We start from the raw sequence: 58960 nt of genomic DNA, 5'->3' as shown, positions 1-58960 counted from the left end.
ATTATAGATCAAAGGTGTTTTTCTGTATCCATATTCCTACACAGTTCAGGATAAAATGTGTGCCTTTTTTAACTAATACATTTATTTATTAATATTTGAGGGTTGTTTAAAAAATCAATACTAACACTACTAATACTAATTCAAACTAGATAATCATTTGAAAAATATTGAAAACAATTAAAATTAATCCAGAATAATACAAACAAAAATGTTGATTATCGAGTTAGAAATTATAGTATTTACATGAAATTAAGTTTCACTTACAATATTGTACTTTTTTTTTCTCATATGAGAAAAAAATGATTTATTAAAACATTTGACACAATATTGAGTTGTGGTTCAAATGAGCTTTTGTTTAACTCACCTGCAACAAAGTATTATTGTTCAAACTTTTACTGTTCAAACTAAACTCAGATATTCTCTACAAATTTTACATCAAACATTGTTTTTTCAAATATCATTTGAACTTTCATTCAGTTCAAATGTTATAATTCCTGGTGTGATGTAACTGTAATTAACTCTTTGCTCTGTCATAATGTAAAAAGTGATATTTTTTTTTGGTCATATCTTCTAAAACTACACCAATTACCAGTATACTATTTTTGTTCTATGTGTTTTCTGTAGATTTTTGTGTGTTTTGTGTTTATTACCAACGTACAATAGTAAAAGTAACAACCTAATTACAAGTTTTAGGTATCTTTGCTTTCCCCATAGAAACTCACAGATACTTTTGACTTTTTAGAGCAGTATCTGCACTTTCTTCTTCAATACTATTTTGAATTGGACCGAAAAGTAAAAAGAACATTTCTTCTTGTCTGAGGGTTTATGTTTAACACGTTAATGAAGACATTCTGACTAAAGGTTTTGAGTTCAAGCCCCAGATTTGAGCAACAATCTTCACTGCTGCAAAGGATTCAGTTCAGTTCTTTCCTACACGGTCTTCATCACAGGCCTTGGACCCATCTGTAACAGGCCCGTCATCGCCCGTGTCATCACCCCTGCTCTCAGACCAGCCCTGGGTCGCCCCTAAAACATCTACTCCCACTACAGAATCCTCACTCTCATTTTCATCTCCACTTTCACCCATGGGCTTCCCCAACCATCTTGAAAGTCTGATCAAAACAGATATTAAGATGGTTGACGTCAACAATGATGAAGTCATCTCCGCTCAAAACTGTGTCAAACAGGAGTTCCTCCTACCCCCACAGTATGACCCTTTCAGTATGTATCCTTTAGTATGGAGCTAAAACAGTCTCCATTGTTTTATACAAGCTTAACCAGCACTGCCAAAGTTGTATTTATCATTTTACTGAGATGCTTTCAGTTATATGTACAGACAGGTCATTAGAGATGATTTCAATGTTCAAGTGGATAATATTTATGACAGAAAGGCTAAAGAGCTTGATGCTGTCCTCGAAACTTTTGGACTCTGAGTGGCCCCACCCACAGCAAAGAGAACACTCTGGTTCTTCTAATTACAAAGGGGTTAATATTTCAAACGTCAATGTGGTCGATGCTGCTCTGTCTGATCATTTCTGCATCTTCTTTGAGCTGTCTATTACTCCCAAACCATGGGTTGGTCCTGCAGTTGTTCGGAGGGGACACAAAAATTGTGGCACAGGTGCACTGTTTATGCTTAGCTTGATGGGGTCATCTTCATGGGGTTCTGTAACTGGGAGGAGAGCATCCCTTCAGAGGAGCAACAGCTCTGGTGATGGCCTTAAGTTCTTCCTTTGTAGATGTGTGTTCCGTTAGTCAGGTCATATTTGATCTGTATCTAACGGTTACATAACGGTTACATGTCCAATGTTTTTCAGATGCGTCCCACAAAAGAATGCCTATTACTACTATACATCCTATAAAAAGAATTACCGCATAAACCAATCTCCCTCTCTTGGACTAAGGAATACCCAGTAATCCTGAAAAAGCCATGTAAGCGTGTGTGTTACCAATCCGGACTCAAGAGTTGTAACAGTGTTAAGCAGACCACATCCAGGTGGCTCAGAGATCCAATGGGTCTAAAACACAGAAATGATTAGCAGAAGCGCAGGCAAAAAATAAAATGTAAAAAGGTTATTTAGAAGAAATGTTCTTGGCAGGGGTAATCTGAGATAGATAATACCACAGGAGGGCCTTGACGGGCATTTCATGAGGTTCAGCCGGACCTTGTGGATATGGATGGAAAGACTGGTATGTAATTGATCCCAATAGAGTTTGTAGAGAACAGGAGAGGTGTTAACATTAGGATCTTGGGGCAGAACAGATGTCTGGGGAGATGGCATGGATCTTCTAGTCAATAGTTCAAATCGGCACTTGCGTGAAAGCGGTGGCGAAATCGTTCATTGTTTTGTGTTGCACTGAATCACCGAAGGAAGTTCCATATTTTTGTGAATTCTGTTCCCCAGGATATGGAGGCGGAGCAGTTGGAGTCGCCCTCAAGGAAATGGTAAAGCCCTGCCCTCCAAGTGACTCCAGACCCCCTTTTTTCCCTTCATTCACTCTCTGTCCGTCCTCCTGTTCTTTAAACATTGCTGCCTGTCTCACGTCTCTCCTCTGCATTTTTAGAAGATTTATTACCTTTCCTTTCGACAAAATGCCAGCGTATTTGACCTTTTCTTCGAGTGTATTGCATTCTCCAATTAACCCTTTCTCCCTCCCCGCCCTCGCGTGGTACATATTTTCCAGAGGGAGGGTGTTTAGTCTACTCCAGTACGCATGCACGCACGCACGCATACACACACGCACGCACGCACGCACACGCGCGCACACACACACACACACACACACACACACGCACACACACACACACACACACACACACTGGTAGTGCCCAGAAGTGGCCGCGCTTTCTTATTCCAGACTTAACCGGAAATACGTCATACCACGCTAAGGACCAATCAGAGAACAGCAGTGCACAGCTGATCAATCACAACACAAAATCATGATCAGAGCCGCTCGGAAATCTTCATTTAAAAAAATGAATAAATCATATCATCTGAGTAAAAGCAAGTGTATAAATACGTGTGATCAATGTATACAATTATATAAATAAAAGTAATGTTTAGACTGAACATTAAAAAATCTGGTAATGTGTAACTAAATACTTTTTCAAAGTAACTCTGGCAACACTGTTATTAAATTTGCCAATATGAATTACTAAAATTGGTGGTGTTTACACAACGACACAAATGTATCAAATGTAAATAATCAAATCAGATCAAGTTATAAAGATAAGAGAACAGTATAAGTGTACATATTATGCACAAATTATGTTTTCTCAAAGCGGAACTAATTATCTTGGGTGTTTTTTCCGGGGGGGGGCAGCACCTCATGGCTGAACATGGCGGCTGTCGGCGGTAATCGTGCGGAGCGCTTCGGTAACTCCAATTTTTCGAAGTCATCCTTCGCTTCTCCGGAGAAAGTACGTGCGCTCCTGAGCGAAGGGGTGTCCTCGACTGAAAATACGGCCAAAAGGTGACGATTGATGCCTTTTTATGTTTGTTTTACTGTCGTTTGTCTGGAGGTGGCTCGCAGACACAGTGCCTCGCAGCGCCTGTGCTACTGAGATCACAATGTACCAAATGTGATGGCTGTGTAAAGCATGCTGGAGTTAACATGGGACAAACGCTATGAAACTGCAATTAATCAATACATTGGTCCTTGCCGTGTAGCATGTCATTTTTGCTGAATAAAGGGAGGAAGTCTGGATCATACGCCAAGCTAGTTTGCAGATCTACTCACCATAGTGACTACTAAAGAGTAAACGTAATCTAAATCTGTCATTAAACTGGGCTATTTTACCAGAAATATTAAGCAAACATAGCTGTAAACCTGGGCTGTTTGAAGAGTTAAAACCGATGGAATTTTAAACTCATGATTAATTCCCATGCTTTGTACTTTTTGCTATTGTTCCATAGAAATCCTTATATTCTAAATTAATTGAAGTTCAGTCGAAGACGCCGATTTAACTACTTGACTTAGTGAAATAAAAACGAACGTCTGATTATCGCACAGACCCTCAATTTTATGATATTAAAATGTTCAACCAAAATACTGTGCAGTCTAAAGTCATACTTCTTGCTTGCTTTTTATGAAATGCGTATTGGCCTAAATACAAAGAAAGTCGGACTTTTCGCTCATTATGTTGACTGATTTTACAATTTTTCTGTGCAATTGTAATTTTCTTAGTTGTGCATTAGTGTTGTACTAAGGAAAAGACTTGGTGTCAAAGTTATTTTCACCACTAAAATAACTTTCACCATGTGGCCTTGTACTCGTACTGATAGATCAAGACTATGTTTTTGCTACAAACCTTCAGGAAAAAGGGCTAAAACATGTCTGTAAATGTCTCGTTGAAGCACTGCATAAAACATGATATAATTGTAATAATAACCCATAAACGGTGCAAGACATTATTATCACATTATTCTTTCTTTTAGAGAGAACACGTCAAGTTTGTTTAACTGCTTATTTTGCAGCATTTTTAATTGACAATATACTAAAATATGGCATATCTCCAAACAACAATAGCAATATTATACATTATCAATATACCCCACCTCTAGTTGACTGGATTTGATCTCTTTATGTTCCCTTTTTATGTGGTTTTAATTCAGCCTGTCCTCTTTTAAAGTACTTGAAATGACTGTGCAAATTGTTCTCTATAAATAATATTGCCTTGCCTTATTTCAGGGCTTTTGTTGGTAGTAGATGTTATTTTCATCTGTAAATATTTTATAATCGATTATCCTTCGACTTATTTATCAGTCACAGAGATGCAAAGGACTCGGAAGTTGGGAGCGGCCAAGCACCATGTGAAGCAACAAACAAAGAAGCGTTTTTCTCAAGAGTGGAGTCCTATTCAATATCCTTTATTTTACTAATGACTTGTTGAAATGTTATTGCACACTGAATGCCATGAATTTATTAAAAGTACAACTCAAACCTGTAAAGGCAGAGCTTTCCCTTAGCAGAGCACTGTCTGAAATGGGCAGGGAAACCTCGCTCACTGTCTCCGCTCACATGTGCCCGATACGGATGGATCAACGTTGGGTGCGACATGCTCAAGTGCTCCAGCTGCCAGGCCTTCCTCAGTGCAACCCTACAGCCAACTCTAGACTTTGAGAAATGTATGTAAAACACTTTTATTAAAGGGGAGTTATTATGCAGAATTAAAGGTGGAATGTATGATTTTTTGGCGCCAAATCTGAGTCTCATTTCCTCGTGGCGTGGACTGCCGATTAGTCCTGCCACGTATCAATCATAGAACGCACCTACTGCTCACCTGCAGCCTCATTCTGGCTCGTCCCCAGCATAGCAGCACGTTTCCCTGTGTCTAAGCGCATGGATCTATCATAATATAGTTCCCTCAGTGTACAGGACAAAATTAAGACCGAGAAAGACGTTCTAGAGACGGAAGACGGAAATCTACGGAGACGAGAGATGCGATGCGATCCGTTGCGCTAATAAACAAACGCATGTTTTCGCTGCTTCCGCACGGGTTAAGTGCGCATGCGCTTCCGCTTGAGTTCTCAAATCGGCAAAAAATCGGCCATTACGCCTTAACTTTTACACGCTTTTGAGCTTGTTACTGCGGCGTTCACTCATCATTAATGTAGTCAAAGTTGTATTTTGATTGATTCCTGCATGTTTGTGTAATCCTGTATTGTCCTGTTTTCACATTTCGCCGCCCACATCCCGGTATTTTGTTGAGATTACAGTATTTGTCAAATTAAGAATATGGGTGATACATGTAGAGTTCTAGAATGTCACTACATAGCCACTTTTCAAAAATAAAAAGGCATAAATGACAGTCCACAGCATCAGTTCTGCAGCTTTGAAAAGGGACTGTTTCCAAGCCAATATTGTGGTTTACAATAAACCTAATGTAAAATTATGATCCACTTTATAATGCTTGCTAAAAAAGCAAATGTCTCCTTAAAAAAGTAGGAGTGATTGAAGTGATTTTGTTGTTTTTGAATAGATGAATCGCGCATTGCAGAAATCTCCAGACAACTTCAAACACAACATGAAAAGTTTTGTCCTTGGCCAGACTTCCCATGCCCTGGTAATGCATTTTATTTTATTGATTCATTGATTCATTTTATGATATTGAAACCCAATGTGCTTTATACTCTTTATTATTGATTTAGAACGGATTTGGGTGGTCCCTGCCTGCGAGCCGTCAGCACTTCTTGCCTCCTTCCTGGAGCGTTTTCACAGCACTTGTCTCCTTGCACAGCAGCTTCCAGCTTTAAAACCAGAGCAATTGAAATCCATGGTAGGTCGTGTCTTATTATTACAAACATTTGACTTAAAACGATGAATATACGTCTGAAGTATATTTTGTCTGTTGTATCCTCACAAAAGTTCACATTTCTGTTCTAGTCTTTGACAGAAGATGTCGTCAGTGTTATATTACAACTAATTGAAGAAGAACAAAAACAAAAAGGGGATAGCCCTTGTTCAGAGCCTTTGGCTGTTCAGGTGGCTGCGTGTATTGTGGCTCTGTGTGGATGGGCCGCAAGGTAAGAAAAGTCTATCTCAATATATGTTTTATGTCGATAATAATAGATGGATAATATTTTAAAAATGCACCTAAAATGTGCCTGGAAATGTCTTTTTAAGTTCAAGTATCCTGAAATGTGAATGAACCATACAAGGAACTACAAAATAACTATTTCTTCTATACACTTGTGTGTGTGTGTGTGTGTGTGTGTGTGTGTGTATATATATATATATATATATGTATGTATATATATATGTATATATATATATATATATATATATATATATATATATATATATATATATATATATATATATATATATATATATATATATATATATATATATATATATATATATATATATATATATATATATATATATATATATATATATATATATATATATATATATATATATATATATATATATATATATAACACTAATTTATTATAATAGTATAATTTAATAAAAAATAAGCTGCATTAACAAGCTTAATTCTTTCTTTTGAATAGCCCCACCCAGTGCACCATGAACCTGCCCATCCTTGCCTGTTCATATTGTAAACGAAAAGTAGGCCTGTGGAATTTTCATCAAATGGAGGAAACTGCAGGAGACTTGGAGAATGTCCCAAACCCTGTGAGCACATCTGGACAGGGGACAACAAGCCCAGCTCCAGTGACGCATGAGGGCCAAGGGGACAGCGCTTTCCCAGTCACAACTGCCACTACTCCCCGGCGCATGAAACTGAGAAGCCAAGACACAACGCGCCCTGACCAGGTAATTCCTAAAAGAGCTTTTAATCATGTCATCTGGAGTTTTATTTAGCTTCATTCACTCCTGTTTAGCAAGTCCTCTTTTTTGTGATGTCAAAAGTAGGGCCCTGAGATCTTCTGCGCTGTTTTAAGTTCATAAATCATAGCCAGACTCCTTTTGACCATTAGTGTCTGGGGCAAACTAGGTTCGTTTATCTCTCCTATGTAATTCCCTCTGCAGCCGTTAGATGGAACTCTTAACCAATTCCTGACACTAGAAATGCCTGATATGAAGTTGAGAGCATTTTGTAGACTAATGTTTTGAGTACTAAAACATGAGATTCCATGAGGAACTCTAGAGCATGTTTATAGGACAATACTGATACAAATAACCACCACCAATCATACATGTACACACAACATTCATACAAGTCATGGAGTGTGAGTATTTGCAGAAAAAACAACCATACGACGCACCAATTATTCCATGTTAAGTTCATCTTTAATATTTTCCCTCCTTTTTGTTAACTTTTTTATATCGTATTGTGATTTGAATGTATTTTTATGACTAAAGTCGTTTGAATGAACTATGCTCTTCAAATAAACTTGCTTGATTTGTCTTTATTACAGGGTGAAGCCGCAAGTTTTTCTCCTCAACCTTTGCGCACCAAAAGTAGAGATTCCACCAGTCCCACTGAAGAGCTGCCGAGTCCCAAAGGGAAGAGACCCGCAACTCGCAGTAAAGTACAAGGAGAGTCCCAGAGCCCACTGCCAAAACGCCTGTGCCTGTCATCAGCTGGTCCTGTAAGTGCAAAACATCCATGAATAATTGCACTGCATTTTGTTGAAAAACAAATCCAATGACTGACATTCAGACCGGGGAAAAAATATGAAATTGTAAGTGTCTTTGTGATGCCTGGGTGTCTCCTCTGAGAATGTGGTGACGCAACAGTGAGACACTGTTTTCACTGTAACACCATCTACAGCGCATATGCTACCAAGTAAAAAAGAGCCCTGATATTAAAGGCGCAATGGACGATTTTTCGGCGATTTGAGAGCGCAGGCGTAAGTGCGCATGTGCACTCCCCCGTGCGGACTGATACAACACACACGTGCGTTTGTTTATTAGCGCGACAGATCGCATCGCTCGTCTACCGTAGATTTCTGTCTCTTCAGAGACAGCTCGAACTGTCTTTCTCCTTCTTCATTTTGTCCCGTACACTGAGGGAACTATATTATGATGGATCAATGCGCTTAGACACGCGGAAACGTTGGGAAGAGCCGCACGCGGCTGCAGGTGAATAGTAGGTGCGTTTTATGATTGATACGTGGCAGGACTAATCGGCAGTGCACGCCACGAGGAAATAAGACTCAGATTTGTGCCAAAAAAATCGTCCATTCAACCTTTAAGTCTATGATATTAAGTATGTTTTGGGTCAATCAATATAACGTTATTTATACTTGAGGGGCAATTCACACGTATTTAGCTTTTAAGATAGAAAAATTAAAGCAACAAGCGGCAAAAATGGTCCTCGGGCCGTGCTTCGTCCTCCACGTCACTGCAACTTCCTCAAAATGGTGCTAACGTGCCTCCAGTCTGTTGTGGCTTTGGGATGTACTTGAGGCTTGTCAACAAGACTATAACACATTGGAAGCACTGGCATGCTTTTTCGCCATGGCAACACCATGCAAAATGTTTGTCCTCGTTTCCGGTTTTATTTGGTGTTGTGATGATGATGTATTTCCTCTGGAAGTTCTTCAGCCTTGGTGTAAAAAGTCACATTTATATACAAAGGTCCATAGCTAGCGCCACACTACGTCTCCATGGATACAGGAAAAACGAGCTCCATTCACTATCCAACTATGCTGTGTTCCAGTGGTCCAGTCGGGGAAAAACAATGAGCAGTGCAATAAAACTAGAAAAGTGCTTAAATCAGCCAAAATCGGCATCCATTTAAGTGCATTTATTATATCAATGTTGCAGACTGCTTTGCTGTCAGCTCTTATGTAGACAGAATACCTTTTACTTTCTAATGAGGTAGAAATTCATCTTCTACTTGTTGCCACATAAAAACAGCACAGAACATAAATATATTTTGATATTTATACAGTGTAAAAATGGCCAAATCGGCATATTTGAGACATAAACACAAGAAAACGTACAGAGGGGAGTTTGGAGTAAACTACAGGTAGATCTGACTGAAAACTGGTGAAGAGTTCAAATCCTTTTGGAGGTAAAACTGTACGTACAGAATAATTTATTGAGTTAACAGCAAACGTTTGGTGTGTGCTGGTGCTAATTTAAGGGCTGATCTTTATCCCTCTATGGAAGAAAAAACTTTTAACCTTCGTTATTATGTACCCTTAAAATTAAATGTGTTTTTATTTGAATTTGCAATAACAGGATGACCTGCTGCACAAGACTGTATTTGACCCACTGGCTCAGCACAGAGACTGGTGTCCCTGGGTGGCAGTGGGGAAAGAGAATGTAGACCCAGGCCCCATTTCCTTTTTGGACGGTGGCTCGTCATATCTGCAGGGGTGGAAAGCTGCTCTGGACCTGCTCATCCCCCTCAAGAAGAACTGCAGCGCTACAGATTGTAGTCCTGGACAGGCAAGTCTTGTGATATGGTCAAGCCAAACTATTCACTGCCCAGAATATATTTGAATTAATTTTGATGATTTGTTTTCCTGGCCGACAGTAAGGACTATGCTAGAGTGGTTGTGAATGTTGGTGTAACAATAAATCTCCAAGAGATCGGGATAATTAGTGACAATTGCAACCTTTTAGGTTTAATTCTTCAAAACTATATTTGTTATCTAGAATATCTGTTTCCACTAGACTTGGTTGCTATAAGTTAACCTTGCATTAATTCCTGAGGGGATGTGACGACTTAGCCATGTCTCGACTGGTTCACAAAAAAGTGTCTGTCTGGATTGCTGAAACAGAGCAATATGGTTCATTTCAAAGGGCGGTGTAAAAACAAAATGGCAAAAAGCGAGTATAAATGGAAGATAATCATTTCTCACCAAACGCTGACTTGAACCTGTGATAAACCGAGGTATTTCCAGTGACTGTAACTACAGGCCTTTCCAATTTATCCAGTACATAAATCATCCAACATAATCCAAACCCAATGCATTACATAAAGAGATGTTAAAAAGCAGTGTGGGGGGGAAAGTGAGAAGCGAAATCAATGCAGAAAAAGCTGACTATTTGCCATATTCTTCACTTTAGCTTTAGATGTATCTCACGGCAACACAGACATGGAAATATTAAATGTTTTTTTGAGATTTTTTTTAGTTTATCCTCATGATTAAAAAGTATAATTCAGGTACAATTTTTGGTTTTATTAAGAAATGATTAGGTTTGTTCGGGTGACGTCAGTTGCTCACGTGGCATTAACAGAACCATTTCAAAGTGTGGGCCAGTCGAAATGTGGCTTTTGTGTTTATGTTGACTGAAAATGTTTTAGTGCAATTTGAGATACAGTACACGATAATATTGGTCATCGATAATGGCAAACTATGTCACACTGATAATCTGATAATTAAATTTCCCACCGGTAATTTGATCTGATAATTATAAGTCAAAAATGCAGAGAGACAGAGGAGGACATTTTTACAATTACGAGCTGCTTTTATGTTTTAGAGGAAAGATATTTTGGCTAAAGCACTTTGTACCAGCCCTGCGTCATCTAAAGGTTTTCACTGACGACGAGTGAAAACACGAGGCAGCTCTCATCACTGAACACATGTAAGAGGAGTTTGTCTGTCAGAGCCGCTGTGGTGATGACTGTTCTGTGCTGCTCGTGATTTTCTGCACCGTGAAAACACACGCGCTATCAGCCCAATGCAGAGCGAGCGGACTGTCTGACTCAGCTGCTAACTTTTAATTCACTTTCACAGTTCAGTCTTACCTTTCCCTGTATTGTATAAAACGGGAAACCTCCAAATAAACTTGTAGAATGAATAATAAGGACTCGTAACAAAATAAAACGTTATCAGCATGCCTAAGCAGAATGAATGTACCTCCAACCTTTATGAGATGTTAATCTACCGGATATCTTGATACCTCATAACTTGTTAGGCTTTATATGTTATATCTGGGTTCATAAAGGCCTGGTTTGGCCACATTTAGACTTATAAACCAAATAATTATTCTAAAACTAAATTAACGAAATTAGGTTAGTTTAAAAATGAATTCTCGGTTTCCCATTATCTGTGGCAAACCCCTAGATCAGGGGTGTCCAAGGGGCAACATTTTGAAACTTAATTGGAGCAGAGGGCCACAAACAACCAGACAATGTTGAATTTGAAAGTGAATACTTAAAAATGTTGCATTTAGTTTTGTTCGATGAGCCTCCACACCTTTATTAATACTTGGAACATTAATAATAGGTTGTTATCACATAAAAATGCTTGACTTTTTCCAATTTTACAGTAAAAAGTACCGGTACTACTTTTTGTTGTTTGGACCAACTTAGCAGGAAGCCAGAGGGCCAACAAAAATTGGTCTGCGGGCCGCATTTGGCCCCCGGGCCGTAGTTTGGACATGCCTGACCTAGACCTCGGTTCATTTCTCCCTGTGGCCCTCAGAGGCAACTGTTGTTGTGATTTTGGGCCTTACAAAAATAAATTGATTTGATTTGAGATGTTATCTGTTATCGGTATGAAAATTCCCTTATCGTGCATCCCTAATCGCAATTGGATATTTCTTTCCAAAATCGCTGAACTAGACTTTGATGCATGTGAAATATTTATGTCATTATAATAGCATTTTTCTTGTTTCCTTTTTAGGCTCGTGACAAGTCTAAAAGAGTGTTTGCTATATTTCGACAATGGCAGGTAACTTCTCAGTCCCAGTAAATGGTTTCCAGCTTTTGTAATACACTGTCTGCTGAAATTTTCATCACATTGAGATGAAGAACAATTTAGCCTCACAATTTTATCTAAAAATGTGAAAAATGACTGTTGTATATGGTCTGGGGTGACAATATATAATAGCATGCAGTGTCATAAGGCATTACCCTAGACATAATACAATATGGTTTACATAAGGCAAGTATTTTGAGTATGCATTTTTAGTTTTTATGATTGTTATGAAGTAATAGTGGTACTGTTTAAGTACTTGTCTTGACTTTAGGTAACTATTCTTTTGTATATATAACAAAAACAAAGAATGTATAAATGTGAAAAGCAGATTGGATTAGTTAACTTGCAGATTGCAAGTTACAGACTGGCCCACGGGACTATGTGCCATGATTTTCTAATATTTCACACTGGAGTTTGGTGCCTTTTTTTTTTTTCTTGTCTTCCTGTGACATAATTTCAAATGCAGTCATTTATATCCACTTTGTGATTTTAACTATTTCGGGTTTCCTGAATTAAAGAAAATACATGTCACAGACATTATTTGCTGCTATGTTTTCTTTCGCAATCATTTGAGTCCTGCGTTTATGATGGATTTTGGAATGGTAGTTGTGATTAGGGCTGCAGTGAATAATTCTAATTGTATTTACCCTAAAATGCAAAGGAAAAGACCTTTATATAAAAGATTGCTGTATTAATAAAATGAAACACTTTTTATGATTTTGAGTTAGTTGCAGAACTAGTGGTGACTGATACAGTACGATAAGAATCCTTTATTGTCCACACATGGGGAAATTTTGTTGTTACAACGCAGTAGATACAGGGGGAAAGGACGGATAACTTATAGGAAGTTTCTTAAACACTTATGATTTTGAGTTGGTTGCAGAACTAGTGGTGACGGATACAATAAGGGGCAGGATGACCACCTGTCGCTTTTGGTTTTCCTACACAGCCATTTAGGCCTTGGTTCATCATCTCACTTACTTTGAAAATGTTCCACTTATTTATTGAGGCCATATAAATTGAATAAAGTTAACGTTATGCAACCCCAAAAGACCAATAAGTGATGTCATTTCAATCTTAGTCATGGTTGATTAAAAAAAAAAAAACATAGTTGTATGTTGTAATGGCCTTTACGGTCTATAAACTTAAATCCCATATATCTGTCCCACTACAATACTGAAATGTGTAAATTAAATGTGGTTCAATGAAGACAGGAAATATCACTGGATCTCAAGCAAAGCACTGATATGGAATTTGTAGTTCATGGACACCATAAAATCTAAAATCAATCTGTTGGTTCATTTAAAAAAGTAAAAGTGAAAAGTATGCTGCTTGAAAAGTACTCTGAAAATATTGACAATATTAAATGATAGGAATGTTTCTTGCACTGCTCCTCAAGCAGGATCCAGTTCCCCCTGATTTTTGTGTCTATCTTTTGTAATAAAAAATAAAACACTTTGTGCATTTTGTAATGTTGTCTCCTTCCAATTACATTAGCTTCAAATGTATATACATCCAAACAGTTAGTGTTGCTTGCAGTATTTACCTAGATACTGTTTTACTCTACTATACAACATGATACTGTATAATACGTTACGCTTTACAGATTTTGGCTACTCTACCACCTATGCCACTTTCCCGGTCTGAAAGGGAAAACTAAGCAAAACTACAAACCTGGTCTTTACTGATGACGTCGCGTCGCTGAGTGATGACGCAGCACGCGGAGTGATCGGAGGGTCTGACAGAGCCCCGGTCAGAACAGAGCAGTGAACATCCTACAGCTCAGCAGGACTAACAGAAGACCGAGAAGACATTTAGCGGGGGACATTTTTCAAAGCCAATGTTAACCTTCGGATAATATTGTTTGCTAGATTTTTCTAGCGCATCCGAGGTTTTCAGTTTACGAACAGGTGTTCTGCGGTGGAAATAGCAAAAATGTCGTCTCCAAGTCCGGGCAAAAGACGAATGGACACTGATGTGGTGAAACTGTATCCTTTTCTCATTTAAACAGTTGTGTTTTCACTCGTAACTGTGATCATACACGCGTGTGTGAGAGAGACAGATGGTTTGTGTCATGTTTGTGGCCTGTCGTAGCCTGTCGCAGTTTCATTGTGAATGAGGTTTTTGTGTAAACAAGATTTTGCTAGCAAAGCCAAGTGTTAGCTATTTCTGTGCTGCTGTGTTTATTGTCAAAGCAGCTGTAGAAGCTGATCACATCGGCAGTAAATGTGTCAAATCAGCCTTTTCACGCCTCTATTTCGTTGTTTTTGTCATCACAGTCGTCTCTGGTTACCACGAATGCAGCACCGTGGAAGCTAAAAAATGATTCTCTTGTGGTTTCGCGACAGTATTTAAAACGACTGAATATTTGAGCAGCGTTAACCAATATAAGTGTCTATTTTGAGTTTGTTGAGAAGTTCATGGTCTAAAAATGTGTTGCAGGTTGACAGGGGCTTGTTTACATAACCTGAAGCTAGCGTCAAATGAAAACGACTGTCTTTTGTTCTTACATTAGGGGTTTCTCCTGTAAATGATGGCGTTATTGCTCATTTTCCATCACATCAGACCACAGTGTATTCGCTTTGTGACTTGTTCAAGCTTGTTTCATTGTTATTACACGTTTTCTGTTGCAGTGTTTTTCCTGTGTAGCTGCTGTGCTGTGCCTGGCTAGTCTGGTTAATTTCAGCATCAAAATGGCCACCTGATCTGTTTCTCACTGTACTTTGGTGCCTGGATGAAACGTTTAAAGGCTTTAACTTGTGCTTTGTTGTTGTTGTCACAGCTGTGTGCTATGACAAACCTCTGTCATTGAAGTTGCCATTGTGCTGCCTCACTAAATAAAGTTTTGGTGTTGTGTTGTCAACTGCCACTTTGTTGTTTACATTTGGACTGGGTAAAGTTTTCCAAAATTCACCTCCATCATTCTAAACCTACACCGTAGATATTTTTAACCCAGTAGACATTATGAACATTATGAACTTTTTTGTTTTTCCTTTTCCTCTTGCACAGTGGAAACCTGCTTAATGATTGGGTAGAGACAGTTACCAACCGGAAAGCAGAAGCTGGGAGGGACTTGTAGCAGAAGGCTGGTGTCAAATTTGCCTTATAGAAATGTGATGAATCATACCAAAAACAATCATTTACACTGCACTAAAAGGTGGCAAAAATAATCTCAATGTCATTTGTTTTGGAGTATGTTTAACAATATTCAGGCGATATAATATTGTCAACCCATTGAAAATGTGTTAATCTTCGCAATGTTATTTATTTTTGATAGATTGCCCACCTCTATACCAACCTACTTGTGTTTCTGTCATTCGGGGGATCCGAATCAGAAAAGGTTTATTGCCATTGACCACAGTTTACAAACATAGTATAATAAGATATTAAAGTTGAAGTCCAAAAATACATCATCAGATAAATCTTGACTAATCAATAACTGACATAATCAAGAATAGTCATCACCTCACTGAAAATAGCCTCATGTTAAACCAATGTAGATTTTAAGATGCTAAATAAACTCTGCTTTTTTCAGAAGTGTTTTCACTATATAGAGATCAGTGGCTGTATACATGCACAACAACAATCTAATCGTTATCTGATCACTGGAGTTATCAGATTATTGAAATGACATGCAAACCGTTACATCTGATGGGCATAATCTGATTACTTTCTAGTTGTTCACACCTGTGCAGGTGTTGGCAAGGAACATTATGCAAAAATATTAACTGTTAAACATTGAACAAGATAAAATACACTATACTTTGTACTTTACCACAACATAAGTGACCACATGCAAACTTAAATCATCTGATTTCTCTTGCTTTTGTACTGGCCATGTAAATCCAGTGACCTGTTTTTTTTTTTTTTTTAACTTTTTTTTTTTTACATAATTTTGGCTAGTGCATCTCAATAATAGACGTTTTGCCCTGTGGCCAGAAAAAAATGACAGACGTTTCCTATGATTTCCACTGTTAGATGATCTATCTCGAGCTCTATAGTTGTTTGGACTATGCAGAGACTTAACACAAGCCATGTGCTGGAATAGACCGTGCATTTCTATAGTTTTAGCTTTTTATCGTTGTATGTTCTTTGGACTCTTGCCCTAGATAGCTTTGCTGTTTGCCAGCTACAGTGCTTGTATGAACAGGTTTGTGCTGCTTTATAACATGTGGTCAACTTATGTTAAAGGACAACAGCAAAAGTAGTTGAGTCTCTCACGCCTGCTGCAAAGCCACAGATATGCAGTGTGGCTTGCAAGTCTGTTCTGACAGCTGCTTAAGCCTGCTACTACAATGAAGAGTGTGTTTAGGTATTGGTCAGCAAGTGTCAAGGAAGACCCTTTTGGGATGGACTTAGAAAACACTTTTCTTTTCTATCAAACAAACTAAACTGTCCACACACCTAAACATAAAATAATTTGTGCCTGCGCTTCTGTACATGAGCTGAGGATTACAGTCATATTTGTGAAGCCTATAGACCTGTAAATAGATTTATGTTGAGTGTATGCGTTTTGTGAGTGAGTATGACTAGACCTATACATCTGTGATCTTAATGGGAAGAATCTGTGTGCAGCCTGTGTTTCACAGTGTATGAGTAGGAGATGTTGGTATGTGTCCGTTCTTGTACCTTATCCATTTGTTATGTTTTTATGAAATGTGTCTAGTGTGGCTTGCTTTGGTCCAGCAGGGATGGCTATAATCCTGCACATTTACAAGTATGTGTGGTGGTGGTCTTGTTTTTAAATATGCATTGTCCCTTTTTATTAAATAAATAAACGGAAACTTGCAGCTCAGTAAAAGAGCAAAGATGGGAATCATCTCTGCTGTAGAGTGTAAACCTAAAGCTAAACTGCAAACATGTCTGTTATATTGTGTATATTATTATATTATATATTTTGTAAATTCCATTGATCCAATTTCATATCTAAAGAATAAACCTAAAAAAGCAAGTTGAAAATATGGATGTATGGCTAACAACATAAATGACCTCTGAGGAAAAGCTGATTTGCAGTACTTTTGCCTCTTTGTTGTGGAGTAGGATTTTAGAGTTGTTGAATTTAGGTCAGTAGGTTGGACTGGACAAGATGACACTTTCTTTAGTTGGTTTCTGTTCAGTCCCTGTGATTGCGTCAGATGGAGGACTTTGTTATTGCAGTATATTTAGTTTGTTGCGATATTGATTATTGTGTTAGCCCATTTCTGCTAAAGATACTTTTGCAATATATTGTGCAGCCCTAATTGAATTTTTTTTGTCAGATGTCAACGTTTAAGTTGGAGCAGAGCGACACATCCAAAATCTTTCAATATAACTTTTAACAGTGGTTCGTGAATTAATAAATTTTATTGGGATTATAGACCCTTCCACTTGACTGCTACTTAACTGAACATTCTATCGCATTCTTTTTAATAAGACGGCAAATGCAAAGTTTCTAAAGTTCTTTTATTTCTCTAGGTTTTGTGGCACTTGGTGAAACAAAACATTTCATTGTCAAACTGTTTTGGCCCGCAATGTTTTTGGTGCCTTCATGTCTAGAAAAGTTTAAAGAAGTTTTTATTTTGAAGTTGTTAGGATGTATGCTAATTTTGATGCTAATTCATCACATTTACAATCTCACATGTGGTAAACAGTGCAAAACAGCCTTGGTTTTTCATAGTTTCTGATGTATGGAGGCGAATGCTTACTATCCCATTGAAATGCATTAGTGTTTAGTGTTAACTCCTGGAATTGTACCGGGTTTATGGAACGCGTTGTTTTCTTTACAGATACATATGGGTCTATAAGCATTTCTAAGGACACATGGAGTGAGCTAGCTTAAGCTATTGGGAGCCTTTTTACAGATGCTTTATACATAATGTAATCGTGTGAACTCCTGTGGTCTTGTGAGCATCGACCTAATGTTTGACCGCAGTCTGGGTCAGTTACATGGTCAGAACAAAGCGATGCGGAATAGCTTTGAGAGTCTTTGCCCCGCCCCCTTTTTTAGTTGCACATGTACTTAGGTCGACCAAGAATTTCTTTAGTCGCTACATTGAAAAGCCTGCACATCACGTTTAATTTGGTGTGTCCTCTGAGAGCTCTGGATCTGGAGCAGGGGCCTTTCAGGGACTCTGAAAAAAATGTCACTGCGTCCTCTGTGTCTGATACAGTTTTCAATCAAGTTTGCTCTAAACAGTGATTTGCAGGAGGAAAATGTATTGATTATTCTCCATTATGTAAATAAGCTCATAAAAGCATCTTTAGCAGTAAAATAAAATGAAAAACATTGCAGGTGATAAAAACAGAAACTTAAATTGTATTGGCATTTTTGTGAAAGACAAGACAAAGTGGCACACCATTTTTTGAAGTTCAAGGAAAGTTATACATGATTTCCTGATTATTAAAATAAAAACTCCACCCAGAGAGATCATGTGATGTTGGTCTGGTCCGGGAATCAAACCCATGATCTCCTTCTTGGGAGGCAGGAGCGCTAACCGCCTTTGCCACCGTGCACCCAAACCGCTGCAGTTTTGATTTAGTTCAAAATGTTGTCTTATAAAATAACCTTGACACCTTGAAAACACATGGAATGATTATGGGCAGAAGTGTTTTTATGATATCACAATTTCTCACCACATCTGGCTAAGCAATGATCACTAGGCTTAGTTTATGTATTTTCTTTGAACCATTTTGTAATTTTGCAAAAAATATAGTATATTTTTAACCTGAGAATCCAGAAGGGTTCAACAAAAATTACATTTACAAGATTTGTTTTCAGAAATAAGCCTTAATGTTGGCTGCCCTCAAATGGATTGAAAGATCGTTGCACATTTTAATTTATTCAGAGATTCACTGTAAAACTGCAATGAAAGTCATATGATAATGACCGTGATGAGACCATTAGTCATACAGTAGTACTCCTTTTCGTCTTTAAATACTTGACCCACTCTTGCATTGTCTCTACCTCCCTTTTTTCTACGGGCCTTCTCTACTCCTTGTCTGCTGCTTGGGTCAGATTGTGTGCATGACACGACATTCGGACAGCACAAGCTCCCAACCCTTTGTATGTATGTATTCATGAGGCCCCTGACCCTCGCCTCCTGCTGATCCAGGAGTCTGCTCTTCTCTCTCCACAGTCAGGAGCTCATCATGCTAGAGTATCGGAAAGAAACCAGGCATTTACTGTTAAAGGACTAGGGGTTTGTAGATTGTGTTGGCTTGTCCGCATCTTTGTTTTTAGATAATATTCTGTGTTATTCACAGATTTTTATGATATTTACTTGGATAGGGTATTGTCGGTGTATTCGTCCAGGAGTGTACTGCTAAACCTGTGATGAGCTGTCTCTAGTGGCCAGTCCATTGGTGCTGCTTCTTTTCAGATCTTGAACTTTAGTCGTTTTAAAAACAGGTTTTTATTCAGAATCAGAATAAGGTTTATTCTTAAAGGCGCAATGGACAATTTTTCGGCGATTTGAGAACGCAGGCTGAAGTGCGCATGCGCACTCCTCCGTGCGGACTGATACAACACGCATGGTTGTTTATTAGCGCGACGGATCGCATCTCTCGTCTCCCGTAGATTTCGTCTTCTTCTGAACCAGCTCGAACAGTCTTTCTCCGTCTTCATTTATTCATGTACACTGAGGGAATTATATTATGATAGATCAATGCGCTTAGACACGCGGAAACGTGGGGACGATGCGCACGCGGCTTCGTCTCTGATTGGTCAGAGCTGCGGCTTTCTTACACGCTCGGACAACTCTGCATGGTCAATGTTTGCACAGTTGTTAAATCCATCCATCCATTTTCTACCGCTTGTTCCCTTTTGGGGTTGCGGGTGACTGGAGCCTATCCCAGTGACTTTGGGCCTTAGGCGGGGTACACCCTGGACAGTGGCCAACTCGTCGCAGGGCCAACACAGAGACATAGACATTACAGACAATTATTTACTCTCACTTCACTCTCACAGTCATTCACTAGGGACAATTTAGAGTCACCAATTTTGCCAAACACATGCATGTCTTTGGACGGTGGGAGGAAGCCGGAGAACCCGGAGGACATGCAGGTGATGTTGATCTAGTCCGGGAATCCGGGAACCCATGATTTGCCATCGTGCACCCCACAGTTAAATCATGAATGATAATTGCTGAAAAGTGGCTTTTTTAACAATAACAATGAAGTCAGTTGTTTTTAGTTCACAAGTAATCATATCATAAAGCAACCAATTATATAATTTAAGAAATAGATCTGATTTTACAACCCCCTTTATTATTGGTTTCATAAGCTGGCAAACACAATGTAATGTAAAGCTTTTTTACTTTACATCAGTGAAAATGTACTTTGGGTCACATTACAAAAAAGATGGTGGACTTCTGTCCTATTATGAATAAATATTTAAACCTCTTGTTAATTAAGGAGAGAAAAAAATGTGTAGTGAACATTGTGAAATTTTACAGCATGTCGCACTGTGTTGTACTGTATGCTTTTTTCTCCCTATAATTTTCAGCATTGCATGACTGACATGCACTGCTCTCCGTACCAATGCTTTGGTGTATACAACTCTTATTAGAGACCTGTTTTTTAAAAATATAAAAAACTAATTCATTTTAAATGGTCTGCAGCAGTCCAGTCCTCACTTCCTCACATTACCGCAATTAGTTTATAAACGCTTGTCACAACTTTAAGAGGCCATAGCTGCTATAGCAGTAAAGCTAACAAACACACTTTTTTTGTTTCGCAGATAATACGAAGTTGCCATGGGAGCAGCCTTTGATAGTGTTCCTCATTATTTTGCCCAGGGCTGCTGAGCTGTGTCGTGGCTCTGAGAATCTTTTCTGCTGTTTTTAAATCCAGACCATTTTGTCAATTTCTCCCGTCTAATCACGATCAGTACAACTGCGTGCTGAGACACTGCTCAACCAGTAATGCCAAAACAAACAAAGGCCCGATCCGTAGCAGAAATTGGTGTATAAGTGGATGCAGGCAGGACACAGCGGCCTCATTCTGAGCCTAACGTCTGCTTTCACTGTACTGGAACACTGGGGCAAAACCCATTTTACTTTATTCAATGAAACAATTGGGTACAGCCCCTTTTACAATAGATAGTACTGTTGCTCTCGGGGCTGTGCATTTAATCAAATTGATTCATTGCGATTACCACATCCAACGTCAACTGTAACAAAAATCCTTATTTGAAGAAACTTCTAATTAAAGGGGCTGTATCGGATTTTTTTCATTTAATAAAGTAAAATCCACTCCTTTTCTTCCACCAGTACATATGTATTGTAAAAGCAGCTATTCAGGGGAAAGTGAGACCAGTTTCCAAACTCTGAATCATCTGAATTATGGTGTGGTGTTCTCAAAGCAAGTGAATTGTTAGCATGCTAGTTGCATGCTTTACCGTGATGGGAAGAAGTTCCTCTGGCCTCAAAGAATAGTGTGTATAAACTCATAGAAGTGAATAATTAGGATGCTTGGAAAGCATTAGGTGTAAGACTTTAAACCGAACAGGTACTGGTTTTTTACATTTTTAACAGTAAATATCAGCAGGTACAGCACCATTTTTTTTTTGATTTTGCACCTTAAAAAAAAAAATTCCATGAGTGAAAAATTTCCACTGGGGTTGGAGCTTTGTGGACATCCTACTTGATTTCATCTGTTTATTTTAGCATACTGATGAATCGCTCATTCTCTCCGTGCAGAGGGCTGAAAATACTGCTGAGAAGGAAACTACTTAACCCAATGGGATTACTTAAACATGTGTTTAAGTAAAGGTACCCCAGGTTTATTTTTGAGGCACAAGCAACATTCTAAATTCCACAAAAGTTTACCAGTTCATTGATTAAGACTTGGGTTCTCCCATTGTTACCGGTAATTACTGTCCCTCCCTGATTAACAGTATTTGTGGGTTTGTGGATAAATGGCTGGTGTAGAATTGAGGCTCTCACTACTGTTAATCCCACGGTGAATCGGGGAAGCTTCTTGCACGCATGGCTGAGTTCGCTTTAGAAAAACAGATGGACTCCAGTTCTTCTTTGTTTCACATGATTTCAGTCTGTATAATCTGGCTGCTAGAACTCGGCCTGCCTCTCTTTGGACACAGCATGCCTGATTTGTGTGGGGGGGAAATGCAATGGCGGATTTAAATAGGTTTAGCCTAGGCATGGTTTGGAGTTCTTCACTGGGGCCCAACCTCTGCTGTCCCAATCTCAGGTCCAGTCTGCCTGGACCCTCCTGTCCATCCAGAGAACAGAAAACACTTCTGCTGCACTAACTCTTGTCAGGACAGCGTCTGAACTTCTGTTTTATGTTGCATTCAAGCAAAAGCTATAATGATTACTTTGAAGAGTTTCACTTTGCAATGGACGTGCGTAGCATTGTGCTTCTTACTGCATGTTTTTATTTCACATTATATTTCTGACTTTCTCTGTGAATATAAAACAGATTAGCATAAAATAAGTACCAATAAGCGTAAAGCTAGGATAAAGCTAGCTTTGAGCATTTACAGATATATATAAAGCTCATTTTGTGAAAACAGAGCCGAGCATGAGCCGTTTGAATAACTGAAAAAATGCATTAGGAGAATTATTCTTGGGCCCAGAGGTGCAGTACTGCAGAGCGGCCACTAAATAGAGGGGGAGTGTCTTATCCAGATAATTTAATAACTCCATGTCAGGGACTTATTCATCAAATCTGATGAGGCAAAGAGCCACATCCTTCCCCCTCGGAGGTCCATTAGTAGGCGTTCCCTCGGATGTATACTAGATTTTTAAAACTTTTTATAACTCATCTCTTTTTGTAGCTTTTTACAAATCTACTATGGACAATTTATTTGATATTCAAATGTTTTTATGGATCTCTCACCTCTTGTTTAGCCATGTTGGCATAAGTCCAGTGTAATTGTTGCATATTTTACATTGTGCTGAGGGGAGGCTGTGAAAGTGGGCCTTATCATCTAAGCACAACCTGCACAATACGTCACTAAATCTTTCTATTGTAGATTTCTGCCTCTCATTGATAAAACTAAAGTTTGCCACAGCCCTGATGAGTATTTTAAGAGAATACAGAAAAAGAAATGCATGCTAGGATCTGTTGGTCATAACCGTATTCAGTAGTGACGTTTCAAAAGGTAAATTTTTGGTTGGATTTATGTCTTGTGCTTATAAGCTCACATAAGTATACACGCTGCACAGTTGTCTGTAAATACAGTTGTTTTAGGCTGAGGAGGCAGAGCAGAGCGGGCAGTGTATTTCAGTGGGTGGGCTCTCGTCTCTCCTCAGAACAGACAAAGGACTGTGGTGCTGGGCTTCTCCTGCTGCCTTTTTGGTCTTTGAATTACAGTGTGTGCAGCTTGACATCAAAACAACTTTAATATTGCTTAAATTAGCGGTGGGAGTTATACAAGGTCATTTCGAAATTGGTGTTTTGTCAATATGAAGACATCTTTTTGTTTTTTTATCTGTAGTAGTTCTCTCTTGTTTTGGAAGATTCCTCCCCGTTTGTACAAAACATATATTCCGAGAAGGGCTGCAACAATGAATTGACTAATCGTGACTGTTGGACTGTAAAAAAAAAAAGAATTGTAGTCATGTTCTAAAGCAAATATGGAAATACCCTTTTTCAAAAGCAAAGACAGCTGTATTATTAATTCAAAATGTCATACACAAAATGCATTTAAAAGTTTTAAATGATCACAATATTCATGTCAATATCCCATATTCATTCAGTAATCATATACCACAATTTGCCAACTAAAAGAGGCATTGAGACTGGCAACAATGCATTTCAAAGGATTTAATATCGAAGGACTAAGTTTCAGTGACGTAATGTAATCCACTAGTTTCAGGTGTCATTATGATACCCAGAACTTGTCGAGGCGTGGATCTGAATAGTTAATAGCTGCTCCTTTTTTCTTTACTTACAAATACATAATAAACATACATAATGTGCATCTCTTAGGAATGTGCCTATACTGTACAAACATAAAGAATATCTCTGATAAATAAGATATAAGAAGAAGTAATCTGTTCTGATAGTGAAATGTGTTTTGTTGTCAGACTTGTGATAATCAGCGATCAAGTATTGAATAAGTTGAAACATGTCCATTGCAGCTGAAAACAAACATGATTCCACATTGATTTTGTCATTTTGAGTATATCTTGTAACACAACACAAATACTACAGCCAAACTAATGTCTGACATGGAACAAGAGTGAGTTGTGTTTGATGGATGTGATGGACAGTAAATCCTTTGACATGGCATTCAATTTGACTCGATTTGTTGAATGAAATTGTTGAAGATGACCACATTTCATCATCCTGTTTGTTGGTGCCTTTTCAGGGAGTTTTAAACATTCAACGATGATATTTTGTGTTGTATTGTTACTTGCTATGGCCGTCGTAATTTGTATTAGGAATGGGCAGTATACATAAATATCAGTGGGTTATATTGGCACCAGTCCCTTATTGTAACGTAGCCGATATTTTCTCTAAACTGCCCCAGTCTCTGTGTACTCGTATGTCTTTCCCAGATTGTCCTCAGTGCTTCAGATTTGTATTTTAAATTAACTGTGTAAAGGTTAAATATATGGCTGTATATTTACACAGTCGTTTTAAAAATATGTTTACATAATCCCTCAGTTGTCCAGCATCCAGTCGTTCTATAGCAAAAGAAGAATTAATATTGTCAACTGGACAAATGTTTTTAAGGGTGAATACAACTAAAAATATTCAACTCATTCAAGAAGCTTCTTCTGTCTGACAAGGATCTGGAAGATTTGTCAGATTTACGGGGTACAAAAATAGATGGCTCATTTTGTGTCGAGATGAGGAGGGTGTACAGGTCAGGGTTGTGAGATGGGTCATCTAAGGTGCAGTTGTCACTGGAGCAGCATCAACAGTGTCTGAAACAGTGACACTGGAAGGAGGAGAAAAACGTGTGAACAGCAATGAACAGACACAGGTGAAGTAAAATATTAGATATTGTTGATAGGGAAAGTAGTCAGAAACAGAGGATAGTGCTCAAGCTGCCATACTTCCCCCATAGTTGGTCCTAGGGCAGCGTAGCTGGTAAAACTAGCTTTTTATTTCTGTTCCTAACTGGCCTGACCATAAGCAATTTCAAAGAGGAACATTTTAAGCCGGGTCTTAAATGAAGAGACTGTGGCGGAGCTTAGTTGCTAAATGCTCTACCTCCTACTTTTAGAGACTCTAAGGACCACCATAAGTCCAGCTAGAAGCTACTTGGATGAGTGGCGAAATGTATTTACTCCTTTTACAAAGCCTTTTGTCCTGAATTTGTTATTTTAAATCCCACTAAATATTTTTTTGAAAAGGGAAAATTTATTTGAACTTGACTAACTTCTAAATAGGGCTGCAGCTATAGAGTAATCTATCGATTATTTTCTTTGATGCTCTACATATTTTCTTTCTGCACTACATATGTAAATTCAACTGTAAATTTGTATCCATATTAAGCCTATTTTTTATGAATTCTACATAAGATCCTTCCACAAGAGGAAACGTCATTGCATTGGACAAATGGGTCACAAGATCAGTTCCTAAAAATTCTAAAGATGGGTCCAATGAGGAAAAAGAAACCAGAAGTGTTTCCTTGCATACCTCTATTGAAAAATCATTGGAAATTACAAAAGATGACCTCCCAAATTTTCATTGTGAACCGCCAGTTTGAGAAGCTAAAAGAAAAATCTCTGAACTGAGAAGAAGTCCACATTGACTACAGTCAAACTTATGCCTGTAAATACAACAGGAGTAAATACAACAGGAGGAAAAACCCTTTGGAGTTATTTTCATTGTTGTTGGTGTTTTTAAAAATGTCAAAGTCAAATGTTTTTGGTTGGGGTTTATATATTGATTGTTTGTATGTTTAGAGGATAAATGAAATTGACTAAAACTGGGAACAGTATTTTCCATTTTAGCCTTTTGGGTTGGATATCAAATGTCTCAAATAACAATTATTCAGTACCATATCATTACCGAATCAACCAGCCTAATTTCCCAAATGTTCTGAAGTATTTAAGTAAAATGTAAAAAAAAAAAAAAAAAAAACTAGTAACATCCATTTAAGCATCCACATTATTTTGTTTAAATACAAAAAAATAAAAATAAAAAATAAGCGAGGTAATTGCTACGAGAAAGTGAAATGAGATGAATTTGTTTTGGAAAAAGAAACAATACAGAGACTGACCCGTGTGGGACATGCTCAGTGTGAAACAAAATGTGCACTTCGCCCGGCACAGATTCAAGTGTTTTTAATTAAATATGTAAATTAAACGAATCAGTGAGGCATTAAAATAATAATCGAAGATTTTTTGCAACCCTACTTCTAAACTCTTAACCGATATTTACCAATGCAGATATTGCCGCAGCAGCAAGACAAATATCTGATATCAAAATCAGCTCAAAACATTGATATCTGACCATCCCTTCCATGGATATGTATTGTAATGGGCTGTATTATGCCTGTAAATTAGTGGCTTAAACGACCAGGCTTGTCATAATTGGCACCTGGCAGTGTCTTGAACATGCGCAGCGGTGCGTGGAAATACTATTTGTGGATTTAAAAATAGGAAGTGACAGTCGCTGACTAAAAATTGTTGTTGTGTGGAGAACACATCATTTATATGGGTTGCTAAGGCCTCACCACCTTCTCCACAGTGAGTGTGAAAGAGGGACAATAGTCAAGCTATAAATCAGAGCCTTTATGCGTTTACCATCATGGCAGTGGGAATTTCTCACACACTAGCGAAACGGTAAAATCCTTAATTCATTTTTATTAGCATTTACAAATGTATTCCTATTTGTCTGTGAGATTAATATTCCTCTAACCACCTTTAGGAAATCAAACCAGAAACAGAAATATGTGTGTAATCACAATTTTCATTTTCATCTCGAGTATGTGCAAGCATTTATTCTTAAAGATGGTATTGAGGATTTTGGAGGGCCAATTGCAGCTGCAAATTTCACATATCATGTCAATGATTGGCCATTCAAATCTTCTTCATGCTTTCGTGGGACTTCTCTCTCTCTTCTCTAGAGAGAGAGAGAGAGAGAGAGAGAGAGAACTCCCGGTTTCTGCTCACACGCCGCGTAGACTTACGTCGCGATGAAGATGTCAGTTGACTTTCGTCAAGAGCAAGATTATTTTTTTTACAGAAATGAGTCAAGATGAGCTTTTTCTCGGTTCTCAGTCGTAAATTGCGCAGCAGGCGCTACAGCAGTTTGAAACAGTCTCCGCTAGAAAACGTCCACCACGGGCTGACCTCACATGCGAACGGTGAGAATCCGCGCCTGAGTATAGATGTAGAGAACAGTTCTATTCAATATCTGCATACCAATAAGGCCACTTCAATGAGAAGCGCTCACTTCTGAGAAAAGAAAACTCTCTGCAAAACCTGTGCGAGGATTAAAAAAAAATCCGACCTACCTACCTGAATTTTCTTTTTTTCAATGTTACCGGAAACACACTATTTAATTTGGCCTGAGTGTTCACTCTGGAGCAGTGAGCGAGGGGGAAGTACTGCACATGCATGTCATTCAAGAGCGACAAACAGTCCTTGGTTTTAAAATTTCCACAAAAATACTTAATGATAGCTTTAACTTGACGTGAAGGATGTTGATTTTGTTTCTCACACTACATACTGACAGAGGCAATATTTCCTGCCTTTCATCTGCAAATGCTTTGATTTCAGTGATGCTACTTCCATCCACAGGATGTTCAGTTAAAAAACAGAGGTGGACAGAGTACTGCATTTTATTGAGTAAAAGTACAGATATCTATATCTCTATACCTCTATAGCGCTCTATATATATAAGGTACTTTTTTTGACAAATCATTTAAAAAAAAAGTTGTGAATGATTATTTTGTGCATTCAAAAATAATAAAACATGAAGGTTTGACAAAATGCAAATAGTATTTTTTGCTCATCCTGTTCAGTCTACCTTGTAAGTAATGTAAATGTTTTTTGTGTTTTTAATTATGAGAAAGACACTGCAAGAATAAGCCTACTCAAAGCTTATTAAAACTGAAGATATTAACCAAATTAAATAATATATATCTTCTCAAAGTATAAGCCCCAATTTTACTTTAAGCTAAATCACACTAGTTCTTTTGAAACAATGAAACGGAACAAGACCTGAACTTCCTGTTATGCCTTTGTTATACACACACATTCACTGCTCTTCTGCCAACCTTAAAAATTTCTGTTCCACCGACAAAACCCCAAGAAATGTGGAGCAACAGACGGAAAAAACAAGGGTGTAATGCTTCGGGAGCTAAACTGTCAAAGCTGACATAGCCTTGGTGGTAGACAGACCGTTTCACAAGCTAAGATGAGTAAAATAATCAAGGGACCGCCCCCCACCACACAGACGAGACTCGTTCCCGGTGTGGATTCCACAGGTCCAGCTGGGTTGGACGGACTAGAGGACGTAACTTTCAACAGCTGGCCCTTATGTTACGTGAAATGCACGGCGTCATTGAGAGCTGAGGTCAATGACATGGCGCCCTACTCGACAGAGTGGAAGCCGATGTGGTGAGCCTGGAGGCGGGAGGAGGCGGAGCAGATCATCTCATACATTATGGGCGAGTTACGGTAGTGAAACTGCGGGCGGAGAACAAGATGCAACTGTGGCGCGCTGGTCCTTAACTTACGGAGGTCCACACTAGTGCGACTCAAGAGCGCGAGCAACAGTCAGGGTGAGGGTGGAGGAGAAGGAGGAGACAGGTAGTGCCGGAGCGTAATCTTACCTGCAAATGCTTTAAATGTTTTATTCTTCACAAAGGAAAGCTGACTACTTCTTCACTAAAAGTCTCAAGCCCTGCCTTGAGCGTTACCATGGTCTCATAAATAACTGATATATAAAAACACATTTTCTTCTCACAGGAATATTTGCAATTTTGAACATAAATAAATACATTAAAAGGTTTCATTTTTTGCTGGATTACTTGTCAAATTGCAATGTTTCCCCTCACGATAATCCTGACTCTAATATTTGATGCTGTGACATCCCAAGAGAGAGATCATCACCTGATGAGCCACGAGGCCTGATAATGACATTTCTTAACCACCATGAGAAGGAGCGCCTCATGAAGGCTGCAAAAGTTAAAGGAGACCTCTGGTTCCAAACGAACAAGACCAGAAAGAGAACAGGAGACTTACATCAAAACCAGTAGACAGCCAAATAAAAGAAAATTAAGGCACATATAAAATAACATTAACGTCCCATTTAGTTCAGAGTCAGTCTAATTGGTCCATTTACAAATTAAGTCTGAATGTAATTTTTTTAATTTTTTCAAATGTCCAATACAATGTCGGTCCAATCCTGGATAGTTTTTTTGTGAGGGTCTTTTCCCTGCTGCCAGGACTATGCTTCAGATGCTTCAGAGAGAGCCGTTGATTGTGTCCATGGCAGGAGTTTTGAGGCCTGTTCAGGCCAAGTTCATAGTTCTGAAATCAAGTGTGATGATGACGTTAAAAACAGACTGGGGGACTTTGTTGATCACTTTCCAGTATTTCTGAGCAACAGGACATTCTCAAAACTCATAACGGTGTGCCCCCTGACGACCACAGTGTCTTCAGCAGTCAACATTTCTTTTATTCGTTGGTGGTGTACATTAGTCCCAGAATGTTCATACATTTCTTATGTAACTGCCTCTCAAGGGTTATAGTTGAAATGTGCTTTTATACTATATATAATTTCACACAGTAAATTTAGCTATTGGTCAGACTCTAGATATTTTGAGATGTTGAGTTGGACGGAAATTGTAGCCTGAATGAACCAAAAGGAAAACAAGTACAGTCTGGACCACAGGCGAGTGCCATTTACTGCATGTTGTTCAACCTTTTAAGTGCGTTTTAGACTTGATTGTTCATGCCACACCTTGCCTCGGGCTTTAGTCATATCAAACTGCATTTTCTGTGGCATTTTCTCTGTGGGCTGTGGTCCTCAAATGCAGGATTCTTCTAGTAGTGCATGAGGTCTTCAATGCAATTGTATTTAGTTTTTAGAACCAAATGTATGTTTTATGCAAAATGATTAGTAATAGATTTCATTTTTTTTTGTTTTTTTTAAAGATTGACTTCAAAGTGCATTTTTAAAAAAAACATCATTTGAAGAATATGAAATATAAACTACTAAACTAATACAAGAATTACATTATTTAAGAATGTTTTAGTGTTCTATATGTACTAGTTCAGTAGTTTTCTGCATTATTTTAAGAAAATAATGGCAGCCTTTACGATATGTGTACAATCTGTGTACGATAACTGCGGACATACAAATAGTATTAAAAAATGTTAATGATAAATGCTAACAATCTATCATGTTTAATTCCTGCTTTAAAGTTAAGTCTTGGATGAGTTAAAATGTCATTAATTCATTATTTAGTCCAGAGTTGGGACTATTTTATTCCACTTTGAGCTGGTTTTGTTCTGGTGGTACTTGGAATTCACAGTTTTTTTTACAGGACTTGCCGTTGTTGTCTTTTGTGACAGTGGGCAGTTCATCAGATTATCTGTGCTGCAGGACATTGACCTGATGCGATCTACAGATTATATTGTATCCGTCCTAATCCAAGTTGGGGGATGGATGTACAAAGACGTGCCATAGGAGCAAAGTATGTAAAAACTTATCAATGTACCATGGTCATCTATAATTGCGAGTTGAAAGCAAAAAATAAAGCCAAAAAAAAGCTAAGACTAAAGCAGGATTCAAATTTAAAACTACATTTTAAGGCTGTTTTGATGCAGCCCCATGCACTTTGACCTAACCTCAGTTCAATCTCAGCATGAGCTGTAGATTGTCAAAATTTGATTTGGTGTATAAAAACTGACAATTGGCTATTTGCATTAGCTACATTTCTCACATGTTTATTATGCCCTTTAGCCCACTATCTATTTGCCAATCTAAGATACATATCAACCTAATCTTGAATAAATCTTGGTTGTGAATTGTCAAAACACCTCATAAGTAGCACTAGTGATGTGGGTAAACAAAGTTTAACTACATTGGCCTGAGAAACTCCCCGCGCTCAGGCCTGGTTACAGAGACTGCGGTCTGGGTGCAGTTAGAAACCGCTAGATTTAGAAAAGTGCTTAAAATCAATCCACCCTGTTACACTGACCACTGAGCACTGCGGTCGCGTGTCCACAGAATGAATCCGCAAAAAGTTGAATTTTTCCGTTATCTGGTCTAGTTTTCAGATCAAATGTTTTTGCACGAATCCACTTGAATCTGCGTGACAGTCATCGAAAACGCACCGCAGTGAACCAATCTACAAGTAACCTGCGTCCCAAACTGCACCAGAGCTGTGTATTACTTTCTGGGAACCTTTTTGAGTTTGTGCTTGCAAAATTTCTATCAGTTACACAATATTGATCAAATGTCAGATCAAGCACTTGAGTTCATATCTACCGTCAAATTTGTACTATTGAACGCACCTGAATATTAGCCGCCAACTAAATTTACAAAGAAAAATAAATATAAAGTTCATGTTCATATAAAGGCTGCAGGTGTAACCTGAGATATTTACACAGGAAGATGGTACACTGTGGTGATGTGTGAGTTGTCTTTTACCCGCAGGTTGGGTTGGGTGAGCCAAGAAATTCTCATTTCATTGCGAGGCGGGTGGTGGTTTATAAAATGCTGAGCGTCGTATCGCATGTCCGCGCTCTAGGGCAGCGAGTATCTGGATTACATATTAGCACAGTATACTGATACATTTCAATCAAGCTCTTCCTGCTGTTTCAACATTTTGGCCTGCTAGTATTTTTATTGTTGCAAAGGCAATTGTTATTTGTTGTTATTATGTGCTATTACGGCTACTTGACGTGTAATTTGTAACATATTTTTTGTGCATTTGTTGCCAAATACAAAAGGCCGTGGCTGGAGAGCCGCGGCGCGGTCAAATGGCCGCGCAGTTTCAGGGACCGCGGCATTTCCTTATAGCCCGTTATAGCCTCATGGCTAACCCTAACCCTAACCCTAGTTTTTCTTTCATATGGATAGCCCCAGTAACTAAACATTAACCATAAACCAGGTGAAACCATCTGGCATCTGCATTTAGACAGTTGGAAGACATTGACTTCTACCTGCCCGCCACTTTAAAATTAAACTAGATCTTTGAATGCTGTGATGGCAAGTGCCCTGCATAAATTATGTCTGTAAATAGTAAATACATAATATGTGAATGTAACTTATTGAACTGTTGAACATTTGCCTTTATTGACTACATTGTTTGGAGTTGGTGATTTGGTGCGTGCTTGGTGTAACAGAATATACAGTCACACGCTGCTATCTGAGCTCCTCACATGATCAGACTGTAGCCTGTTTGATTTACATGACCACCACCAGACAACATTTACTTTTGGGACTCAACCATACAAGTCAGACTCATGGTTCCAGGATCTATATATCTTTTTCATGCAATTAAAATAGTTATAATAAATCTATTATTAATTAATAGTTATTAATAAATCCTTCCTTTTATTATATTTCCATTTTGGCTGTATATGTAGTAAAAAAAGGATGATCTAGGCGAGGGGGTGAATCTTGAATTTGACTGAATTTGCCACACTTTTTTTTACTTTGAACATGCCAATATCCTTGTCTCATTAATGTATTTGACCAGTTGTAGTTTTCTCTTCTGATTACATGGTATTGTCATATAAATATCAAGAAAATTAAATCCACAACTATCAAACCTGAACATTAATTTAAATTAGTAACTCATCTCGTCTCAGTGTCTCGGGATGTGGGCTGTGCCTCACCCCGTGTCTGTCTCTTCTCTTAAAGAGTCACGGATCATTACCTGGGGCTGAGTGGGATCCGCTGGCAGAGGAGGAAGCCAAAAAGACTCGACAGACCCAAGCGTATTCTGAGGGTCGTCAACTCACACCTCTAAGAGTGGACTGTGCTCGCCTCTTCAATTGTCAATGCAGTAGCTATACGTCATAAGGTGGTTATAAGGTGGTCATAGGGTCTTTGGTGCTTCACCAACCAGTGCGGGTGGAGAGCTGTTGACCTGATTTGAAATGTTTAGCTACTTTAAATAGACAAATATTGATTTTAGTGGGTGTCCCAGGCCGGTTGGGTGGTCTTGGCCTGATAAGTTTGGGAATCCCAGCTCTAATATGGGCCCAGCTTTATAAAATTATACTTTCTGAAAGTGTAAAGTAAACCTGTGACAATCAGTCAGTAAATATTTTACTTTTAGGTTTACTTTTTTAGAGTAACCAAATAATCTTAGCATCCCTAAAAAAACCCTATAGCCCTCTTTTCTGTTGCCCACTCCAGCCTGGCTCCGTGCCGATTACAACACGAGGTCTATCCTTTCCCCTCCCCCTCCTTGTGTTCCTGCTCTCTCACACACTGGTGCTTTCTCCATTGGCTGGATAGGTGCGCTGTTGTCTTCACAGGACAGGCCTGGGTGAGCCGCAGTGTTCAACAGAACAAGGTTTTCTAGAAGTACCTGAATGCTCCACAGAGCTCTTTATGGCGTGGTGAATGTTTACAGTGCCTCATATGTGCTGCTGTCACTGGCACGTTTCCAAGCTGAAGCCGAGGATTCAAGCTCGTTGGAAACTCAACCAGAGCTTAAAATATCCTGCAGTTCGATGCATGCCATCGAACTGCTAATGGGATGCCATGCCACTGCTAATGGGATACAGGGCTGACCGGCCAGCTGCTCCTGTACAACGTTGCTACTCTGAGAACTGGGATTTGTAATGATTTCTGGTGTTGCCACTGTCTGCTCTAGTGTTGTCACTCAATTTTGATATTAAGGAAATAACTCAATACCATTTACGAAACCAAAATGATAGTAAAAGCTCTTGTATTTCAACTCAACAGTGCACAAAAGCGTCTTTGTGTGTAAATTGTGTTCCTTTCCTTGTATTTAAAAAAAAAAAAAATCAAAACTTGTCCTACAATGTGACTTAAACACTTTTTAACTAAAAGTACACAATTTTCACAACTTCAAATCTAAACAAAAAGATAAATGTTCTAAGATATGTCCTGCAGTGTGACATGAAAAATCACACAAGCTCTGGGGGATAAGGGTTTAAGCTACAGGTCAAGGAAAAACCATGATCATCTTAATTTAGTAAAATCCCACTTTAGTGAAAAACTTGCAGTGTGACGACTTTATGTCCTTATGTTAATGAGGTAAATGTGCTGCAGTGTGACACATTGATTAGAAGGTATCCGATTTGTTTGGTTTTGACAACCCTAGTCTCCGCTGATTATGAATGGCAAATTTGATTAAAAAGAATAAAAATAAATTGGTAATGAATGAGAAGAGCAGGAAGGGTACAGAAGAAAACAATGTAAACAATACAAATAGAAAGAACAAAACCGAATGCTTAGAATATATCTATTATTAAATTGTTTTTAAGCGTGTTCACATTATTACATACAATTTTTGTTTTATGTAGTTTTTTTGTCACTGCACAGCGTGGGGGAAAAGAGCTGAAAAAAAACAAAACTATAAATACCTGTTATTCCTCATAAATTTGAACGTCAAGTTTTTCATTTGACACAAAGTACAAAAAAAGAGTCAAAATTTGGTTAATAAATATTGTGAGAAGAAGGATTTAATAATAATAATAATAATCTTTATTTATAGAGGACTTTTTTAAAACGAGGTTTACAAAGTGCTGCACAGTCAGAATAATAGGACAAATGACAAAAGCAGACAAACAGACATACATACAATACAAAGGAAGGCTACTCTACAACAGTGAGTTTTAAAAAGGGATTTAACAGATGATACTGAAGGTACAAGCCTCATCTCCTCAGCTGTAAAAGTGATCAGTAAAATCTTAAAATCAATTCTTAAATTCTTAAACGCACAGGGAGCCAGTGGAGGGAAGCTAAAACAGGGGTAATATGTTGTTCGTTAAAACCAGTGAGAAGTCTTGCTGCTGCGCTCTGAACCAGTTGGAGGCGAGGGATGGATTTGTTGTCAATTTATCAAGCATAAAAATTTGAAAGAAGACTCAAATATGAAAAAAACAACAACAACAAAAACATCAAAAAAGAAATCTAATACAAACATCATATGCAATTCAGGGAAACGTTTGTTATACACATAATTACATCTTGAAGACCGCAAACAATAATTGTGTTCGCTGAGTGAAGAGAACGCATGTAATGTCCTGTTTACTCTCCTGTTTGGAAAAGTAATTGTTCTGAGCCAGTGTTTGTGTTTGTTTTTGCGTGTTGGGTCCCATCATGTGATTTTTCTTAACCGCCTGTTCAGCATCGAAAGCAAGCATGAAGTCACCATCCTCAGCGGACTCAATGAATTTGTAGTGAAGTTTTTCGGACCACAGGGAAGTAAGTATTGGTGTTAATAGTTTAAGGTACAGGTAACTCACTGCTGGTGTCACTCAACAACACAGTACATAACAAGAGCGTTAATTAAGAAAGGTGTGTTATTTACCTCACTCAAATCCAGATATTGAATCATGGAGCAATTTAGTTCATTAGTAGGTGTGACAAAAAGTGAAAAGGCAGATTAACACTTCTAAAACTCCAGCTAAGTCTGTTCTTTTCTGCTGTCTATAAGTCTTTATAATCCTAATGAAGTAATACGGTGCTTAATCAATTTGGGGCGACTAAAATGCCATCGGCCGAATGATTGACTTAACCACAGCCCTTCAGAGTGCTATTTCTACTTCAGTAAAACTTGATGTAGTAGCATTTACAAGTGCTACTACATCAAACCCGGGGCTCGCCTGGACATATCGGACTGTAGCTGTGCTTAAGTGACAGTGTTGTCCTGAGGCGAGAGTGGCGAGACCGCAGAGGAATCCCAAGCATCATCAAGCCATGGAGTAGAAACAGCCTCACCACAGGAGGAAGAAATGAATACCAAGAGCAGGCCCGAGGCACGAGGAGTGGACCAGAAGAGCTGGAAATGCACTCAGCGTCTGCATCGGCATTCACACCAAAACTCATGAAAATGCAATGTGGGCTAGGCAAGGCAAGCCAGTTTTATTTATAAAGCGCGTTTCATACAGAGCTATTCATTATGCTTCACAATAGATGGATTTCAAAGACGATGTAAGATACAAAATGGCAAGAGAAGGAATAAAAGATGGAGAATGATGTCATGTTTTTCCATTTAGTTATCCAGGTTGACTTTTTAGCGATATTTGCACTAAATGTATACGTTGTTTTGGAACATGGGTAACGATTAAACGTAGGTGGGGGAAATTGTACAGCATCAAATCATAATTTAATACAACTCCTATGTCGAAATCATCTCAGGGTCAGACTCAGAACATGATCGGTCTGGGCATGATGATAGCATGAGCATGGATATTGATCACTTTGCAACTCGGCTGCTCCAGTATTTTTTTTAGCATTAGCCCGCAAAAAACACTTATGAATAATCAACAGCATTGAGGTCAAAGCCTTGTTAAAAGTCTCTGCTTGTGTAAACCTTTTTGATGTTTATTTTAGATAATTGGCGTGTAAAACTGGCATCTAAGCTAAATTCACACTCACATTTCATTCTGATCCGTTGCTTTAAAATAGTGTTATTGTAATATACAGTTTTTTATTGTTGTTTGGATCCAAAGCTGATGTTCACGTTCTAAAATTTGATGATGTTATAATCTCAGACAGGCTTGCGAGATTTCCATGCGGGATTTATTGTTTTTGAAAGAAATATCCAAACAGAAAATCCACAAATATTAAACCTTATCTGTTACCAATCGTTTTATTCATCTGACATCTTAAAGTCCTTTCAACTGACAATATTCATGTCTTTGGAGTTGAATAATGGGACCATTTTCTGAGGATATGCTGACACAACTGTAATATTATATGTCAGAGTTTTAGTTTCACGTGGATAGGCTTAGTAATTATAGAACTATGAGCCATAAATCTGACAGTTAAACAGGAAATTCTACCAGAGTTTTAAATTTAAGGGATTCTTGAATGTTGTGATGTCATGTGGGCGTTGTCATTCCGTTGAGTAAAGTTTTTCCTCACAGTTCTGACCCTCTTCTTGTGTTGAACAGCGCCGTACGAGGGCGGCGTGTGGAAGGTGCGAGTAGATCTTCCTGATAAATATCCCTTCAAATCACCGTCAATAGGTAACTCATTTCTGTGACTGGGGACAATGTTGTAACGTCAAATCTAAATGCCATTTCTGCCTATGTTCTTTGTTTTTAGGATTCATGAACAAGATTTTTCATCCCAACATCGATGAAGCGTAAGTTTAAAACAAACCTGGGCTTTCATAATAACGAGGAGCAGCTTGAGTTCACTTTTGAGTTCCTTCAAACTCTATCTCAAATAAAAGTTGACACCTGCTTTGTTTCTGATACTTTAATATGTTTAAAAGTTTAGCATAAGATATTTTGGTTGTATTGGTCCCCAAGGCCTTGTTCACAGGGAGTGGTGCTCAGGATAATCCCAAACATATTCAATCTGAAGCGCCTGTCATCCACGTTTCAGGGCTCTTAAAACTATTTGAAACCATGTTCCAGAGTTTAAAGATCTCAATACACAATTTAGCCGTCTCTACAACATCTACAGCTTTTTAGATGATGACATCACAGCCCCAGGATTGCATTTATTCATCAATGACTGACCTTTTATATGATGTTTAGTGCATAATCTTCAGTAAATTTCTGTTTACTTGACTTTACTGCCCGCTCCATGTCATCTCTTCTAGTTTAGCCATTTTCCTATAGCCGCTTTAGCCTTAATGTCATGGTTTCTCTCTGTAGAAGTTTGTCTCCTCACCAAACATTTTAGATGTTGCAGCATCAGCTAAAAAACTGAGGGAACTACATAAACCATGATCCTTTGCTGCATTTCACTGCAGACAACAGGAAGACATGAATGTCATTCAACGCTTTCATATTTGAAGTCTTTGAAATCATCATCAATCATTGTTCATACCAAAGGCTTGTCAAGAAAAGAAAAAGCTGACAATGTAGTGTCTACTGTGTGTCTTGGTGAAGTGGTGAATGTTGTAAGCCAGAATTGTTTTAACCAGATTGTCAAGCACAAATAGTAACTGCAACAACTCTAGGTAGCAAGTTATGGATTGGAATGACAAATATATCAATCATACATTATGAAATCAATTATTAGATATGTTACAGTCCTTTTTACTTACATTTAAAGGTGCACATTGTAAAATCTAGAGCAGGATCCACCGTCTGTTTGTCTCCATATTTCACCATGGAGACATGCAGGTGACGCAACCAGTTCAGATCTGTGGAAATGATCCTGCTCACCGTAAGAATGCAGGGTTTTTTTGGTTTTGTTTTTTGTTTTTTACAGCTTTTGGCCTTTTAATTTAATAAATACAATTGGGTACTTGACCTTTAAATATCTTTGTTTTTCTTCCTCAAAGATTAAACTTTATTATATTCGTTAACATTGCACATTTTTGTGTTAGAATATCTCTAATTAAAAGAGTTTCTCCCAAAATGATTGAATTGGTGTGAAAAACCTTCCTTGTGCTACAAAGTCACAGCACAGGACAGAAAACACAGCTGTTGCACCCTCAAATGTCAAGTACCCATTTACAGAAAGGTTACATAGTGCACTGTTAAATACTTTTATGAGTCTTAAAACTAAAGTTTCCCGTTAATGATTTTTCCTCCTCGTGTAATTCCAGATCAGGGACCGTGTGCTTAGATGTCATCAACCAGACGTGGACAGCCCTCTACGGTGAGAGCCTGCCTCGTTTTTGTTTGCTCTTAACTGTTCAACGCAGTCACATGTCTTTTTAATTGGAATGGTCTCAATTAGAAAATAAAAATATTCTATATAAAAGTCAGGCCAGAAGATTGAATGTCTTATGCAGAGAAATAAGTATCTGTGTGCCTATTCTCCACATGGTTTTATTTATACCCTGCTAAACTGTAAAGTTTAAGACCTCGTCAAACATGTTCTTAAATATGTGCTATTGTTCTATCAAATTACATATTCATATTTCATAGTTCCCTCAAATGTTAAAGGTCTTGTGTCTGTCAAAAAATGCTCGGTGAGTCAAACTTTGAATTTAAAAAAGATTAGTTTGTCAGAAAAACTTGCTGATCCTTCTTCCCTTTAGTAATTCCGAGCTTGTGTCGCTGTGAGACGCATCTAAAGCAAGAACACTACTACTTTTGGTTTAGCCTCAGCTTTTTATGCATTTATTCAACTTCTCTGCATCTCTACACTACGTTTGAACGTCTCTTTGTGTAATGAAATGCATTGGGTTTGGATGATTATCCATTTGATCACAATTTATATAAAAGTGGCGTCTATAGAAGTAACAAAGTCATCTGCTTCTTCTGAGGGGGGCTGTAAGTGGGGGGAAAGGGTTCTATATGAGAATAGAGCTGTATTGTAGAGAAAAGGTTTTTAATCTATATACACCCCACATATAATCATTTGTACAAATTGGCATTTGTAACCTTCTTTCTCACGGTTGAGAAAAAATCATCTGACTTTCTGTAAACTGTTTCACGTGGTAGACCCATTATTTAGAGATCTTAACCATGAACCGGGACAATATGCATTTGTCATATTCGGACCTGCCCTCCCGCTAACCTAACCGGGAAGTGTACTATGTTGTCATGTGAAGCCAACCTTTTGACCCTAATCTTCTTAGTGATGGCAGAGGTGCCCATTAATGAGCTCATACTCAGCCCCAAGGTCGGAACGCAATCACAGGCTCGCCACAGCAACAGGTGTCGCTTACCTCGCTTACCACCAAGCAGGTTCTGGTGTTGGTTCTGGGCTGCTAGCCATTTCAGAACTGGTTCTACCGTTGTCCACTCACAAAATGCTGGCTCCTGGTTCCAAAAAAACTGGCTCTAACTCGGCACTAGTTTTTTTTTAAACTATAAACATCTATATCTTCAAAACAACATTCACACACTTATCTGAACTTGTATATATTCCCCACCTCTTCTCTCGTGCATACTTTATTACTTTATTACATAGGATTCTAACGTGTCCATGTCCTGTCGTCTGTGCAGATCTGACCAACATCTTTGAGTCGTTCTTGCCCCAGCTGTTGGCGTACCCAAACCCCATCGACCCGCTCAACGGAGACGCCGCCGCCATGTACCTGCACAAGCCAGAGGAGTACAAGCAGAAAATCAAAGGTGCATCAATCACACAACTAATCCAAAATCCAAAAGGCAACCGCTGCAAAATACACACACGCGGTTGAAGAATAAAGTATTTTCAACAAAACAAGTGCCTTTATAATTAGAGTTTTAGTCATCCCTGGGTCGATTAACCTAAAATTAAAAAGTGACAGAAAGATAAACCCCACTTCTGTTAGAATAGCTACAATAAGTTTGCTGTTCACTTCCTCCGTCTGCGAAAGAATGGCAGGCTTAACCCTTTCCTAGCGCACCAAAACGATAACTCGGGGAGAATCGAGCGCACACATACGTCTGGACACAGCCCCCATATGTCAAGTACCCAAAGATTCTTGCCACTAACCCACCCCTGTCTCTTTTCTCCTCTCCCCAGAATACATCCAGAAATATGCAACGGAGGAGGCCCTGAAGGAGCAGGAGGAGGGGGCAGGCGACTCCTCGTCCGAAAGCTCCATGTCGGATTTCTCAGAAGACGAGGCCCAGGACATGGAGTTGTAGTGATCACCTTAAACCCCACAGAGACTATATTTGATTTCCTAACCACGAAAAAGCAGACTTATAATATTCATATTTAAACAAGTTGATTTTTTTATTATTATTATTATTATTATTATTATTATTACTAAACAAGGATTTTTATGGATATCTAGCCTTCTGGTGTGTTTGAGAGACACCCCCTTTGCCCTCTTCTGTAGCTGTTTTTATTTTATTCCTTTTATTCAAATGCTTTTCACAATCTCTGCGTTTTTAAGGTGTGCCGCAGTGTTAGCCAGAGGAGCACCCACTCGTCGTCACCATCGCTGGGATTTATGGCAGGTTTTTACTAATTAAAAAAATGTCCAACTCGACCTGAAATCTAGTCTTCAGTCTCTTCAGTTTGTAGCTCACGGTTTTGACGAATTTGTGCAATTATTTTCCCAAATGCCCTTTAAATTAATCCTAAAACCAAATCAATCAAGGCTGTTTTTTGTGTTTGTTTTCAGAGCATTTTTTGTCTGCTCAAGTTTTTGTTACTCCTGTTTACGTTTAACACCAGAATTGTACAAATAAGTAACATTGCTCAATATTACTAGGTTAAGTAATGATCATAATTTTTTACTATTTCAATTGCACTAAACCTTCTCTGGCTTATCTTAAATTACACAACATCAAGTGTCTGTTACAAGCTTGTTTGGCTTATTCAGATCTGTTTTTGTCACAGTGGTGAACTCCAGGGGCACGCTTGTTGTGGCAGATGTGTTTTTGTCACCCGCTTGTGGTAGAAGGAGATGCAACAGTTTATTTAACTCACTTATCTCTTGACTTGACTTGAACTAGGGATGCACCGATCCATTTCTTTTAGGTCTGATACGATACTTGAGTATCTAAAGATAGAGGCCCGGTAATGACCCTTACTTACCTTCAAAACTCTATATTTGTTGACCCATTACAGCTAACATTGCTATTGCTATCCGAGGTTTCCGGGGTTTTTTATGCATTGTGGTCAAACATATGTGCACATCGTGAGACACTTGACAGCTCACTTCTACATGAGGAATGGCATGACTGTAGATTCACAGAGATTTAATGCAGCTGCTTTAAGCTAGCGCTAGCGTCTGTTGCGTGATAACCTCGTATATATGCATAGATTTCAAATAAATTCAGTAAATTCAGCTCGGATCAGTATCAGAAGATCTGGAATCAATATTGAATCCAGTAAATGTTCCAGTATTGACGCTAGTATCGGTGCATCCCTATTTAAAAGTTACTGGGGTCAATCAAAATACATGTTTGGAGACATTTGCAATGTTGCAAAGTGAATCAATGTTGAATGTTGTAAGAACTAAGTCTTTTAATGATGGAGGGAAAACTAGATTCAATCTGAATTGTGCTGAAGTTATTGCTTTTAAACTTGTACGATTCGATTTTGTCCTGCTTTAGGGTTGGTTTGGTCTAGTTATCTTTAATAGTAACTAAAAGCAGATACAGTGGGTCGAGGTCTAGAACTAGACCTACACCAGGTCTGAACCTGGTCTAAACCAGACTTACAATTTTAGCAAACTTGAACCAAAAATAGAACCAGAACTTTAATTCAAAATTAAAATGTTAGTTAATTAAAAAGTTTAAATCAGGATTAAAACATGGCTTAACCAAGATTAAATCAGTAAAGTCGGAATCTACCTGGACTTTATCAAGTCCTGGTCACCAAAACCAGAAACGAAGCAGGTCTCGACTGTAACACATACGTGAAGCAGCTTAAAAGCAAAACTGTCTCTTGTTTTATTTCAGTAGAATTCCCTCCTCAGGGGGGCGCCGTAGTAAACCCACAGCCATATTGTTACATTGCACCGGTGGGAAAGGCGAGCAGTGAGCTGAGCAGTACATGCTATTTTTCTACTACTTATTTCTAGTACCTTTAGCTTAGTGTAAATACATCTTCCTTGTACAGTGGTTAAAAAGACGGCTTCAACTCTTAATTAACTTCATTGGTTAAGATTTTTCAATATTTAATTTCAAGGCAAAATTATGTGGACAGGATAGTTTTTTCACATAATTGTATTTTAAAACACGAAACAGAATTGGTAAACAATATATATAGTCAGTAAATAAATTCAACCTTTACCAGCACAGATCATTGTTTTTGCAGTGAAATGCTCGCACAGAAACGCTTTTATTTCTTTTGCCTGGTTTGTAAGATTCTACCTAAACAACCCTGAAATGTATTTATTTAGATTTTTAGTAAATACTGGTATATTCTCTTTTTTTCTTCTTTGGGTGGCATTCTGGTCATGGAACCCGGTCTCATTTTCTGTGCCTCATCACCCAAACAAAGTCAACATCATTTTACTCCATTTCTCCTCATTTTCATTGTCAACAGTGAGAAAACCACATGGCGTGTTTGTTTTCAGTGTATAATATGAGCTGCTCTTGGTCACAGAGGTGGGTGGAGTAAATACATGCACGGTGGAAACGGTACTTCAAATTTGTGTAAAAGTAAAGTTAAATGACTAATTTGACTTGCGTTAAAGTAAAAAGTACATATAAAATCATTACTCAAATTCCTAGTTACTTTTTTACTCAATTTTAGTAGCAACTTCAATAGTTTAAACTGAATTGAGTTATTTAAAGTTGTTTTGTGAGTTTGAGACAGAATTAATTGAAATGTAGGTGCATAACATTAGACATTTCAATTCATTCTTATGCCATTTTAATTTGAATGAAAATATATTGTATTGGGATAATTGAGACTTGGTCTAGACTTCAGCCCCAACAAAAAATGAAATGGAACTAATTACAATTACAAGGCTAGATTTGACTCCATTACACACATTGAAAAAGAAACTACTCGAAAAAGTACAATTACCCAAAAATTCTATTCAATTACAGTAACATTTGTAATTACTTTCCACCCATGCAAAAAAACTGAAGAAAAAAGTTTCTTAGATTTTAACAAAGTACTCTATATAATTTTTTGGTATAAAATAATTAAACATTTTACTAATATCAAAATATAACTTAAACAAAATAATTATGACCTACAAAAATCCACCCACCTCTGTATATTAGTATCATTACTTATTCAGTCCAATTTAGTATTTTTGAATGCAGATTTATTTTTTACTTTATTTAAATCACCACTTTGGTTGTAGCATTGATTTGCATAATGAGTACTAAACTAAATAAACGGCTGTACAGTTTGACAGAGAGAGTAGAGCTAGTTTTGTATCCGCTTTATCCCTCACGCTGCAGATAGTCTAAACTAGTCTAAATGACCCGAACTCTGCACTTATCCTTAAAGGTGCCACATGTACCGTTTCTGTTGGACCATCTGCAACTTTGCTTTGCCTGGATTGTTCCACAGTATGGCATTAAGTATAAGCGTGCAGTTAGAATGCATGTTTTTCTGTGTATTTTGAGCAATAAAACACATGTAATTTTGTCATTTCAAGATGGATGCATTGAATCCCAAACTGTAGAACATTCCAGGCAGAGCAACAACCTCTCTGTATACTCTCCACCAGAAAATGTTACATAGTTCACTTTTAATTTAAGTATTTTTATTTGGTTTATACATGATAAAATGCAAGTCTCTAATATTTCACCTGTTTCAATATATGTCTGCCTTTTTCAAGCTAAATTGTTTGCCAATGAGGTAAATTTTTTTGAAACAAGTTAAATCAGGCATGTCCAAACTACGGCCCAGGGGCCAAATGCGGCCCTCAGACCTATTTTTGTTGGCCATCCGGCGTCCTGCCAAGTTGGTCCAAACAACAAAAAGTAGTACTTTTTACAGTAAAATTGGAAACATTCAAGCATTTTGATGTTATACCAAGGTAATATTAGTGTTCTAAGTCTTACTAAAAGTGTGGATTTATCAATCGACAAATTTGACATTGTCGGGTTGTTTGTGGCCGTCTGCCCCGTATAAGTTTCAAAATGCGGCCCTTGGTTCAAAACAGTTTGGTCACCCCTGAGTTAAATCATCCAGGTTAAAAACGATCAATCAAAACTCAAATACTTAAACTCAGATATTTTGTATTCAAGTCAGTTTAACGCAATTTCATTTTTTGTACGAGGTTTGTTTTACGATTGTTGAAATGCATTTTTTTAACTTTGACAACACTATTTTAAAGGCAAACCACAACATTAAATTTGAACCTAAAAACAGACTATTTTTATTTGGCTGAAGAGGTTGGGCATTTCTCGGCTATTTCGTAATAATTTCTCCCATTTTAAATTTTTTTTGTGGTGATTTGTTTGAACTTATCTTTATCCACATATATTTTAATTTTTTAAATCTTATTATTTACCATTGTATTGAGCCAAGGCGTTACCCTGACACAAACTTGAAACATTGAGAATACTTAAAATGTTTGTCTTTACATAGCAGTATTTTAGCTAATTGTGTTAACGTTACAATAAATCCTAAATCTCCCCATGTTATAATAAAAAAGTATATTTTTTAAAGCCTAAATTAAAGTTTTGTCCTCAGCGTTGTAGGCAATACTTTCAAGATATATGTGCTGCTTTGGCCTAGTGTTTCTTTACTGGTGATTTTATTTCATTTTGTTGTTTATTTCACTCTCAAATCTTTCCAGAAAATGTTGCCTTTTATTTCAGGTCAGAATTTGTTTTTTTCTTTAAGAACTCAGTGAATGATTGTTTCTCATCGCAGCTTGATTTACTAAATTATTTGATAATTGACTATGTTTTATTTGTATATAAAATTATTTGTTTCAATCTGTTGTCTTGTCCGACCACAGGTTCTAATTCAATTTTAAAAATCTTCGACCTGCCTGGGACGGACAAAGCCTCGCACTGCAAAAGACAAACATCTACATTAGTTAAAATGACTTAGCTCAGAACATCATCATGGCCGTGTTTTTTTAACTGGCTTATCTACTTTGTCAAAACTACAATTATTTTATTATTTTATATTTTTCTGTTATTTCTTTAAAGCTGAGGGTTCGCTGCAAGATACTGATCGTTGTGGCTCAAAAATGTGGGTTGTTGGTCACAATTTGACAGGGACAAAGAATAAACTTTGTTGTTTATAATGATCACTTACGAACATGTGACCAACAGTGAAGTAACAGCACAAGAACTCGTTTCTTTCATTTACCAATGTTTCCAAGAGCATAAATGCCGCTAGTAGCATGTAGCATTGGGCTTAGCTAAAACTTGCCTGTCCCCAGTTTATCATTGTACTTCCTGGTTGGACATAGGCAGCAAATATGAAATATGTAAGGGTAATTCCACCGCTGATACCTAGCAACCAAACTAAACAAGGGCCAAAATCCATACAAATCACACAATAGTTATGATTTGACAAAACAATTATACCATAGAACACCTTTTATATTGTTAAATAATCATTTAAACTGTCTGAAAAGTGTAAATTGACTGTGTTTTCAATGGCACGGTGCACATTGATGACATCACAGAGGGATTTTAGAACTCAATACTACTTAAAACTTTTATTTTTCAAAACTGTAACTTAATGGATTTAAAACTATGATCAATATTTACCACAAGATCCAACTAAACTAAGTCATAAGTAGAACAGGAGAAACTCTTACATAGACGTAAAGTACATCTTTTTTCCTGATGATTTTAAATGGGAAAGTTACAAATTGAAAATCATACAACAATCTTGGCACAGCTAGATAATTAATCGTAAATCTACAAAAGTTTGACAAATATTCTGAATTCAAATCAGTTTAACTCATGTATATGTTATTACATTTTTTGCAGCACTCTTAAAACTACTGCGGTGAAATCTGCCATTCAGAGCCATAGCGCCCTCTGTAGGTGAACGCGCACAGCCCCTCCACACACACTGGATGTAACAGAACAGGTCATCCCCTCTCTCTTGCACAAAAACATATTTCTGTCACTTCCACCTGTGGACGTCTTCTAGCACTTGCATGCTTTGGAGTGAGGATGTATCGGTGCACACTTCCACCCCACATTTAGCGCCCCCTGCTGGCTCCTGGGTTGCATTTACTTGGTGTTTAAAATTGAGGTGGAGGACAGTTCAGTATTCTACTGTGGAGTCTGCTGCTAAAGTTTAGAATGTGATTGTTTTGACTTGGTTTATGGTTCATATTGATCATTAATGGGACTATCACGTGGGGCACAAAAAATATGTTTTTAATCATGATTCAATAAGTGGTATAACTCAAACACTATTGTAACAGGCTGATTCAGATTTCACTTTCATCGTTTGTAAATTTGAGCGTTGCCCTCCATCTATAATTTTGACATTCATTTTGCAGAATGTGAACACAGCCATTTCAGCATGGGCACTAGTGCAGATTTTGGTAATAGACTTCTGTAATTTAGTACTTTGGTGTGTGAAACCGACCCCCGGGTTACAAAGTATTTATTTTCTGATTGAAAAAGTCCATCCTTTCTGGTCTTATTTTGATCACCCCTTGGATTTTTTTCTTTGCATTGTGAAGTGGGCATGCTTGTCACACAGACAAATGCTCTCTATTAATAGGCTTATAACCTCATAAATAGTTGTGTATAAAATAAACTGTTATAACTTCTTTTTTTAATAAAATATTCAACATGTATGCAGTGTTTTGGGTGACTTTTATCTCATGTTTCAATCAGGAACAGAAGGCTATTACTACAGTAGTCTTCCACCTTGACAAAGACAATTGTGTGTATGGGTGGGTATGACAAAAATACCCTTTCTATTCTGTTGTAGAAAATTATTATCAACGCATATTCAGAATCAGAAAGGGTTTATTGCCATTGTCAATGAACAGAATTCACAGGAACTTGTCTTGGTGATTCGGTGCAACATAAAACAATGAACAATGAATTGAAGTCAAAAAGAGAAACAATTTAAATCTGCCATGGGATAAAAAATAACAAGCTATAAGATAAAAAAAATAAGAATACAAATAAAAAATAGGCTTAATATGTACACAAATTTACAGTTGAATAAATGCAGAAAGTGAACTGTGCAGTGAGTGATTAAATCATGATTAAAGTGACAGTGTTTTTACGAAGTGTTCATGAGTCCAACGGCAGAGGTGGGAGGTTCTAGTCCGGCTGGACCGTAGCCTCCTGCCTGAGGGAGTGGCCTCCTGCCCGAGGGAGTGGCCTCCTGCCTGAGGGGAGTGGCTCAAATAGTCCATGTCCAGGGTGAGAAGGGTGTGATCCAACCTGCTCGTCCCAGAGCCCTGGAGACGTCCAGGTCCTGCAGAGATGGAAGTCTGCAGCTGATCACCTTCTCAGCAGAGCGCACAATGCACTGTAGTCTCTGTTTGTCCCTGGCTGTGGCTCCAGCGTACCACACGGTGATGGAGGAGGTGAGGATGGACTCAGGGTTATACTTTCGTCCGTGATATAGTGGAGGACTTATCTGATCAAAACTACAAGGAGAATATGCAAAGGTTGTTCAGGCTGCACAGAGATCAGCTGATAAAACCCCTGGTGAGCGCCCTCTTCTGAATTCTTGGTCAACTCATCTCGCGCCCTTTCTCTTCACCCTTTACACTGCAGACTTCAGACACGACACGGACAGCTGTGTCCTGCAGAAGTTCTCTGATGACTCTGCCATCATCGGACTCATCACGGACGACGATGATGCGGAGTACAGAGGACTGGCGCAGGACTTTGTGGACTGGTGTCAGCGGAACCACCTCCTCATCAACGCAGGGAAGACCAAGGAGATGGTGGTGGATTTCCGCAGACGCCACCCCACTGCCCCCTCACCAGTGAACATCCAGGGACGGGACATTGAGAGAGTGGACTTATACAAGTACCTGGGTGTTCATCTGAACCACAAACTGGACTGGACTCATAACACAGACGCACTGTACAGGAAGAGCCAGAGTCGGCTCTACCTCCTGAGGAGACTCAGGTCTTTTGGAGTGACAGGGCCACTCCTGAAGACCTTCTACGACTCTGTGGTGGCATCAGCCCTCCTGTACGGTGTGGCCTGCTGGAGCAGCAGCATCACAGAGAGGGAGAGGAAGAAGCTGGACAGAGTCATCAAGAAGTCCAGCTCCGTCCTGGGCTGTGCTCTGGACTTGGTGCAGGAGGTGGGGGACAGGAGGGTCCTGGCTAGATTCACATCTATGCTTGACCATGAGTGTCGCCCCCTGCAGGACACTGGAGAGCAGCTTCAGTGAGAGACTCTCTCTGTGTGAAGGAAGGGTTTCGCGGGTCTTTCCTTCCTGCTGCTGTCAGACTTTATAACAAACACTGTTAGTCCTGAACACTCGCAATACTGACCTAACCATGTGCAATTCTGTCATATGTGCAATTGCTGTTGGAATTCATGTGCAATTACTGTGAAATTCATGTGCAATCTATGTGCCGTCGTGACACATATTCATGTGCAATTACTGTCGTGATCACATGCAATGGTATTTATGTATTTATTTATTTATTTGTCTATGGGAGTTTTTATTTATAGGAGATCTTCTACTGAAAGTGTTTTTCAGACTTCCTATAAGTGATCTGTTCTTCTGTATCTACCTCTGTATCTACCTGCGTTGCACCAATGAAATTTCCCCATGTGGGACAATAAAGGATTATCTTATCTTATCTTATCTCAGAACAGAATCACACAAAATGCCTTGGTATCTGAGGGTGTAATATTTTTCTTAGGTGGAGTTTTCCTTCTCATGTTTACTGCTGTCAGATGCATGTGCAATATATGTTCCCTAAAACCAAAAAAGGAAGGTTGATTAACTTGTGTTGAGAGTTTGAATCCTGCCTCCAATTTGCTGCATGTCCTCTCTTCTCTCATCTCCATTTCATGCTAGAATGGTCCTGTCTAAAAAAACGCACAGGCCAAAAAAACAAAGTGACCACCAAAGTCACAGGGAAACACTGGTTGCTGGAGAAACTGGTTTAAATATTGAAATGAAATAAACCATACCCTGCATACAGCTTTCGGCATTCACATTAAACTTGACATCAGAAATGAAGCCTGCGTAAGCTCACATGGAAGACCTGACTTAAATCTGCATCGGCCTCCATGGAAGGACACCTCTCCCCAGCTCCATCATCGCACTCAAGCGGCGTCCGCCTGTCCGTCTGTGAGAGTAAGATCCCTCCTTCACCATGGACTCTTCCAGGTTTCTATTTTTTTCCAAAGAGGTTTTTGTAGTTTTTTCCTGGCCAAGAAGGTGGACGTAGGACAGGGGACGTCTGCGTCAATCAACCCTCTCAAGTCACTCCTCCCTGCTCCCGTTCAGCGCACAGGCGGTCGCATTTAAGCCCTCAGGCAGATGGCTCGGCCGCTTCAAACCGTACTGCGACCCACCACCTCCCCTCCTCCTCCTGTCCATTCCCCTCATCCTCTCTACCTTCTCTCCATATCTACCACCTCCAGGCTCCGGGGGAAGGCATCTAATTCAATTAGATTATGGAGTGCCCATGATCGCTATGCCTTCCACCGGGGTCTGAGCGCCAAATGAACTTTCCAATAAAGTTCGCTAAAACATCTTTCCTGCTTTCTGTGTCTGAGTCTCTCCAAGGTGAACTATATATTTGGGCCTCAAAACTCCTGCCGTGGACACAATAAATGGACACTATTGGAATTATGTTCCCTATTAATTACCTTCTCACCTTCGTCCTTTTTTCTAAGCTCGGGTCTTCTACCAGGGGCCTGAGCTTGAAGGTTCTGCGCAGTATCTTTGCTGTTCCCAGTACTGCACTTTTCTGGATTGAGATGTCAGATGTTTTTCCAGGGATCTGTTGTTGCCACTGCCCCAAGTGTTCCGATGACCACGGGCACCAAAACAAATCCTAATTCTTATTATTCCTCCTATAAATTTTTCATTGAGCCAAGGCATTATGGACACTAACTTAAAACACTGAGAATACTGATTTATTTTTATAGCACTAGCAGTATTTTAGCTAACTGCGCTCACAGTACAAAAAAATTCCAATTGTCCAGGCAATAAATTCAAGATACATTTGCTGCTTTGGCAGCAATGTTGCCATAAGACATTCTATAATGATGATTTTTGTGTTTGTTTACTTCACTCATCAAAGTTTTTCAAAAAAATGTGCCTTTCATTTCACGTCAGATATTTTATTGTATTTGTTGAAGACTCTGACTGATTGTTTCTCTTTGTAGCTTGAAATTACTTACTTATTACAGAATAATGATGTTGATTTGATTTGACACACACACACACACACACATATATATATATATATATATATATATATATCACTAAAAATTAGACTTCGTGATTTGTTGAATTGCTTTTTTTTTTTTTTAAGTTGTGGGAATACAAACTGATCCTGGAGCCTCCCAGACTGGTTGATTTGACTGGAAATGAGTGGGATTTGATTTATTTTCATGTTTAACATGCACAGCAGCCTGATAGTTCTCTTTTGATCAGATGGTGGACAAGAGGCAATATATGAAGACAAATTCAAATCATAATGAATAGCCTATGTCACCTATGTCTACAGGTTACATTATTCACTCCACTACTCTTATACTGTTTTGTCCACGAGGTGTCGCCAAAGCTCCACTATTCGGGCTACTGCCCGCACAATAAGGGCCACTGTTAAATCGTGTCTCCAGTCAGTGTGTCCTGAAATCCGAGATAAAGGTTAGTAAGACTCATGCAGTCTGGAGAGGTGACTCCCAAGTGGAGGGTCAGGGCCCATTTTGGCTCCAAAAACCAAAAGATAAAAGGTTAAAAAGGTTAGCTTAAACGATTTCCAACCAGGTTGCCCTGACGGTGTGCCTTTAAGACATTTCCCATTTGCGTTTATTCAATAAAACATGCCTTTATTTTAATCATTTACCTAGTTGGAGTGTCTAATTAGGGCTACAACATTAAGCGATTAATCAACTAATTGTGATAGCTGTCTATAAAAAAATATCATAGTCGTATTTTGAATTGATTTCTGGAATACACAGACTCTAAAACATATGCGTAATTTGTAATATTTTAGTGGGTGATGTGGAATGTTTAAAAAGAAAAGTGTGCCATGGATCGAAAAAACAAAAAACAATACATATTTTCAATTCAATTCAATTTATTTTTGTAACGCCCAAAATCACAACAGTTGATACGTATTGTGTTTTTTTTACATATATATATATGCTGTTGAACACCTTACTTGATTGTATTGAGTTTATTTACATGATTGCTGTACCCATAGTGAGCCAGAGGAGGACACTGCTTCCTTTATCCCTCGGTGCTCTTGCCCTCTCCTAAATAATCATCTCGGAGCAGAATAAATGCGGTGACATAAGGCCTTTAATCCTCTGCAAAAAAATGTATTCAGTCACGCATCAATCTGCTTCCTGTTCCTGTCTTCTCTTTAGCATCAGTTTATCATAATACATACTCTGACCACTGCCGATTTTCTATTGATTCCAATTATTAACAATTATTTTATAGCCTGCCCTATGGTCCCTTTAAAGCAAAGTGGAACATAATGTGATTTCAACGGAGAAACTAAACCAATTAACCACAGATTATTACAAAATATGATAAATCAAGGTTTTGGCAAATGAAAACTGAAATATGAGTGATGTCAGCACCTGGTTCAAACACATGTACTTTGTAGTTTACATTATTTGTTTATTTGATTGAGTTGAGTTGTTGAGCCCCCAATAGTTTTTCATTATATCTACAAATATATTACATACTTTACCATAACATATACTTAAAACACAATTTTGAGGCTAGATATTTTTGTCTATTCTTTGTATTGAAAAGCACATTAACTGACGATATTGCTTATGTTTAGTTATGAAGACTAAAAACCATTAGGGTTTAGATGGTCGACTTCATTTTGCCTCCATTCTGGAGTTTTAAACATTCTGATGACATGGCAATTTAAAGGATCTATAGATTATAGCTCTAGGTTGTCGGGGGCTTTAAGCCCCTGGTAGGGTGTCCCAAGGCAAACAGGTCCTAGGTGACGGGTCAGACCAAGAGCGGTTCAGAAGCCCCTTATGAATAGAGAGACACCAAGGCCAGTTACGTCGCCCGGAATGGCGTTACTGGGGCCCCATCTTGGAGCCAGACCTGGGGTGGGTGCTGGACGGGTCTTTCCCCATGGGGCCTGGCACAGCCCGAACGAGTGACGTGGGGCCGTCCTTCCGTGGACTCACCGCCTGCAGGAGGATCCGTAAGGGTGCAGAGTGATCTGGGCGGCAGTCGACGGCAGGGGCCTCGATGACCAGATCTCCGGACTCAGAAACTAACTGTGGGGACATGGAACGTCACCTCCCTGGGGGGGAAGAACCTGAGCTTATGCGGGAGGTTGAGCGGTATCGACTAGATATAGTCGGCCTCACCTCCACCCACAGTTTGGGCCCTGGAACCCAACTTCTCGAGAGGGGCTGGACGGTCCACTTCTCTGGTGTTGCCCGCGGGGAGAGGCGGCGGGCTGGTGTGGGCTTGCTTGTAGCCCCACAGCCACGTGTTCGGGTTCACCCCGGTGGACGAGAGACAGGTCTCTCACTGTTGTGGCGGCCTACGGGCCGAACAGCAGTGCAGAGTACCGGCCTTCTTGACTCCTTAGCAGGGGTACTGGACAGTGCACTGACCAGGGAGTTGTTCTACTGGAGGACTTCAACGCCCACGTGGGCAATGCTAGTGACACCTGGAGAGGGGTGATCGAGAAGAACGGCTTCCCTGATCTGTACCCGAGCGGTGTTCAATTATTGGACTTCTGTGCTAACTGTGGATTGTCCATAACGAACACCATGTTCAAGCACAAGGGTGTCCATCAGTGCACATGGCACCAGGACACCCTAGGCTGAGGTCAATGATCGACTTTGTTGTCGTGTCATCTGACCTCCGGCCGCGTGTCTTGGACACTCGGTTGAAGAGAGGGGCAGAGCTGTTAACCGATCACCACCTGGTGATGAGTTGGATCCGCTGGAGGAGGAGGAAGCCGGACAGACTTGGCAGACCCAAGCGCATTGTGCAGGTCTGTTGGGAACGTCTTGCGGAGCCCTTTGTCAGCAGGGTCTTCAACTCACACCTCCGGGAGAGCTTCTCCCAGATCCCTGGGGAGGCTGGGGACATTGAGTCCGAGTGGACCATGTTCTCGACCTCCATTGCTACTCTGAGCCGCAAGGTCTCCGGTGCCAACCCCCGAACCCGGTGGTGGACACAGAAAGTAAGGGATGTCGTCAGGCTGAAGAAGGAGGCCTATCAGGCCTCTTTGGCTTGTAGGACTCCTGAGGCTGTTGACAGGTATCGGCAGGCCAAGCGGGCCGCAGTTTGTACTGTCGCAGAGGCAAAAACCCGGGGCCAGGAGGAGTTTGGGGAGGCCATGGAGGAAGACTATCGGTTGGCCCCAAAGAAATTCTGGCAAACCGTGCGACGCCTCAGGAGGGGTAAGTAGTGCTTCACCAACAACGTTTACGGTACGGGTGGAGACCTACTGACCTTGACTGAGGATGTTGTTGGACGGTGGAAGGAAAACTTTGAGGAGCTCCTTAATCCCACTGTCACGTCTTCCGAAGAGGAAGCAGAGACTGGGGAGTCGGAGGCTGACTCGTCCATCTCTCAAGCTGAAGTTACTGAGGTTGTTGGCAAACTCCTCAGTGGCAGGGCTCTGGGAGTGGATGAGATCTGCCCTGAGTACCTAAAGTCTCTGGATGTTGTAGGACTGTCTGACGTCTGACTGGCTGAAACGTTGGCTGAAATGTTCTGTTCCGGATGCCTCCTGGGCGCCTCCCTGGGGAGGTGTTTCGGGCATGTCCCACTGAGAAGAGGCCCCGTAGAAGACCCAGCACACGCTGGAGGGACTATGTCTCTCGGCTGGCCTGGGAACACCTCGGGATCCCACCGGAGGAGTTGGAGGAAGTGTCTGAGAAGTGTGGGAGGAGGAAGTCTGGGAGTCCCTGCTTAGACTGCTGCCCCCGTGACCGGGCCCTGGATAAGCGAAAGAAGATGGATAGATGGATGGATTATTGATTTGTTTTATTTTAATGAGACTCGGCTAATTCCCAATAAGAAATGAATGGAGCCGGAAGTGGAGCTCCACATTTTAAGGTGACCGAACTAGCCTGTCTGAAACAAATGCTGAAATCGCTGAGGATAAATTGGAAGTAGTTTCCAGTTTTAGCTCGCTTTAGCCACGTCTCACAGTGACACAAACTTGAAATTACTAAACACCTTTTTGTGAATTGCTGGACTTTTAATTAAAAAGTACAATGTAGGTACATTAGTATTATGTTATGTTGTGTTTGGGTGACGTCAGTTACTCATGTAGCAGAGCTCTGTCAGCCGGGGACTGAGAAGAACCATTCCAAAGCGTTTTGTGAGGGTACGCACAGTCAAATGGGTGACAGATCCTTCACACGCAGGTGGACCATCACGCACAAGCGCCATGCACGCAGACCAGTCACGTATTTTTAAAGTTTTCCATCATTGCTCCTCTGTTCTGATGCTCGCCCTCAGTGTCACAGATCCTCCCTCACACTGACCTGACACACGGGGCTCTGGAGGTCCTCGTCTGATGTCTCATGTCCGCAGCATTTCATTTAGTGTCCTTAAGAGCTGTTGTTCAGTCTGGCGGTTTACTGTTAAATTATTTACATACGATTAAGGTTTAGGTTGATCATTTTGCGCACAGGGGATTATGGCGCAGGGCAGTGAAGGTTACAGTCGCATCAAATTGCGCGCGGGTCCAGAGTTTCTTGCCGACCGTTTGCTCTGTTCTACTCACAACTCAAAGTGTTGTTGTGTGATAAACATCCACCTGACGCTCAGAGCACTCCTCCTCACGTCTCCTCTCACCTGTTCTGTTCTTCACGACAGCGAGCTGAGACGCACTATGCACAAACACACGAACACACAAACACACAAGGCGCGCTGCTTTGTGTGTATCCGCTGTTTCCTCTAGAGAACAAACACTGCGCTTAGTCTGACGGCTCTGTGCCGATGCTCTGTCAGGCAGGACATGAGCGGGACTCTGGACTAAATATGTTTGGGCTGACCACCCGATTGAAATCATGATTTAATGAAATGAAATACCCTCATTGCAAAGTTGTGTTTTTTTGACAATTGGAGCTGGTCGATAATGTTTTGTGCAATGGAAACGGTAGGGGTAATGGTAGGGGACAGAGACACAGGGCTTGTTTTATAAAGTTATAATAGAACTGGTGTGTGGGGTCACAATGGGAGAAGTGGGTGATCTGTGCTTCATAATTCTCCACTGTGCAATGCACACACATGTTTGAGTGAAACAAGCTCGCCGAGAGCAGATCCTGTCTGTGTTATTACGGTAGTTACCAGTGGCAGAAACAAAGAGATTTTAGTTGCACATCCCTGCCCTGACTAAGGAGTAGCATTTTAGGAGAATGGGAATTGATTCAATGGGGAAATTCAAGGTGTTCACAGTATTCGGGCGTACCCCTGCAGGCGCCACTGGATCAGGGCCGGTCCAAACATGGCTCTAGTGCAGCATTTAAATGAAATTGAACTTGAAATTGAACATTCAGTCAGTTTGTCCCTCGCCCCAGAGCTGGAGGAGAGAGCGAGCATCTGACAGGCCTGACCTCTTCTCTACAGAAACACGAGTCCTCACTGAAATATTTAGAGGTTGCTTTTATCCGCAGTGCGTTGGGTCAGGGCGGACTGCAGCCTTCATGACGTAATGCCAAAGACTCACGCTGCGCTCCCATTGGCCGGGACAGAGTAGAGTGATCACGTGACCTGTGCGGCAGTGGCCTTATAAGGTATTATGATGCTCCTGGCTCCGCTCTGCAGTGACTTACAACACAGCTATTAAGCTTTTAGACGGCTTCAGCACTGGCACCAGGAAGATAGTTTACATACTTTATTGTCAATGCACAAATACACAACAACTATAGGATGAGATATCCAAGAAGAGATTTCCTGTATGGGGTCAATAAGCTTTGGTTTAGTGACATTTTCCTGTTAAGTGCATCAGTTTGAGGATTCTGAACTATCAAGATAGAATTCCTTGTTTTGTTGTACGCAGGACAAGACAAGTCTAATTTTGGAGCACAATTCATACGTAATTCGAAGTGCTTTACAGAATAGGAAAAGATGCATTCAAACCACAATTAAAAAATAAAAAATTACATTTAAACTTTCAGAGTCGAGGCCTTTTTTCAACCATTGTCTCTTTTTTCCACTATTCTGAAACCCACAAACAAGTCTAAATCTGTAACTTGTACTTTGAGTAGTTTTATATCACATGTTTCTAAATTGTACTTGAGACATATGTTTTTGATTGTTCTTTAATAAATATTTCGGTTATTCTTCCCACTGTGAGTCAAAAGCATTTTACTTATGATATATAATGAGTTGCTGTGACAAATAATTTTCTCCACTGTGAGATGTAATGTTGGTATAAAATGATACAAATAGTTATAAATGGTCTTGTGAACATAAAGGTGACATATTATGTTTTTGTTGCTGTTTTGTCCAGGTTCTCGATATTGAAGTATCGAGAGCCCATAGAAATAATATCTCCGCTTACCCCCTATCCCCACCCACTTATTACTTTTGATTATTCATAACATTCAGAATCCGGGTAAAACATATAGGGTTTAAACATGCCAAGTATTAATTTTTCAAAAATAAAAACAGACTGGCTTATCAGGTCTGTAGTTTTGAACAGGAAATCAATGGACCTGTTTCTATTATTAAGCTTTTGTATCTATTTTGTGATTTGTAATAAACAAAATGCAAAACTGCTGCGTGTGTATTTTGGTTGAGTTCTAAATACTCAAAAATGACCATAATATCAAAATAAACTTTTTTTTTATTTGTTGTGCAGCTATTTCCCCCCATCTAATCCATAAAACCTCTTGTAAACTACATGTTTGAAAAGCGTCTTAATAAAATGCAAGCTGAGTTGGTGACACAGTTGCTTTCTCATGACACTGTCTTCTGTCTTCTGTCCGTTTTCGATGGAGTCTCATCTGAGCGATTGAGCGCCATCCCGGGTCAGTGCTGTCGTGCCGGCTCGTGTCCGGTGTCCCTCTCCAGTTTCGGGCTCTGTTTCTCTGGCACGGTGGGGGAGGGGCACACAATCAGCCCGAGCCTTTACTAATACATGAACCGCTGATTAACGAGCTCCTGTGGCCCACAATAGCACATACAGCAACAGTACAGTCAATGGCATCAGGTTACGATAAATTAGACTATGCTCTGGTCTTTCATGCCTTCAGACAGCCAGAGGAAAATAATTAGAGATGGGTAATATTGACAAAATGAGCTCTTGTGCTCTTGAGCCGATGATATTATTGAAATGCATGACAAATAAGTTAAAATCTCCCACATTTATTACAAATCTTGTAAATGCTCTGTCATCAGAATGTTCAAAGTTCAGTAATGGAGGCAACGGGAGGCAAAATCTATTCCATCAAAATGTGTTTGAGAACTCCAACTTTTGTGATATGTTTCTGATATTTTTTGTTTTCCAGATGTAAAGTAGACATCTTGAGCTTTTCAAAAATGTATTACAACCTAGATTTTGACATTTAATTTGAAACAAAACACCACAAATAGTGTTCCTTTTTACCCCTACCCACCCAATTAATGTGATATCAGAAAAAGTGGGACATTCTGTCTGAGTAGTCTTGAATACTGGACTGAGAGCAATGAGGCCCTGCAAATGGTCTTCAACATCCACATTCTATTAGGCTTTTATTATATGTAATTGCATTGTATTGTATGATATGTAAATTTGTAAAATGGATGTAAAACTCCAACAGTGGAAACAATAGATGGATACCTCTGGAACATACTTTATGCTGCAGCAAAAAAAAACAGTAACAAGGAAATGGACAAGAGGGACAAAAGCAACTGTCACGGAATGACATTTTATATTTTATTTTCCTTTTCAATTTACTATTGAAAAAGAGAAAAAGTGGGACATTCTTTACAAAATGTGTGAAACAGGGGACGGAGCCCTAAATGCAGAACCAAAAGAGGAACAGGTGTCAACAAAAGCTCTTTTGGATTTTTTCAGCCAATAGGTCAGAATCTGTCAAATCCATTCATTTAAATGAGAAGAGCTGCTCTATCTCCCACTGTTCAACAACTACAAGAGCAAAGCAAATGCAGATATTAGGAGTTCAATTATACCAAATATAAGTATGAACACATGAAGAAGAATAGTCCCACTAAGAATGCTAATGGTAGCTTCGGGTAAATGCTACCTTGATGATATTGTCGCCTGCTGTATTTTAAAATCTACAGAACAATTTCTTTT

At 39.2% G+C, this 58960-nt stretch overlaps 2 protein-coding genes across 2 annotated transcripts; both read left to right on the top strand.

The window, feature by feature from the left end:
• Positions 1-3320: 3320 nt before the first annotated feature.
• zc3hc1 (zinc finger, C3HC-type containing 1) lies at positions 3321-12668 on the top strand. The gene is made up of 10 exons (XM_072454224.1): positions 3321-3474; positions 4768-4863; positions 4978-5129; positions 5984-6067; positions 6153-6280; positions 6388-6527; positions 7023-7287; positions 7893-8066; positions 9667-9876; positions 12063-12668. Exons 1-10 carry the CDS (start codon positions 3341-3343, stop codon positions 12129-12131), a joined length of 1452 nt encoding a protein of 483 aa, XP_072310325.1. The 5' UTR covers positions 3321-3340; the 3' UTR covers positions 12132-12668.
• Positions 12669-13899: 1231 nt separating this feature from the next.
• Positions 13900-47325, top strand: ube2h (ubiquitin-conjugating enzyme E2H (UBC8 homolog, yeast)). Its single transcript, XM_072455208.1, has 7 exons — positions 13900-14125; positions 35395-35471; positions 37166-37240; positions 37320-37359; positions 38782-38834; positions 40133-40261; positions 40638-47325. Exons 1-7 carry the CDS (start codon positions 14073-14075, stop codon positions 40760-40762), a joined length of 552 nt encoding a protein of 183 aa, XP_072311309.1. The 5' UTR covers positions 13900-14072; the 3' UTR covers positions 40763-47325.
• Positions 47326-58960: the final 11635 nt, after the last annotated feature.

Source organism: Eucyclogobius newberryi, unplaced genomic scaffold (genome assembly GCF_026437365.1).
Source record: "Eucyclogobius newberryi isolate DKJ021-1_F unplaced genomic scaffold, fEucNew1.0.hap1 SCAF_2, whole genome shotgun sequence".
NCBI lineage: Eukaryota > Metazoa > Chordata > Actinopteri > Gobiiformes > Gobiidae > Eucyclogobius > Eucyclogobius newberryi.
The sequence above is the reverse complement of the archived record's forward strand: the minus strand, read 5'-3'. Positions and strand labels throughout refer to the sequence as shown.

What these genes read in the sequence shown, in the direction of transcription:
- zc3hc1 (XM_072454224.1), top strand. Translation starts at nt 3,341, where the DNA reads ATGGCGGCTGTCGGCGGTAATCGTGCGGAGCGCTTCGGTAACTCCAAT. An exon ending in AACTCTAGACTTTGAGAAAT is followed by an intron (nt 5,130 to 5,983) that starts GTATGTAAAACA and finishes GTTTTTGAATAG; the next exon opens with ATGAATCGCGCATTGCAGAA. An exon ending in CTGTGTGGATGGGCCGCAAG is followed by an intron (nt 6,528 to 7,022) that starts GTAAGAAAAGTC and finishes TCTTTTGAATAG; the next exon opens with CCCCACCCAGTGCACCATGA.
- ube2h (XM_072455208.1), top strand. Translation starts at nt 14,073, where the DNA reads ATGTCGTCTCCAAGTCCGGGCAAAAGACGAATGGACACTGATGTGGTG. An exon ending in GTTTTTCGGACCACAGGGAA is followed by an intron (nt 35,472 to 37,165) that starts GTAAGTATTGGT and finishes TGTGTTGAACAG; the next exon opens with CGCCGTACGAGGGCGGCGTG. An exon ending in CATCCCAACATCGATGAAGC is followed by an intron (nt 37,360 to 38,781) that starts GTAAGTTTAAAA and finishes GTGTAATTCCAG; the next exon opens with ATCAGGGACCGTGTGCTTAG.